Source organism: Protopterus annectens, chromosome 3.part0 (assembly GCF_019279795.1).
Source record: "Protopterus annectens isolate FY-2018-M chromosome 3.part0, PAN1.0, whole genome shotgun sequence".
Classification (NCBI taxonomy): domain Eukaryota; kingdom Metazoa; phylum Chordata; order Ceratodontiformes; family Protopteridae; genus Protopterus; species Protopterus annectens.
Genome location: NC_056731.1, coordinates 134,006,638 through 134,078,726, shown reverse-complemented (window position 1 = coordinate 134,078,726; position 72,089 = coordinate 134,006,638).

The window sequence follows — 72,089 nt, the reverse complement described above, 5'->3', positions numbered from 1 at the left end:
CAGACTTTTCTGAACAGGAAGAGAGTTCCTTTATCCAGCAACAAGCATGCAGAAGGTGGAGTGTCAGCTTAAGCACAAGCTACCGTTATGGCTGCCTGAATGGCAGCTCCTCTGGATGGCCCCCTCTGATTGACTCTTGCACCCTTGGATATGGGATACCCCCACCATGAGGGAACAAACAAGCTAAAGTCTCACTGGGAGATGCTTGGTGGTCAGCAGGTATGCAGACAAAAACAAAAATAAAACTCCAAGAATCTGGCATTCTGTTATTACATAACAATGGCTATTACATTCATAAGTTAGTACTTAAGCTAAGGACTCTTGAGGGTCATTTTAAGCCTAGCCTATTGCCTTAAGAATGAAACCCTATACCTTATGTATGTAAGGTGCTGCTATAGTTTTGCATGGTGTTGCACTTTTTTTTCACTTATTGCAAAGTTGTACCTTTCTGCTTTAGAGCTGGGTTTGCTTTGTTAGCAGTGTCAGTTAAATTGAGTGCAGAGGTGAACAGACCTTCCTCATTGTTTTAGTTGCTGGTGTACTTTATATTAGACTGTGCTAGTAGCCCATGAAATAAGAGCTGGCAAGCCCATTTCTAAAGCAGAATGGTACAACTCTCCAATCCAGGAAGACAGGATTCCAGTAGTTAACCATACTGATTTAAATATCTGTAGATAGATTATTCATAAGGGTCGGTCCTATTTCACAGATAAGGAAATCATCAAAGTCTTTCAGGAAGTATACGAGGAAATTTATGGACCCCAAACACTTGAATCAGAAGGCCTACAGGACTCTTTCCTAAATGAATTACAACTTCCAACAGTAAGCGATACTCACATTAAATTACTTAAGGCACCTATAACCAGGAATGAAATCTCGTTGGCCATAAACAAGCTGAAACCAGGCAAAGCCCCAGGACCAGATGGTTATGTGTCAGAATTCTACAAGTCCTTTAAGCAAATGCTTGCCTCCATACTACTTAAAGTTTAGAATCACATTATTCAGTTTGGTATAGTCAATCTTTATCTTAACAACTCCAAGGTCATTTTTATACCAAAATCAAATGACAATAACCTCAGCACAAATGACTACCGTCCAATTGCCTTAATTAATATTGACATAAAGATTCTATCATCTATCTTAGCAAATAGACTAAAAACCGTATTACAACATATATCTCATGACCAACTGGGTTTCATGAACAATAGGCATGTTTGGGATAATACTCTAACCATTGAAACCATAACCTATATAACAAAATTCAACAAATCCCCCAAATATGCACTATCTGTCGATGCCCAAAAAGCTTTTGATCGGTTAAACTTAAATTTCCTCTTTAAAACCTTGAAACACTTCTCCATCCCTGATGAATTTATCAAAATGGTTACAACCCTTTACATTAAGGCCTCCACTACCCTCAATATAAACAAAAAAAACTCCAAACCAATTCAGATTATAAACGGTACAAGACAGGGTTGTCCGCTCTCACCCTACTTATTTAATATCTATCTTGAAGTATTATTGCTAAAACTAAGTCAGAAAACATTCCACAATTCAGTCTACTTACATAAAATGCAAGTGAAATATATCGCCTTTGCAAACGATTTAAACATCTATCTAGAACTTCCCTCAACAGAACTTGAGAAAATTCTAAGTTCGATAGACAAATTTTCACAAATCTCAAATTACGCCATTAATCCTAACAAATCAATAATCTTCTCACTAAACCCCCTTGGTCACAAAGAATTCTTTATACCAGAAACAACAATCAAAGTTAATTATTCCCTAAAATATTTGAGTGTAACCTTTGCTCACCCTCAACAAGAGCTAATCAATGGTAATTTGTACTAAACATGGTCTAAAGTCATTGAAGATCTCACAAGATGGAAGAGTCTAAACATATCCCTCCTCTCAAAAGTAGCTATTATAAAAATGAATATTCTCCCCAAACTTCTTTTTCACTTCTTCGCCCTTAACCAAAATGTTCCAAATACTTTTTTCTCTAAAATAAATGCTACATTGGGGAAATTAATTTGGCACCTTAAAAATGTTAGAATCAGCTACATCAAACTTACACTTCCCAAAGATAGAGGAGGTCTGGCCCTACTGGACTTTCTAACATATTACCATATAATAAACGCCAGTCGCACTATACACATTGCTAACATCCAACAATCAAACAAGGACTGGAACCCCTTATGGATAAGAATTTACAATGCTCATATAAAGGTGTCCAACCTCAATCTTAGAGCAATTATCTTTCTTAACACTAAAACTATCAAAGAACATAAAATTCACCCTATATTAATAAAAAATATCAATGGGTTCCAAAAACTGATAACATCCCTTGGTTTGTGACACTCTCTAACGACAGCCCAACCAATCCATCTTAATCCAAATTTTAAATTGGGTAACAGCATGCTAAATCTTGATAGTTACCCTCTCATTAGGAACTGTACAGTTTGGGACTTCTATACAATCAAAGATTTACCATTTAATGAAATCATATCCTCTTTGGTGGTGGTGCTGCGGTAGCGCTGTCGCCACACAGTAAGACGCTGTCTAGTTTGATTCTCAGCTAGAGTGTCTTCTGCGTGGAGACATGCGTGAATGGGCATACCTTTGTTGAAGGTTGTGTGTCAGGGCTGGTAACTCAGCACGTAAAAATCAACTACCAATCATTAGCGGACTGGAGTTCCACTGTGGTGACCCCTAACTGGGAAGCTGAAAGAAACAACATATCCTCTTTGGCAGTCAATAAAAAATACTATATAATTATTAAACAAATACTATACCTAATATCTTTGGTCACCAACATGATGACAGTTCCCCCTTGGAATACCAACTTTACCAGACACTAATAACCCAGCTTTTATCAAGGACTAAAATGCTTTCCAATGTCTATAGACTAGTAACAAAAATAAAACACCAAGACAATATATTATTCTCTAAGTACTGGGATGGACAAAACAGGGAAATTACACTTAGCCAAAAACTTGATGCAATTGATGAAACAATAAAATTAACCCCCTTCAAAAAACTAATCTATACCCAGCTCATGATAAACGATAACGCCTTTCACACACCATCATTCCTAAATAAAATTAACCCAAACACCTCATCTATATGCCCAACATGCCCTAATTCAGTGGCAGACATACTCCACATTTTCTGGTCCTGTAAAAACGTGTACAAATTTTGGTGCTCCCTAAGAGCATGACTGGAGATAATGTGATATATGAAGTCAACCCTATCCTGGGAAATGGTGTTACTAAATATATATCCAGGTTCATTTAAATCTGAAACTAAACATATTATCGTGACACTATGTGCGCTTCTCAAAACTTACATTACTTTAAACTGGCTAGACAGATCCAAAATGTCTTGGAAGGACTTCCAGTAGATGGCTGTTAAATATGTTTTGGCAAGTAAACTAAAGACAACAAGCAAAAAGAAAATAAGTTATTTTCAAAAATATTGGAATAACCTACTAGATGCTCTTATCAACATCATCCTTAGGTAGACCTCCATCCTCCCTTTTATTCCTTCGGGCCTCATCTTATCCCCCTTATCTCTAATTCCCCTAGTTCATTTGGATTGTTAATTCTGTGGCAAATACTTCTCCTCTTTAATATCTACCTCCAACATAACCCTTGAATCATCACAAACAATACAACCCTCTACGATATCTTTTCCTACCCCTGTGCAAGCACTAACATCTAGCTTCCTTATACTAACACCCATTCATTCAGTGACAGTCGCGTGTATATATTGTATATAGTTAAATCGAATAGGTTTTAGGCATACTGATACACCTCCACACACCTGCTTAATAAATACTTGTCAATAAATTTTGCTACCTCTCTGTCTGTTAATCTCCTAATCACTTGTTTAATGAAGGTTAATATTTATTTTTGTTATATAGGACTGATTGTACTTGTGCCTAAGCAGGTTGTATGAAGTATATTCACTTATTTGTTTTGAACCTATTTGCATTGCGTGACTTGTAATTGATTCTGTATTTGTGTCTTCAAAAATGCTAATAAAAATCAGATTTAAAAAAATAAATAAATATCTGTAGATAGATGTGAATGATGAATGCAAATAGTGTTCTCACTGGTAATTTTCAGGTAGTTCTGTCTTACTATACAGAGCTCACTAACATATGGAGCAGAGCAAGGAAGCACTAACCTACATTGTTCAGTAACTGCACAACCTCTACTGGTTGACCAGTTCAGGTCTTACACCTCATATCAAATGAATTCCTACCTTCCTTGGGTGAACAGCAATCTGTGGTCTCCATACCTTAAAGGGGGGGGCGAAGTTGTGCTTCCTAGTGCAGATGTCAGTAAATGCATGTGGTGGTATGCATATACTTACTAGCAGCATGACCTACACTATAGAACTATCCAGTGTCAGATCAAGAACAGAAATGGACGGGGGCTCTACTGCTGACCAAACATGGATGTCAGTAGTCCGTCAGTACATAGCCGCAAATCTTGGTACACTGACCCCACATTTGTTTCAAGTTCTATATACTTAGAAATGTACATATGCAGCTGTGAACACTTCAAAAGTAATTCACCTTTATATAGACATTAAATGTAAAAGAGGACTCCATAATAATAGGTATTCTGCTTAATCCAAGGAATGATCATTGTTTGCCCCACCACCACCACCTTCCCACACTCCATGGCTGACTTTCTTCTCATGTTTCCATGCCTCATCTTACTCTTACTCTATCCTTTCAGCACATCTGTAAATGGCCAGCACTGGATTAAGATAACTGAATACAGTCATGGGCCATGAGGTGCTGGACACTCTGATATTCATTTTAGAGATTTTTTTTTCACATTCTACATGTGAGACAAGTGGAGTAGTGTATTTAGTATTATGCAAAGGGTGTATGGGATTTTATGTGGGAAAAACAAAGAAAGCTACGAAGAAGAATTTATGAACATTTGTATGAAATTAAGAATCAAAACAATACTAATGCTTTATATATACATGGCATTAATTGCAGCAATGCACCATTTTCTTTTTTCATTTTAGATGTAGTAGCTAAGGATACGAGGGGTGGACCCTGGGAACTCAATACTGAGTATAGGGAATTGTTTTGGCAATTGGTACTGGAAGCTAATAAATGCCCTGGTATGAATGATACTGTTTCTATAGCTCCAGTACTAAAAACTGGAGCTGCCAAATTGTAATATCTTTTTTTTTGCCAGTAGAAGGAGGCAAAATATTGTCCTTGCCATTTCCCTTACACTCACACATTATGTATAATATGTTTGGGTTATTAACAAATGTATTTTATAAGTGTGATTTTTTTCATGTTTTATAAATGATTTTTATACTAATGCTGATTAGTCAACAAGAGATATTAATATTTTATCTTTGGTAGATATACTACTTTATGTATTTTATTGTAACAGAATTTATATTTATTATGTGGTTTAATTATGTGCTTAATTTGTTAATTATTTTAAACAGATTTCGATTGGTTATTTATTTTTAATTAGTTAGGTGTTTAGGAGGATCTCTTTCTGAGTGTTTTTATCTGATGAAGTCATTTCCTATGACGAAAACGTAATTTGGAGTAACGTTAATGTATTTGTGAGCCTCTGCCTTGGAATAAAGTGTGTTGGTGGTTTAGCATTGTTGGCGGTTCCTATTTGTGCCTTGTTTGAGGTTTTGGTTCTTTTTGGAACTTTGGACTTTTTCTTTATTTTTTTTTAACAATCTTTTCATCCAATGATGGCATAAGCAAAAATTTTGGCTAATGAAACAAATCTGGTCTTATTGTCTTTCAAGGAAGAAATTAATTGTGTCCAATTTTGACAATAATATTTCTCAATAACTGGGAAAACAAATGCTTACAAGTATACATAAATCATATCCATAAATCATGCCTGCTTCCCTAATCTACCTCCCACCCAAAAAAATGACAGTTGCCTTCTATGCACTCCTTTGGTATTAGATTGGGTTGAATATGAAAGAACAAATGGCTATAATCATATATTTCAAATTGCTGCTGTCATACGTAGACATACTATGCCCCCTCATCCCTAATCTCAAAAGAAAGCCATCTTCTAAGTAGTCCTCTGATATCCAACTGAGATAAAAGTGAACAACAAAATGCTACAGTAACATATTTCAAGTTGAAGCTGTTAGACATATATGCACAACATGCCTCCATACCCCACCCCAAAAGATAGACACATATATACATGTCTGTTGAGTGACTGTGAAGAAAGTGAAAAAGTAATGATCAAAATCATGTATTTCAACATGATGCTTCTAGACAATATACTACCTCCAGACAAGCTATATCAACCTTCCGTACAAACCTCTGTGGTCTGATTGTATAGGAGGTTAAATAATGACCACATTGTTCCCAGCCTCATCATAAACTTTAACAACCTTCTGTGCACACCTCTAAACAGGGTCAGTTTTTGACTAGTTGAGGCCTCTAGAACAGGTATGAAACTGGGCTCCCTTACTATGGGTAGGTCAAAATCTTCTTCTACAGCTGAAGTTGTGGGAGTCACAAGAACCCAGAAGGTCTCAGGACCTAGATGCTTTCTTATGCATTTTTGCCTTATTTTTCAAAGCTAATTACTTGTTAAATCCAAATCCAAAACTGAAATGTACCAGATACTAATATAACGAACAACAAACCAAAAGTAAATACCAGAGCAGATTGGTACCTTGAAAACTCTTTATTTCCTTGTATATTGGTATTTACTTTTAATTATCTGTTACCTGTTTATTTCTGCTGTCCACAAGAGTGACTTATGTGTCTGTCAATATCACCTGTGTCAACAGATAAGTTGGTGCTATTATTTTTTCACAAACACACACACATATACACTTGCGTACAGGCAAATTGGATGAATGACAATTCAGCTATGGCATGTCTTTGGAGTGCTGGTATACCTACAGCATCTGGATAAAACCCACACAGAAGCAGGCAGGACATACACAGACTCCACAAAGAAGGAACAACAGCCAAGAACTCAACCACAGCGCCAAGTACGGTGAGATGGCAGCACTGCACACTGTAACAATGTGCCAATGAGCAGGTGCTTTCACATATACCTTGCCCAGACCTCCAGTGAGAGACACTTTTTGTGCACAATGCTGAGCTTCAAATGTGATGGAAAGTGAAAGAATTTATACCCATTGTGTTAATATTAGATACATTGCAACAGCCACTCCACACACACACACACACACACACACACACACACACACACACACACACACACACACACACACACACACACACACACACACATGCATATATAGTCATAGCAACAATCACATTACACAGATTTTCTCAAATAAAATACATTGTGTGACGCTGCTCCTGCTAAGCCAGATCAGTAAATGTTGCATCTCTCTTACAGTGGGTCCTAAGATGATGTCAACACCCATCACTGAATAAATTTGCAATAATTTATCATCTGCTAATACTGTTGTTCTGGTTAAGGTGTTTATCTCATAGACAAGAGGCACAAGGTTTGATTATCACTAAGGTAAATTGGCTAGGCTTAACATGGTTCACAAGGCCAGCTAGCCTAATAAATTACTTATGAACCTGTATGGGGGAAGGAGAAACTGAAACATATCTGTTATGATGCAAATAAGGATGTTTGTCATTTGTGGCTGTATACTTGTTTCACATTTGTGATGCTGTGCTATAACAACTATACAGTGATAGTATATTTTATAGTGTAATCCATATTCCTAAAACATTTCTTTATTGATTTTCAGTTTGCTAAGACTTGTGTTGTCCACAGATTTATCTTGTGACAATCTCTGATTAAATAAATCATGAAAAAACTAGTAAGATCACCTTAGCAGTTAACACATTTGGTATCATACCCCTTGACAGCAATCGCCTAGAGAGAAAGGTCAAAATAAAGGAAAAAATAAATGTGAAAAAAATCTTTTCATCTGTACAAAAAAGCAGCCTTTTGCATTTCTTGTTCAGCTCAAGTTATTTTGCCATACTTCTTATGGTTAACTGCAGCACTAAGTACCTCAGGTAAACTGCAGTTAGAAAAAAATCATTAAGGGCAAGATTCAAAAAGGACTGCCGTAGTGATTCTACATGGTCTATAGGATCCCCACAGTAGGCCTTCTCCTTGGCTTAGATATATGCTAATGAGGCAATGAGGGGGAGTTGCATATGCTAATTAGCCATGTGCTCTCTTCCTGAAAAGCCTACAGAAGTAACTTACACAGCTCAGCAATTCAGAGAATCGCTCAGATGCATAAGTTAGCCTGGCTAACCAAGTTAATTAACTCAGCCAAAAGTTCTTGTTCACCCCTTAATTTCAAAGGGTGAGATTGCATTACAGGTTAGTGTTGTGGAGATTAATGGACATATAGTAGTGGGGTTTTTGTTCATGTGTGTATGTGTGGGGCAGCATATGTGTGTGTATGCAGAGGGATGGGTGGTCTAAGGTGAGTGTGTGTATATGTGTGTGACTGTTTGCAAGTCTACTGATCGAAGTAGGAGGTTACTTAAGGGATAGGTAGGGCACGTGTGTGTGTGTGTGTGTGTGTGTGTGTGTGTGTGTGTGTGTGTGTGTGTGTGTGTGTGTGTGTGTGTGTGTGTGTGTGCACTTTAGTTGGGGGAGGATTATCATATTCAAGTACACAAACGGCCAGCACCAAGAGGTAATAAGCACAACAGACCAAAATTAATGAGATTATTTATTATTCCCAGACCGTTTTCGGCAAACCTGCCTTCCTCAATGGGATATGTGACAAAAAAATCCACATGATCATACCATTTAAATAGTACAACCCTCCAATGAAAAGTCAACTTCCATGTCCCTCCCCCAGAGCAGTAGTCAACATGAATATGGGTTATTATCTGGGGCAGGGAAATGGACAGTTGTCCAACTCTCAACATTATATGTGTATGCCTATTGACTCCACACCTAATTTCAAAAGGGAAATTGATTCTTTCCTAAATAAGGCTGTCGATGAAGGTATAATTTTGGATTCTGTGAGATTACATTTGACTGTTTCAGACCCACAGAAACAGATATTATACTTATTACCAAAAATACACAAATCCTTGACCAAACCTCCAGGTAGACCAATAGTTTCTGGTAGAGGTTCTTTGACCGAGCCTCTTTCTGTATTTCTGACCCAATACCTGAAGCCCCTACTTAATTTGATTTGTGCTAGAATACAGGATACAACTTTCTTGGTTAAAAATAAAATAATTATTTTCTAAAAAGAATGTAACAAACTCCAATACATAACTAAAGAAGTGTCCCCTAAATAATACTTCACTACCTTCATCCCATGAACATGTAAAATGTTTGTGTAAAGACTCTGCACGTCTATTACCATCCAATACATACCTTGTTCCCAACTTAAATCTGCAATTTTTTTTCAATAAAATCTTGTGCATCTCTGATATATGATACTTTTTTTCAACATAGGGAAGTAAGTGCTCATGTAAAAAAACCTATGTTGTGTAAAATGTACTTTCTGAGACAATTGGTCTGCCTTGTAAGTTCCCCAGGCACTTATGTATTTTAGGTAAGCAGTAAAAACATGCTAATTCACAGCCCTGTGGAGAAAATTTCCTTTTAATGTCATTTTGGGAAAAATAGCCTAATCTATAACCTTTATGAAGTAGTGCCTCAAGCAAAAAATGGCTTGCTTATACATCCTAACATCAACTGTATTATACACTTTTGTATCATTCAAAAGGTCATAACACATTTTCACATACTGGTTACTTTTTTTAAATGACCACCTTATTGCCTTTATCTGCTGGCTTTACTACTAGTTGCGTATTGCTATCCAAACATTCTATACACAGGTTAAAGTTTATTTATTTATTTTATTTTACATTTGTTGACCGGGCTAGTCCAGCTGGATACATATCCATTTTCAGCAGAGGCCCGGGGAGAAAAGCTCCTCGAGAGTACAGAACAATATTTTACTTAAATCAAAAAAATAAAACAATTCAAAGTTTAACAGGTGGAAGTACCATATAAAGTTAAGCTATTTTATGCTTGAAAGAAAGTTAACATTCATATTGCCTTTCCAACAATTATATAAACGTTCAATAGAAAAATTACATACTGCAGAAAATTGTTGAATAGTTTGGTTATGAAAAGGGGGGTAAAAATCAGCTTTTGCTGAAAATACTGGAATTATTCAATAAACAAGAAGAATTCACTAAAACCTCTCCACCCCCAAACATTTCAGAATTACAAGAATGAAAACTATCATCATAGCTTTCAGCACACAAATCCCCTGCCGGCTCATTTTTATCAAAAAAAGCATATTAAATGTAATTTTCTAATTAATCGAAACACTTAACTTTTTAAGTTATGCAAGCGAAGCAGGACCATTGGAACATATTTTAATCCAAGATTTAAAACGAATTCTAACACATCTGTTATAACTTCAACAGAAAGATTTACAACATTAGAATCAGTAGCATAAAAACCATTATTGCCATCTGCCTTTTTTGTATTGCTGTTTATTATGTCCTTCATTATATTGTTGCTGTCCATAATTGGTTCTGTTTCTTTTTCTTTCATTCCAAAAGCTCCCATTCCTGTTGTTGAAATTACAAAATCTCTCCTAGTGAACCATAGGGTCTTGTGCTGGAGGCAAAGGGGGGTATTCACTTTCCCCTTCTGTAGAGCCCAGATCTTCCAAAGAAGCAAACAAAACTGTTAATGGTTTCTTCCTGGTTTCATTGTTACTATCTGACTGCTCATGCTGTTTAAATTTCCAGAGGAACGCCTTCCCATTACTGTAATCTCTCAAGTACCTATGAAGCTTTCCCTTCTCTTTATCCACCAAGTCTTTTTCATATGACTTAAGTTTATCATTGATTTCAGACAGCAAAAAATCCATTCTTGCTGTAACCAGTCTATTAGATAAATCAAAACAGACAGAATGAATGTCATCTGCTAGTTTCTGTTGTTTGCAGGTATCTCGCTCTGTTATTGCACGGACCCATTCTGAGGCACATATATGGGCTGAGCAACCCATCTCTCCCTAAATACCCAATCTTCTTCCACTTCCATATCAAAGGGGGTACTAGGGCTTTTGAAGGCAAGCAGCCCTCTTGGTGTAATATTCAGTTCTAAGTACCTCTCGAGACTTTGCCTCCGGATTTATGAAGCCTGTTATAGTGTGCAGGAATAGTTTAAGAGCTATTTTCGGCAATATGGCCGAAGTGCGATCCAGGAATGAGCTCCCGGGATGTGCACATGAGCTCTTAGGCTAATCCTGCATGGACCAAGCTCCTGTATGCAAATTACCCTCATTTGCAGGTGAAAACCATGCAAATGAGGCTAATTTGTGATCCAGGAAGGAGGCAGCAGTTAGTGCAGGACGAGTGCAGTCTGCAGAAATGTACTCGGTTAGTAACCGAGTACATTTCTGCAAACTACAAAATGGAGCTATGACAGCACCAAATAAAGGCTGCATATCAGTGATGAAGCATGCCAATGGCCAAGAAGAAGGTCATTGGCATTGCAAAATGTGTAAGAAAGGAAAAAAACAACTTTTATCATTCTGTCGCTGATCTTGCCTGTTTAAGCATAGGGCAGTGGCGTGCAAATGGGATGGGGGGAAAATAATAAAATAAACCTAAAATAATCAGTCTAACTAAAAGCAGTATTCAGCCATGCAAGTCAATGGCAGGCATAAGACAACCTGGCCAGTGATTAGTGGTTGCTAAGGGGGGAGGCTCAGTGTGGGACATGTAACTATGCATTAGCAGGCAATCCTATGCAAATGAGGGGATGAATAGTGAATCCCAGATTTCCCCAGGGTGTAAGGCAGGTCCCAAGAGTGTAAGAGTAGAAATAGCTGGGTGCAAGGCTAGGAGATAGGTGACATCATGGGGGGGTTCAGGAACACTGTAAGTGGATTGGAGCCCTGTGGCTCGGGACTGCTCCTAGCTTAGCACAGCTAAGCTAGAGGTATGTCCAAGCTGCCTAGCACTCCTGACAAAGTGTAAGTGAGTGTGTGTGCTGCACACCGGTTTTCACAGGAAGAAAAAGGAAGTTAAACCAGGATATAGCAGCACTGTGCACATTTGAGCAATTGGTTTGCACGGCGCGCACACAGGCTTAAACAGGAAGGCAATAAGAAGGGAAAACAGCAGTAGGAAGGTAATCAAGGAGAACTAGCTGAGATGACAGGTGAAATGTATCAAACACAGCCAATCACACAGGCAGCAGCCCAGCCCTGCACACCACTATAAACTATGCAAACAACTTTCCCCTTGTTATTCCCAATAACTCTGCACCACCGGTATATACAAATGGGGAAATTTTAGAAAACAAAAGCAAGAGAAATAATGCTAGGGGCTGCTTTTGCTATCATAAACCAGCATGTGCAAGAGGCTGAGGGTGGTGAGGATGTGAATGCTGCCGAACAACCCACAGTGAGGAGATAGAGAAGAGTGTACAGACCCAGGGTAACCTACCGAGGGCTACATGAGCTGTAGATAGTGGAGTGCTATAGGGTGGACAAGGACCTCCTACAGCAGATTGTTGAGCTGTGTCAGCCATGCCTCACACACAGAGCTAACAGAGGGAAACCCATCCCAGTGGATACCAAGGTATGTGTAGGCCTACGTATACTAGCCACAGGTACCTTCCAAAGGCCAACTGGGGATATGATGGGGATATCACAGGCATCAGCATCCAGGGTACTCCACCAGTTCCTGGATGCCATGTCAGTACATGTCAGTGAGCACGTTTACCTCCCCATCACCCGTGAGGCATTGGCCAGCAATATGCGTCTTTTCCATCAAATAGCAGAATACCCTGAGGTAGTGGGTGCAATAGACTGCACGCACATATACATCAAAGTACCACCCGGTGAGTGGGGTAGGGTCTACATCATCCGCAAGGGCTTCCCCTCCATCAACTGCCAGGTCATGTGTGATGCCCAGGGCATAATAATGAATGTGTGTGCTGGCTACCCTGGAAGCTACCATGATTCCCACATCTGGCATCTGATGCAGCTGTACCACAGATTTGTCAATGGGGACATCCCACACGGTCACCTAGTGGAAGTTGCTGGATACGCACTGGAGCCATGGCTGATGAAACCCATCAGACATGCACATACACCTGAACAAGAACTCCATAATAAGGCACACCCACAAACATGAATCATAATAGAGCATGTGTTTGGGATGCTGACATCATGGTTCCGGTGTCTGGACACATCTGGTGGAGCCTTGCTGTACTCACCAATTACATGTACCCAAATTGTCCTTGTATGTGCCATGCTACACAATATGATCCTGTGGAAACAGCTGCAGCAGGAACAGCATGGGGCAGGGCCACACAGCCCCCCACCACTGCCAAGGCCTGCCCAGGCACAGAGTGACTCGGAGGAGGAACAACCTGAGCCTGTCCCAGTAGGCAGAAGGAGGCATGCCCAGTATGCCCTGGCCCTGGCAAAGAGGCAATGTATAGCACATGCACTGACACAGTAGGGACCCAGGGAATGTCACCTCTCTCCAACTCGCACATACAGTAAAAGGGATGCCAAACATGACACTACCTGTGCTCAACCATGTATAGGGAGAGTACTCTGTGCATCTGACATAGGCAGCCCTGCAGCACCACCCTCAATACTGAGGCACCCACAAGGTAAGTGACTCACACATGCCAGTTGGGGGGATCACATACACAACAACTGTTACAGTCAGCAGGATCGGTATAGACAAACACAAACAAATGCTGCACTATGGCCTCTGAATGAACCCTATGTGTAAACACCCCCCCGGCCTACACAGACAGACTACAGCAGGCCAGGCAGTTGGATGGAAGATGTGAAGGCTAGGAAGTCTGAAATTAATATGTAGGCCATGAAAGCTAGGATCTTTAGTACACTGTCATGCCTCTAGCCAGCACAATAGTCAAGACTACAGACTGAAATGGAGTACCCAACGTACCAGTACAGTTCTAGCAAATGTGTAGAAGTGTCAGGAGTCCCCCCCATCTTGCATACCTTAATAGTAACAGTCAGGTGTGCCCCACCCACTTCTGTGTAGAAATGTAGAAACAGTCTGGTGTTCCCCTCGCTATGCAGAAATGTAGCAACAGTACATGCCAAATGACTGATGGATACCCTGCAGACACAGCATTCTACCTGTCGGTGTACAACACAAAGGTCAGCACAGCAGTACAAACAACCTGGACATGCTCCACACATGCAATACAGATGGCCATACTGGGCATGCTCACACACTTAAACACATGAAGGCCATGTCTGCAAACACCAGTGGACCAGACATATCTGGCAGTCGCAGTTCTTAATGCAGACACATGTCAGTATGCACCACTCCGGCCTTGCACACACAGTGGATAGGAATACAGACATATATGTAAGGACACCACACTATAATAAGCCAAAGGTAGACAGACATAGATGTGTGGAGGAGGATCACCATGACAAGGACCCATCCGGGACTGTCCCACCCAGCACACAGCCAAAGGCCCACAACCACATGAGGTGCAGATGCACTCACTGCAGATACTAACCATCAGCATATGTCAGCATGGCAGACTATGTGGTGCTCATGCCAGCTATGCAACATGACTGTACTAGGAAGTAGTCATCTAGTAGCTGTATACACGTACCTGTGACATATGACCCCATGTGTGCCCGCATGTGGCATGTCAACCCCTACATGAATGGGTTATGGCTCATGCACACACCGCCCACCCCATAGTAGAAGTATGGCAAGCCTGCTGTGGTCATCCAATGTGAAATACACTTTTGTGAGAACTGTAGCTCAGGAAAGCTTTTTAGGCTACTCACACTCTGTACAATACATATACTCAACTTTGGCAGGGCTGCTGAAGTCACTCACCTAGAAATACACCTCTGGGAAAAATATAACCCAGTAATCTCCGTGGTGCATCCTGTAACTGCAATACCGTTGTAGTGTAATAATGTAGTTAGGTTTGTGTTCTATCCCTAGACCTAGCAGCTGTGTGTGTGTCTGACTGAGAAATGCTTTTTAGGCTACTCACACTGTACAATTCATACACTCACCTTTGGCAAGCCTGCTGATGTCACTCACCTAGAAATACACCCCTGGGAATGTCACACCCAGTAATCTCTGTAGCATGTCCTGTAATTACATACTGCTATAGTGTGATAAAGTAGTTAGGTAGATGTTCTTACTCTAGACCTGGAATCTGTGTGTGTCTGGCTGGCTGAGTAGAGAGCAATGCTTTTTAGGCTACTCACACTCCGTACAATACAAATACTCACCTTTGGCAAGCCTGCTGATGTCACTCAACTAGAAATACACCTCTGGGAATGTCACACCCAATGATCTCTGTACCGTGTCATGTAACTGCATACCATTGTAGTGTGATAACATAGGTAGGTAGGTGTTCAAACCCCAGACCTGGCAACTGCGTGTGTGCGTGAATCTGACTGAGTAGAGAGCACTGCTTTTTAGGTTACTCACAGTCTGTACAATACATATACTCAACGTTGGCAGGGCTGCTGAAGTCACTCACCTAGAAATACACCTCTGTGAAAAGTATAACCCAGTAATCTCTGTGGCGTGCCCTGTAACTGCATACCAATGTAGTGTTATAACATAGTTGGGTAGGTGTTCTAACCCCAGACCTGGCAACTGTGTGTGTGTCTGACTGAGCAATGCTTTTTAGGCTACTCACACTCTGTGCAATTCATTTACTCACCTTTGGCAAGCCTGCTGATGTCATTCACCTAGAAATACACCCCTGGGAATATCATACCTAGTAATCTCTGTAGTGCGTCCTGTAACTGCGTACTGCTGTAGTGTGATAAAGCAGTTGGGTAGGTGTTCTAACCCCAGACCTGACAACTGTGTGAATCTGTGTGTGTGTGTATCTGACTGTGTAGAGAGCAATGCTTTGTAGGCTACTCACACTCCGTACAATTCATATACTCAACCTTGGCAAGGCTGCTGATGTCACTCACCTAGACATACACCTCTGGGAAGAGTGTAGCCCAGTAATCCTCATAGCCCATCCTGTAACCGCATACTGCTGTAGTGTGATTTAGAACAGTGGTAGGGTTCCATCCCCACCCATGGCAGTCCTGGATGTTTTGTGTGTGCTTCAATGTGTGTGTATGGAGCAATGCATTATAGGCTACTCACTCAGAGTATATTTCAAATGACCTCCTGTGGCACTCCTGCTGATGTCATCCATTGTGAAATATAGCTTTGGGGAAAGAGTTCTTCTGTAATCCCTGTGGTGCATCCTATGACAGCCCCATGCTGTAGTGTGATATAGACATTGGTCAGAGGTTCTATACCCACACATGTCAGTTGCGGATGTTATGTTCATGCCGTACTGTCTGTGTAGAAAGCAATGCACTTTAGGCTAGTCCCTCTCTATACAGTTGAAATGCCCTACTTTGGTAACCCTGCTGATGTCATACATTGTGAAATACACCTTTGGGGAAGAGGTACTCCAGTAATGTCTTTGGCGTGTACTATAACTGTGTAGTGCTGTAGTGTGATAAACTAGTTAGGTAGGGGTTCTACTCCCAGACATGATAGGTGTATGTAACATGTATCCTATGTAGAGGTGGCTGTGAGTGTGTGACACCTGTGGCCAATGTGGAGGGGGTTTTGCTCAGTTATTTTATGGTGGCCCTACTTTATATCACCATGTCAACCATACAGGGATACCAGATGTAAATTAGCTGAGAGGCAGGTGTGCAAAGCCATACCCAGACATGTGAAATCAAGGCCAGCCAATCACAATTAGCAACCCTACTGTTCACACATGCCTAGGCAACAGCCAATATGTGGGTAGTATACTGCATATTGGCCACTGATATTAACTCTGCAGTGATAGCAGTGGGTTACAGAGGGCATGTCATCCTGGCCATCTGTCCAATATGCATGTACATACAGACAGCGCACCTCCACCATGTTCCCAAATGGACACATGCACCACCTGTGGTGCCTTCACATGCGACTCCCAATGGACATACCATGCCTGATAACATGCCCTGTATGGACAGATGACACTGACATCAAGGAATGCTGTTAGCATGCTATCAATGTAGGTGCAGGGTAAACCTGCTGCCCATTACCAGTTCCTGCCACAGGTAGGCAAGACTGGCACATCAAATGATACTCTGTGTTAACAACATGGGCCTGACACCCCAGGTACACTGCCACATGTCACTGTACATCCATGTAGGAAGTGTGCACATCCCAGACACCATCCATGTCATGTAGCAAGGAACATATACATGATAAGTGATGCACAGCATTGGCTACACACAATATTCATGCAGGTGACTGGATGGGGGATGCAACACCCACCTGTGTGGGAAGATGCAGATACCACAGGCCTGAGGTACAATGCAGACTATCATCATGTGGCCTGATGCCAAGGTATATCCATCCCCTACCCTTGTACAACCTGCTGGCACAGTTGACCACCACACACCCATGCAGACATGCACCCATGCATGTCAGGACTGGCACCCTGTGTCTCTGTGTGTGTTGTATGGTGCATCTGACCACATCCACACTCACTACAACCCCCCCAGGGCATACTGAAGCATGCTGTTTTATGTCTGACACTTCATCATACTCTATGCCCATACGACCTCCGTATGACTCTTGTGGTGCATGTGATACCTGCACATCAATGTGTTGTGGCAATCACATTACTGATGAGTTGCACTCCTGGCCCTGCCAAGTGTGGCAATGTGTGCACGTCCCTGTGTGAGTGTGCCTGTGTTGACACTGGCAGCTGTTCATGCAGACAGGTACGTGTACGTCACCTACCGTATATCTACCATATCTCTGTTGCAGATGACACTCATCATCACAAATATGCTCTGAGTGCTCCACAGCATGTAACCCATGTGGCACAACCAGTAACTGCATCAAACTGTGATAGCACTACAATGTTGTTGGGGGTTTGATACCCTGTGCTTGTAGGTGTGTGACACAAGCATGCTTCTGTTTTACTCCACCACTCCTCCCTGACATGTATTTGCCTCTGTCTACCTCCCCCACTCCCTTTCCAGTGGATTTGGAGACACACTCCTGCTATGCTTAGGCAGCAGCATGTGTAATGTAAGTGATGCTCATGATCAGTTGATGGCCTCTGCACAAATTGCAGCCCTCCCCGAGCTGATTGCATGTGCAATGGCTGTGATAACAGGCCCATAGCCAATTGCATGGAAACATACTCCATTACCTAGGAACAACATGGTGGTGTTGGCCCTTTAAAGTCACTGTGAGCAGGAACTTGATCTGTTGTTTGGCAAACAGCATCTCAGATGGATTAGGGATTTACCTCTAACAACATACACTGTGGAAAGAGGGCAAAAAACAGGAGGGGGATGTGCCTGACCTGACTACAGACTGTAAGTGCTGCTATACTGCATGTGGAGTACTGTTGTTTGGTGTTTGTCTGGATATGCTTGTCGTACATGTTGCAATACCTGCCATGTCGGTCCAATGTTTATGAGGGGTCCCCATCCACAGGTCATCCGCAGACTGGGCAGTGTTGTGCCTTTGGTTTCATGTGTCAGCTACAGTGCACCTCTCTATGGAATGCAGAAGGTAGTGTGAGGATAGCAGGTGGTAGATGGTGACAGCCGGGAGAGTTACCAACTTCAAATCCCTCATAGGACATATGGTGCAATAAACCCTGTTACGACAGTATATGTATGAGAGTATTATAGTGACATGTCAATATTGGCCCTGTGTTTGTGCCTCCAGCCACAACTCTGTCAACCTTTGTACATATGTCATGCAGTAGGGGGTGCATATGTTCTGTGCTCCATAGTCATTGACAGCATATCTGATAACAAGCCAGTGAGATATCAGACTGCTAAACATGTTATGTATAGTAGGGGCTATAATTGAGGACATAGCCTGGCCATTATGTGGTTGTGTGTACAGTACTGAGGTATGTGTAAGTCTGGTAATTGTCAACAGTGTGTTTTGTGAATATGTACCTTGGTCTGTGTAGAGACTGTTGTAGATGTCATTGTTCCAGGTCCTGTCCTATCTGATGTTACATGCTGCTCTACTGTATGTCACCCTAACAGCGTACATGTTTGTAGGGGCGAACACACACATGTCCCATAGCACAGACAGGCATCAAACCACACTGTCTAGTGGCCCAGTATATGTAGGGGTGTTGTGTGAGTGGCTCATATGAGGATGGTGTAGGTCAGATAGTCCATATACTGTACTAGTATGCTAGCTTACTATATGTGGCTGTGGCTGTGTTCACATTTGTTGTGGTTATGCACTTTCACACAGGTGTCTGTTACTCTGTGATGTGACATGACTGTAGAGCCTGCTATGCAGGTACATGTGTATCCCCACATGGGAGATGTAGCCCAGTGTTGAGTCAGTCTGCCTGTAGCTAGCACTGCTTTGTTACATGCCTAGCACATTACTGTACTTATCCAGTGAGATGACTTGTCCAGATACCTGCCAGATGTACATCTGCCAGGCCACCATAATAGTCATGTAAGTCAGACAAAGCAGTGGGATGCTGTTCAGATGTATGTGGCCATGGCACATCTGTACCAGCAGTTATTATGAGTCAGGACAGACAGGGGTGCATGAATGCATAACCTATGGAGGCAAATGTATAACAGTATTTACGTGTGATACCCATCTACATGGATGTTAACATCCACATTGACAGGCCTGGTCCACATGTCTTGCATGAAGGGGTTCTGTGTATACCCCTGGGCTGACCAGCGTGTGTCAGACTGTCCACATATATTGGGTGTATCGCAGCTGCAGTCCACAGGTGCGTTACTGTGCTAGCAGTGGTACTGTACTATGATGACCTTAGGATGTCTGTCAGTAGCCAGTGGTGCACATGTCCACAGCAGATGTGGCCTCCCACACACACCATGTCTGTGAAGACACTCCCTATTACAGTAGCAATAGTCTACAAATATACCTGCAATACATACATGACATCCCCTTGCACTGAGGGGTTGGGACTATTGGGGCTGAGGTAGGGCTCCACCCCATGTGCAGGACATATGACAAACATATATGTACATCTCATTATATATATATCCATATAGATATGTACACATTTATATAACTTGCTTACTATTTGACAATAGTTGTACACATATGTGCCTGTGTTTCAGACTCTGTTCTCCACTTACATACCTGGCTTAGCACAGGTGACATGCTGACAGGGTTTGTTATGTAGTGGGTTGTGTGTATGTCATGATGTCATTCCTGCCATACCTCCACTGCTGGTGTGTCCCCCACACATACCAGGGGGTTGGGGCCATATATGCATGGGCTCCACCTACACAATACATGTGTGCCCCAATGCACTGCAGAGGGCAGTGTACGTAACCATGGTATATGGCCCAGTAGTAGTGAGTGTGGGGGGTGCACCATGACTAACCTAGGCTGTAACAACATGTGTGGGTATCTGCGGGTAAGCTGCCTTAAGGTATCTGGATGTACATTACCATACAGTCCATCATGGGTAAATGCAGGCCTACTGCCTCCTGCCATACGGACTGTTCTGTTTGTCTGTATAATTGTGATGGTGACAGTTATGCCTTGTTATGTGACAGATACATCCCATTGTGTCAGCTGGGGTTTGTACCCCCTAGGGATTGTGTACAGAGTGTAGATAGAGGCTGCTGACCTATACATCTGCATTACATACTGTTGATTGTCTGGTATGCTGTGGGCCAGTCTTTCATTACTATTGTACTACTAGAAGGCCTCGGCCTGGACAGCAACATGTGTCAACCTTACCAGACTACTGTCTCAATATAACTGTTTCACAGTTGCATTACACTGTTCATATGGATGTCAGTGTCTAAACGGCTATATGACATGGCATATACAACTGTCATAGTACACAAATATAGCTGTCACAATCATTTATGGGCACCTGTGTGTGGTGTTATACCCTTTGATATCTCTGTGGGTATATGTTGCAGGCTATGAATGTCATTCGTATGGGTGGCTCATACAGTCTCCAGTTGGTAAGGTGGTGACTGTAGGAATACTGGTTGCTCAATTTGTGTGCACTTACTACATATGTATCGTACTGTACATATCTCTGTGTGTGTATGTGTACTTACATATATATCTATATATATGTATATGAATATATATATATATATATATATATATATATATATATATATATATATATATATATATATATATGTATGCTTATATCTGCATATATCTGTCTGTGTATATGTATCCTAGGGATAGCCATGTTGTGTACGGTCCTGATTATGGGATCTGCAACACTTGTTACTGTATTTCGGGAGGGGGTGCTTGGCTGGGGGGTATACCTATTTGTACCAGACATATATTGTGTGTGGCCTCTCAATGAAATTAACGTTGCATGAGGACATATATGATTTTGTTAAATCCCCATTGTTATCACCGGATGTCTGCCCATATACACCTATATATGTACATGTATATATCTGCTGACATATACATGACCTGCTGTATATATTTGCATATGTAGATGTAGACATATATATCCATAGATGTAGGCACTTGCATGTGTATATGTTCATATATATTTATATATGTACATATCCCTATATATATATATATATATATATATATATATATATATATATATATATATATATATATATGTATCCACATACATCTACATATATCAATATGTTGTACCTGTTTAGACATTAATATATTTACCCACACACGTGCATCTATATGTTGCAATATATTCCCTGTACTGTTGAATGACTGGGCTGGATGATATATTTGTGGAAACATCAGGGTTATGTACATCTGCCATGGTTTAGTGGGAAATCACTTTGTGTATGGTGTGCAGTGTCCTGAGTATGAGCCTTGCAGAGGCAGTTTATTTTGTTGCTGGCCAGAACACTCCCATGTACCCCCATACTAACCTCTTTAAAAGGAATGGAAAAAAGGGTTGCTAGGAAAGTGGTGAAAAAGGGGCACAAAGATTGTAAGACAGTAAGGGAAATAGCTAGGGATGTGCAGGAAGGATGTAGGAAAGGTCTATAGCTGCCCATTTCTTCAACAGCCACAGCTGTGCATAAACACTGCAGTTGGAGGTAGATGTGGACCCTCAAATCCCTGGGAGAGGGGTGAGGACAACATAAATGCATTGTGATGCCAGTTAGACTGGATTACATGTGTCCAGTGGACACGTGTGCGGAATGGAAAGCCATGTATGGGGCGAGATTGTTTCATGGGAACATATTGCCCATCCATTATCTTTTCAGGTGGGATGTTGGGGAGGGGCTGTAGGTATATTTGGGGAGGGAGGATGGGAAGGTTACCAGACATGACACACAAGACTCATACAGAGGTGGTATATGACACATGTGTGGAGTGAACACCTTGATGGGGGGGTTTGGGATATTGGAAGCCCACAAGCCCCCTAGTGGTAATAGTGGGACTGAAGTTACCACCCATGGGCGGTCACCATGGTGCTACCACAGTGCCATACTCTTGTGAAATATGACTGCAGACCATCCTCCTGCTGACACATGTACCCCTGCAACACAAATGGATAACTTTATGGAGATAACAATCACTGTTACTGACAGCTGAAATGCATCATAGCTGCATGGCTACACTACCTGACATGTATGCATTACACATTACTTCAACAACATCTCACACTGCAGTACATTACAGCATTCTATAACAGTCACCATGTGCATCAGAACCATGTTAGCCTGTACAAGCATTGATGTTATGGATGACAGGGAAGTGGCACAGGTATCATCATATGCACAGGGTGTGTTGCTGGTTTGCCAGAGGCTGAGAGTGGTCCATACATGTGTTACCATGAGTGTGGGTGAGGGGTTTTGTTCAATGATTGGGGCATGGTGATGTGGTGTATGTAGGTATGGGATTGCCCTAGGTGTGGTTGCATAGTGTGTGGGTGTGCATGCACACAGTCCTGTCATGTGGCCGCCCTAGACAGGTGTTGTTGGACAGCTGCAGACCATACCTGGCAGGGTGTGCAGTTCAGTGCCTCCAGCCATAGGCATGCTGACTGTGCCTGCCAGGGGTTCCACGGGCATGTGCAGGTACAGACCTTGAGGTGCTAATCTCCCCTGATGATGACAGGTGTCTGCTGGAACCATGTCCCACCTAGGACTGGCCAGGGCCATGTGCACGAGGCTTGCTGTGGTGTGGACAGCACCCCCAGTGGTGTGCTAGGGCTGGTACTGCCACTACGGGAGTGGTTTGGTGGTGTGGCATGTCCACTTTGACCACCAGTTGCTGGTGTTTCTGGCCTACATCCACACGGACGTTGCACCACTCCCACCACATGTTCAAGCACGGATATTCCATGGTCGAGGAGGCCCACCATCTCACCCCACCATCTATCCATGACCTCAGTATGTTCACAGAGGGCAGCAGCAATGTCATGGAGGTTGCCACTTACAGATGAGAAAGCAGCCCTTTGTAGCCTCTGTCCATATGTCCCTGTGCCTTCATTACAGCCTGAAACATGCTCCTGGTGATGACCAGTGTCCCTCCCACAAGCACCATGGTACATCTGCCGATGTGGTGGCCTGCCGGCATCAGGCTATGCTGACTGTGACCCGACACAGTTGGCATGGACACCACACCTTCCTGGTCACTGGCACCAACCACCAACTGTCCTTCTGCTATGACCATGTGGGATGGAGTTTGTAGGGGCACTGTAACTGTGTGTAGGCTCAGGGTGGCTAGGAGGGTGATGACATATATAGGTGCAGTGTCGGCCTCTGACAGCCCCACCTGTGCCTCACCAGTACCATCATCATCATCGGTGTTTGTAAGGACACCTACCTCAGTTTGCATGAAGGAGGGAACCTGACCCACCTCGCCACCTGTGGGGGAAACAAGCACACACATTAAGACCTGTACAGCATTGCATAACAGTACGCACACTCACACATTCACACACACAGTCACATGCACACACACACACACACACACACACACACACACACACACACACACACACACACACACACACAGACACAGACACACACACATGTACATCCACAAACACTGACAGCCCGCTTACTACCCCCCTTACCCTGGGTTTACAGACAGTCCCACATTCAGTTACAGATGTTCCCCATCCTGCATGACACTTGCTAACATACACTCATTAATACTATCCATTAACATATCAGACCTCTCCATGCCTACACGTTTGATCATAACACATGACCTGTTACTCCATCACCTCCCTGACTGTAGTGGAGTAGGTAGTACATGGCCTCACTGCTGTCATCCAGTAATACCCTGTGTATGTCCAGTCATGGTGTACATGGTCCCTAAATGGTTGTGGCTGCTACATTCACTACATATGTCACACACCGGAGCCCCATACTACAGTCTTGATCAGTCCATGCCACATCTGCTGCACAATCAACCCATCATGCGGGCAACAGTAATACCTGGATACACTCACTGATGTGGTCTGGTAATTCCCCATTGCAATAGCAGTGTTGCATACGTGGGTAGATGGTTATCTATCTGCTGCTAGCATTAGGATATGTATACCTGGTATGTACTTTCCCTCTCAATGCATGTTCTGTGCTACCTTGTTATGCTATCAGCTGTCCTGCCTTCACATATCGGACAGACTGTCCTGGTGTCTCATGTGTCACTACATCTACAGCACAATCCCAAGGAGAAGTACTGCCATGTGATCAATCCCACTATCGCCTGTGCATACATGGACACCCGCACAGACACACATGTACACACACATCAGACATGCATCGACCACACTCCACCAGATTGCACTTAGACACACATTTAACACCCCACACACACACACACACACCTACGTGTGGGGTTGCACACCTTTTGTACACACAGTAGTCCCATTACCCTTCTGTCAGCATGCATTACATCTGGTGCTCAACAGAATGCAGTGCAACCAAAGTGACCTCATCACAATGGCAGTATACATGTGTGTGATGCATGAGCTGTGTTGGTAGGTGATGGCCCTTCCCCTTGTCAACACTGCACCCATGTACAAAATGTTACTGTCGACCTGTTATGCACCCTCCCTTGTACTGTGCACCATACCACACAGGTGTACAAACCATTGCTGTTTATGTAGTACTGTGTCTGTTATGTTGGCTCCAATGCTCACAGCTCCTGTGTGTTACAGCACCTCATACCTGGGATGATAATTGAACAGATATATATTGTGAATGCCTGATGTCTGCTTTACAGATCACAACATCAGCAGTGCATGTATGACCAGTACAGGACTATTACACTGACACCCACCAGACCTTACTATGGCTGTGGGGGGTACCCTACACATGTCCCAGAACTCTGCATGATTGCAAGGTCTACTCATGTGCACATTCCTTGGAGTGCACACACTGCTGTCACCATTGCTGTGGGGGTCAGGGTTACGTCTGCCACAGTTACATAACCTGATTGTGTGCAGTTACAGCCATGAGGGTAGTGTTTCACACATGTCCCTACTGTAGGCAGTGTGTCCTGCCATGCTCCCCATCCCTGTGGACACAGTGCAGAATGACAGGATGTTAGGTATCTTGCATGTGTCTCTTGTACCCTTCCAATACCCCAGCATGGTCACTACTGTTGCATAGTGCATTTCACAACAACAAAACGTGAACATGTACAACATGCAGTATGGGTAGGTGTGTTAGATGTGTGCATGGAATATCCCATGGCCATTACATGCACAGTGTCTTGTCATGCATGAACCTGAACCATACTCACCAGCGACAGGCTGCTGCTGTGGTGGTATCCTGGATGGACCAACATAAGTGTGTGAGAATGTTGTTGTTGTCAGTGGCCACAGCTGTGGCATTCATAAAGGGTGGGTGCAGCATTACGTTACATCTATAGTAGGGGTCCACAATTCTACAGCTTATGCACATCTGTCTATTACTACTACACAGCAACAGAATATGTATATGACATCTCAGATTTGCATGATGTACCTGTACAGATGCAGATGCATACACATGAGTGGTGTACAGAAGTGCCCTGTGGCCTTACCTGCACGCTCATGAGGCAGTGTATTGGTGGCACCCACCTTCACAATGCATCCTGCCAGTAGTTGGTGCTGCAGGTTGGCAGGTGCCACAGGGCTCCTGAGTAGCTCCTCCACACGGGTGAGGGGTAGATGGATTGCTTGTCACCCCCCCCATTGTAAGGTGGTCTCCCTGTACAGCAGCAGCATGCCGATGTACATGGCAAAGCAGGTCACTGCAATGATGCTGGACCTGCTCATAGCTGCAGTTATGCAGTCTGACATCATTGACCCTGTGGACTAGTTCATTCCACAGGGTGGTCCTCTCCTGCTGGTCTTGGGCTGTCCATCTAAACAGCTGTTCATAGTGCTGCACCAAATGTGATACTATCACCTCTGTCTCTGCAGCACTGTAGGCCAGAAGACAGATATGGGGCATCCTCCCTGGAAGACATAAAGATGGAAAAAGGTCAGTGCAACCATACAACAGGGTTACCATAGTTCTTAATACACATCTGTGTCTCTACCCACCATATCAGTTACAACAAACCGTTTATAGAATGCAATTGGTATATCGGCTACTTACCTACCATTGGGACATATGTTGTATTGTACCAAGCTCTGTGCTATGTGTTTATGCCATGCTCTGTGTTATGTGTTTGTAGCCATGCTCCCTGTGGGGACACTATCTCTGCCTGCCTGTTACTGACTATTTTACCTGCATGCCATTGTCAGTGCCACTATATATATATATATATATATATATATATATATATATATATATATATATATATATATATACGTATATGTGTAGATATATCTTGTGGGTGTTTATATACCTACATCTATATGACTGTCTGTGTATCTGTAGACATACCTGTCTAATTATATATCACGCAGATAATTATCTCTATGTGGAGTGCATACAGACATCTGGTCCACATTCTGTAACTGTCTTTCATTCACAGCTGCACTGTTCTGCCTTACTGCAACACAGCCAGGTGTCACATATGAATACAGACTAACATTAGGGTGGTATATATGGTGAGGGATTACTGGTAAGCCTATTATACACCTATGGGCATTTGTGCGTGCTGCATTAGACATTAACATGACTATCCTGTGTGTGGTGTGCTCTGACACCCATGTGTCTATCATGATGGCAGTACTTCCACCACCAGTCATTGCCCACACTAACATACCAAACACACATATTATGGCTTTATTCTGTCATCCCTTGCTAATCTGAAACAGTTGGTGTGTATGTCCCACTGCCTACAGGGACAGACAGTATTGTCCAGAGCAGTTGTTTGGCAGAACTTGATTACAGGGACAACTACAGATGGCACATATCAACATTCCACATCATATTTCCTATTATCCTATGCCACATACTACTTTCAGTTACATACATATATGTTTTACATAGCTGTCATTTTTTTTCCTGACAGCTGTGACTGCCTGTTGCTTACAGTTTACGTTTTTTACTTCTTTTCATTGTGTGTGTGTGTGTGTGTGTGTGTGTGTGTGTGTGTGTGTGTGTGTGTGTGTGTGTGTGTGTGTGTGTGTGTGCATGTGTGTGCCTCTGTCTGTGTCTGTGTCTCTGTCTCTCTCTCTCTCTCTCTCACTCTCTCTCCACTAGTGATTGAGCTGGTTTGAATGGATTGCAGCATGGCTTTTGTAAGTGATACACATGATCAGGTGATGGGCTCTGCACCAATCAGTGTGCAAAAGTTGCTAATTGCATGCAGCCTGCTGTGTAGTACTTCAGATTTCCACTGTCATTGCAACTCAGTACTATATAATACTGATTCATGTGGGCGTTTTCCCTTAAACTTTCCAGTATGGAGGACTACCTTCCTATATGTGGGCAGTAGTGTTATAGACAGCAGTTTGCAATACCTCACAGCAGGAATTGCAGACGCCAATCACACATTTGTATGGGGTTCCAGACCTATAGACAGAGTAAGCAGTGTTCATATGTGCATTGTATATTGCTGGTCTTGCAGTGTTTGTGTGTACATAGTCATTTAGGATGGAATGCAGTCTGTCTGCATAGCCCTCCACATGATGGCCAGTGGATTGTGTGGTTCGTTTGGTCTGTGCACTACACAGGTCTTGCCCTACATATATCATTGGCAGTCTGTCTGTTGCATGCTATCAGTGCATAGCTACATCCATTTGTGTTTCTGATGATGTATTCCTGTATAAGGGTATGTTGCAACAAATCCTGTAATACAAGCAAAATCCAGGATGAGTCACAGCAATATTGCAAGTATGGCCCTGTGTGCCTGCCTCTGGCCTCCACATGTATGGCAGGCTTTGTCCTGCTGTGATACAGTTAGGGGTTGCTGGGTAATGGCCTATCATTATTTACTGCAGATGCCAATCACACATTTGTATGGGGTTCCAGACCTATAGACAGAGTAAGTAGTGTTCATATGTGCATTGTATATTGCTTGTCTTGCAGTGTTTGTGTGTACATAGTCGTTTAGGATGGAATGCAGTCTGTCTGCATAGCCCTCCACATGATGGCCAGTGGATTGTGTGGTTGGTTTGGTCTGTGCACTACACAGGTCTTGCCCTACATATATCACTGGCAGTCTGTCTGTTGCATGCTATCAGTGCATAGCTACATCCATTTGTGTTTCTGATGATGTATTCCTGTATAAGGGTATGTTGCAACAAATCCTGTAATACAAGCAATATCCAGGATGTGTCACAGCAATATTGCAAGTATGGCCCTGTGTGCCTGCCTCTGGCCTCCACATGTATGGCAGGCTTTGTCCTGCTGTGATACAGTTAGGGGTTGTTGGGTAATGGCCTATCATTATTTACTGCTAGCATTCCTGCTACCATCCCAGTCATATTGTGGACTCCCACAAAATATATTGGTCAGTGTCCATACATGTGACCGATACATTGACATTACCATAACTATTACATCCCCCCCTAGGACTTGACTACAGGGTGTAATTGTAGGCTGATGAAATACATCAGTAATTGTTGATTGTTACCTAACTTGAAGGCAAATCCTTTGTCTACTGTTGTACTAATTGAAGGCCTTGGCCTGAACAGCATAGTATGTTATATATCCACATTGCTTGCATCTACTGTTTTGTGTGGGCCTTGCATTCATCACTGATTACATATGTCAGACTTCATGGGCTGTAAGTAATGGCATACATTATTGTACAGTACACAAATAAAGGTTTTCTGTGTATGCATACCTGTGTGTCATGTCATGTTCTTTGAACTGTGAGTGGGTATATGTTTAACGTTAGTATTCTCATTTGTGGGACAGGTTGCCACACTGCACATTTCACAGGTACCAGTTACAGGACTTGTGGCTGAGGGATATACTTTGCACCCAGTACTTCCACACTACTCCTACATATGTATGGCTACTAATACCTATTGTCTGTGTATATGTGTATGTACCTATATATCTATCTATCTATATCTATATCTATATATATATATATATATATATATATATATATATATATATATATATATATATATATATCAGGATATATATATATATATATATATATATATATATATATATATATATATATATATATATATATATATATATATATATATATATATATATATATATATATATATATATATATATATATATATATATATATATATATATTTGTATATACCTGAACATTTGTCAATGTATAGATGTGTGTGTATATCTGAACCATTGTGATGTGTACCCCTTCCACATTGTACATTCCCTACGTTAGAATGACTTGTCTGCATGTTATGTTACAGATATCACCCTGACATTTACAGGTGAATTGGCTTACTGTAAAAGCATTGTGGCTGTGTCATGGAGGGTCCTGCAGCCAAAATATGCATGTGCTGGGTATTTGGATTGCACAGCATATCCGTTAGGGCTGTGGGGGGGTAACATAGCGCTGATTATCAGGTATCCCTCATTTGAGCCCCCATTAACAGTGCATATGGTCTGTTATGTTGTAGTGAGTGGCTCAGGTGTTTGTTCCCATGTAGTAATGCTATACACACTTCCATCTGTATCTATATTTATATACATCTATAGAAATCTTCATATGTATCTAATCTTTTAACTTCATTCCAGTATTTAGGGTTACCTACCTACTGTAATCCCTGCTTCAACTGATTGTTCTTTTCAGCTCCTTACCTCTGTTGCCTCAACTCGCTCCATTTGACCTGCGGGCTCACTGTGATCCCCTACCCTACCCCCAATTCTAACCCAACCCTACTACTCCTAAGCTTATACATCCTCACCACACCCTCTTCCTCTCCAATCCAATCACAATAGTCATCTTGTTAACATTCTACATACACCTCTCTCTAACCACCCCTAGTATAACTCCTCCCCTTTCAAGAACACCAGTAAGTTTATTAGTCACTATGCAAACACAACCTTTCCAAATCCAACTAAAGCTCCTAATCATTGTCTTTCTCCTACTTTCTCTAACAGCAGCCTACCTGCTAACCTCATATGAACAGTCAAAATATTTACAGCTGAACTTCCCAAATACACAAACAAGTACTATACCTCTAATTAACTCCCCAGAACACATAAATATAACATGTTTACCTAGCTATTTATCTGCTAAATATCACATACTGACCCATATCAAGTACAACTATCTAAAATCTAAAAAACCTCTCCACCATTACTTTAACCTCCACTATCCCTTAAACAAACTATTACACCTATCCTTACTAGATGTGGACATTCATCCTAACCCAGTACCAGGGCATAAAACAAGCACAGAACCACAAACACATGTTCCCTCTACCCCAAATATCCCATCTAAATCTCCCAACTCACTCTTTATAGCTCACCTCAATATTTGCAGCATAAAGAATAAAATTGCCCACCTCTATGCTCTCCTGGATGTTCATTCCTTTGACATACTTTGTTTAACAGAAACATGGCTAAAACCCACTACACAAGATGTTGAAATTATTCCATCTGGGTACAACATCTTGAGACAAGTCCACAAAGTAAAAAAAGGAGGGGTTGTTGCTATCCTTTATAAAGAAGGGCTACAAATATCTATACTAGATCTTGGTTCCTCTTCTGAAAACAATGCAGAAATCATTAGCACCAAACTTCAACTTAATCCCAGCAAATCCCTAAATATAATATATATCTACTTGCCCCCTGGTAACAACATCACCACTCTGGAAGGTATCCTTGCTGAACTCTCCACAAAAATTCCCCAAGAGACAATAATTCTTGGAGACTTTAATACAGACTGGAAGGACTGCTCTACTGAATCACCAACCTCCCATATTAACCTTAATGGCTTCTCACAAACAATTAACTCCCCAACCAGAATTAATAAACCCAATAACAAAGAATCCATCCTAGACTGGATTCTAATAAATAATCACCAACAACTCTATAATGTAGGGACCCTCCTTGACGATGTAAGTGACCATTATCTCACTTACATAATCAGGCAAAGGTCGAGCTCACACAACCCAACCATATATAAAACAATAAGAAGCAACCGAAACTTTAACCCTAATAACTTCCAAGCTGAACTAAAAGAATGTGATTGGTCACCTATAAAATACATCCCACTTGATGAAGCAACAAACTACTTTAACTCAAAATTCTTAACAATCCTTAACCACCATGCACCAAAGCGTTCCATCAAAATTAAATTTAAACCCGCCCCATGGCTTACAAAGAAAACCAGGCAGAAAATTCAACAGAGAAATAAAGTTTGTGCACTATGGAGAACAACTAAAAACCCCATAGACCAACAACAATTCAGGCAAGAAAGAAATGAGACTAAGAAAGCTATACTCTAAGATAAAAAAAAAAATTTACTTCCACCTCCAATAGACCAACCAAAATAATCCACAAAAGATCTGGGCTAGCATAAACAGACTACTTCAACCAGGCCAATCCGCAACACCACCCCCTATAGGATCAAATTCTGACAATCCAAAGCAAACTGCTAATGCTTTTAATACCTTCTTCATTGAGACCATCCAAAACTTGCTAATCAACTAACAGCTGATAGCTCTGCCCTTCCAACCAATACTAACTCTCTCCCAACTCTAAACCTGCAACCTGTGTCAACTTCCCTCATCTGCAACCTCTTAAGTAAACTAAAACCTACTACCCCCTCAGTTGGCCAGCTACCTGCTGAATATCTGCAAAAGGCAGCCAAAGTCATAGCTTATCCTGTATCATTGCTGATAAATAGAACCATACAAGAAAGCACTATTTCCACCATCTGGAAAATCTCCTACATTATCTCCCTACATAAGGGTGGAAACTCCATAGACTATTCTAACTATCGTCCCATAGCACTACTTTCCCCATTAGCTAAAATAATGGAAAAGTGCATCCACAGACAGTTACTAGACCACCTACTCCAGAACAATTTACTGGCCAAATCTCAATATGGCTTCAGGCCTTTCCACAGTACAACAGCTGCACTCCTATCCTTCACTGACAGCATCAATAAAAAAGGTAATAACAATCTTCTCTCTTCAGCACTTTTTATCAACCTTTCAAAAGCATTCGACATGGTCAACCACCACTTAGTTCTCAATATTCTAAAATCCTTCTCTCTGGACACAAAGACTATAAAATGGTTCCAGTCCTACCTTTATAATAGACTGCAGGCACTGCTATGTGACAACAACCTCTCATCCCATCTCCCAGTTATCTAGGTGTTCCTCAGGGCTCTATATTGGGCCCACTCCTTTTTTCAGTATTTTTCAATGACCTCAACCTAGCTATTCCTTTAACTAACTGTGTACAATACACAGATGATTTGACAATAATCTGCTCAGCTAAATCTCAATCCCAACTACAGACTGTAACTCAGACAATGTTCAATAAAACAGAAAACTGGTTTCTACAATGCTGCCTCCTCTTGACCCCCCATAAAATCAAACTCCTCCTCTTCACTCCTACACGTAAATCACTCCCAATGAACTTTTCAGTCTTATCCAGTAATGGTACACTCATATCTCCCGATCCAACTTCTAGGGGTAACCATTGATAACAACCTGAACTTTGAAACCCATATCAACAATACCATAAAAACTGTCAACATGAAACTAGGCTCCCTCTATAGGATAAAACCCTTTCTCTCCCCACTAGCCAGAACCACTATTGTCTATTCCCACCTTATCACCACACTTCTCTATTCTTCTTCCATATATACTAACTTGTCAAAAAATAACATTAACAAGCTAGCCAACGCTTACAATAGCATTGCCAGATTTGCTACTGCTTCCTCCTTCAGGACCCATCACTGTCATAACCTGAAACAATTAGGCTGGTTAGAGCTTTTGAATCAGATTCACTTTAAACAACTCTCCATTGTGCACAAAATCCTTTTCCAACCTAGCAATACCCCAATACTTGCTAGTCTCATTACCCAATATAAGAACCTTTCAACTTTACGCTCATCTAATAAACTACTTGTATCAACATGTAAATCTAATAACATGGCAGGAGATGCTCTGTTCTCAAATGCAGTTGCAAAGTATTGGAACTAACTCCCCTATAAACTTACATCACTGTCTTCATTTACACTTTTTAAACACAATCTGAAACTCTAAAACCCATTGGTTATGTCCTTGTACAAATCCAGACTAATCTCATACTATATCCCAAATACCCTCTCTTAAGACCTGATTCCTGCTCTATCTGTGTCTTTTAAGATCAAAGCCTATCCTTGGCAAAACATATCTTATCCTAATAGAGATAATTTAAAATACCTAGGCCGGGATTCACTAATCCTACTTGTAAGACTAACTAAGTCTTACACGGAAACTGTAGTCTAAGAGTATGATATCAGTGCCTCATATTCATGAGGGCTCACTGACTCAACTCTAAGGCTAACACGGAGTGAGCACGAGTGCAGGGGGTGTGTCAGACTGCCGAGCAGTCCAAATATCCACACCTCTGCAAGTGCCTAAACTGCAAATGTCAAATGAAATGAGCGAGTCCGCTCAAATGTCTACATACCCAACACTACACTCCCCCACATTCTAAAGCCCTGTACAAGTTTAAAATGTAAAGTTTTCCTTAATTTTTTTATGATTCCCAATATAGCTGTCCGTATTTGCGCGTGTATGCATGGGTTTGCCCATTGCTTAGCTACAGTTAGCAGTGTAGACATTGAAGAGGATAATAAACTACTGATATGCAAATTAAGCCAAATAGCAATAGCGTAGTGGTAGAGCCCTCGCACAAAGAGGAAGCATTCCCAGTTCGAGTCCTGCCACTCCCCTTCCTATTTTCTGTAGGAAATGTGTACATAAAAATAATTCCTGACATTTACCTTGTAAATTACAGTAAAATGCATTGAAATGGCCTATGTGGTAGTGAACGATATTTTTATATATATATATATATATATATATATATATATATATATATATATATATATATATATATATATAAGAAGGTGGAATAGTCATGCATTCTGATAAATGCATAAGTAACATATCTTAAGCAATGTGAAGTACTGCTAAGCAAAGTTTCCAAGTATTAAGCACAGTAAAGCATAATTGCTCATAGCTTAGCACTGCTTTAACTAGTGCAATAGTTTTGTGTAGATCTGCGCATCGTGCCAACTAGTGCAAACATAACATGTTCGTGCGGAGCTGTGCACTGCGCTAACTAGCGCAAACATAACATGTTTGCATGGAGCTGCGCACCACGCTAACTAGCGCACCATTGGGCACCATCGGGCAATGTCGGGCAGCGTAGAGCAACGTCGAGCAACGTTGGGCAAAGTTGAGCAAAGTTGGCTAAACACAGCCACACCTCCTATCTGGTCTGGCCAGTAGTAAAATAAAAAGCAATGACAGGCCACGAACCGTGGATACTGTGCACCATAATCACAGTACTAAACCACTAAGCCATGACAGCTTTACATATGGATGCATTTCCAACACACTCACATATATCAGTGGAAGTTTACCCATTGCTAAGCAAGTTTGCTTTAAGCTGAGATATTTCAAAACCGGCCAATCACAAATAAGTGTGGGAAATGAGGCATATTTACCTCCATAGGCGGGAATAATTGCAATAACTGGTTTTAGCTCCCATCTGCAGACAGTATGGCTGGTGTTGGAGAGGGCACTCATTTATGAGCGCAACAGTGGGGCATTGAGGAGTCAAAAGTAATGGTTTGGCTCCTCGTCTATCATCATGATGCAAGACTCCTGCAGGGCCAGTTTCAGGGCACTGATTACAAAGTGGAAGCCTGGAACATGATCTTACCAGTGCCACAGGCGTCTCTTGGACTGGTGAGCAGGTCAGACACCACAACTCAGACCTGAAGAGATGCAAGGAGGACCGACTCAACCAGTGGATACAGGAGGCCCGTGAAATGGAAAATGCCCCACTACTGAGTATGTAGCCAAGGAATGAAGTATGTAAGAATTGCCATTGTAGTCTATATTATGGATAGGTATGTCTCAATATCCCTTCATTTACTTCACAGCTGCAGGTGTCCATGCTGCGAACCAGCAAGCCTATGCAGATAGGCTGCTAAGGCTGCGCCACCAGGCAGGTTAGTAATTATCCTGCATGTGTTGTCATATAAAAGAAGTGAGAGAGCCTGAAAAAGAGTGTTATAACCCATTAATAAAGGTATAATAAGTGTTGAATAACTTCTCTGCATGTACTGTTATATAAAATAAGTGAGACAGCGTGAAAAGGTGTTGTAACCCATTAATAAAGGTATAATATGTCTTGAATAAAAGACCTCTGCATGCACTGATATATCAAATAAATGAGAGAGCCACTAGAAAAGTGTGTAATGTAATTAATAAAGGTATAATTCCTGTAGTGTGTCAGTGTCACTTTCTTCGATATGTTGTTGTACCCTTGCATTATAGAAATAGTACTGTTGTATTAAGCGCAGTCAACCCACACATGGGTAGGCCCATATAAAGAGAATGAAGGGAGTGGCAGTAGCTGTTAAGCATATATACAGTCCTCAACTGTCGGTTCATGGCCGGCATGTACATGTTAATCTGGCACATGAGTAGGTTGTTATTGTGTTCTCCAGAAATGTCAGTGTGCTGCTAGAAATGTAGGGGGCTGTTAACATATACCTTATAATGTCACCTGAACACATCCAGATATGTAGATATATAAATATAAATTAAATATATAAATATGTAGCAGTAACATCTGCATCCAGGACAGTTTGTACGTCAGATACAGCTCAGGTATATCAAAAACTAGCAAAACCTATTTCACAATTTAATGGACATTGCCTAGTGTAATAATATATGTAGGGGATATATAACTGCAGTCAATAGGAATGTAGTGTAAACTATAAGTATATATAAGTTGTTAATGGAGGTATCTTTTTACGCCCTACTGTATGTGCATAAACAATGCAATTCCACACCTCAATGGGTATGTCTAATCTCATAATATTTGTTGGGACACATGTCCTATTGGTTTATAAGTATCTGCATTTACTTTGATGCATGTGCCCTGTTCACATACCACAATCTTGGTGGCCTGTTGCCACCAATCAATCCTGCATGATGTTGGAATGTCCACTGTTGTTCTATATATGCATGTGTTATGCTTGCTGTTCAACTGTTGGAACTCTGGTGTGTTGGGTTAATGGGAATACTACTGTATGCTGTTGCAACTAAATTGGAATGCTGTTGGCTATTACTAACCCATATTGTCATTAAATCCTCCTAACATAGAACGTATGGGAAGGCCGATCCCAGCGGACCCACCTGTCCCACCTCAGCTGGCGATGGCACCTGGCACCAGCAGTTCTGGTGCCCAGCCCAGGACCTCCTCCTCCATTGGTCCTGTGCCACCTTCTGGTGGAAGCATTCCAGGGGATGGGGCTCACCCCCCCATGCAAGAGTGGCCAGAGGAGGACCACCTATCACGCTCTGAATGGTCCAGGCTGTGGTGCATAGGGAGATCAAGCATTCAGCCGCTGATCCTCTATGCCAGCTCGAGGCAAGAGTGGCGCAACTCACGGGTGAGCCTGCCCCTCGTATGCAGCCCCCAGCACAGCCAACCTTCGGGCTGTGAAGGTGCAGTGGTGACTGCCCATGGGTGGGGATCTCAGTTCCACTGTTGCCATCTGTGGGCTCATGGGCTTGCGATTTTCAAACACCCTTCCTGTCAATGGTGTTCACCCACCCCATGTGTCATACTCTGCCCCTGTATGCATCTTGTTTGTCTTGTCTGTTTACCTCCCCAACCTACCTCCCAAAATATACCTACTTCCCCTACCCCACATTCCACTCTCACCCGAAAAAAAATGGCAATCTGCTCTCACAAAAAAATTACGCTCCATACATAGCTGCCCATTTTGCACATATGTCCGCTGGACACATAAACTGAAACTTAATTGTTGCCATCTGTGGGCTCATGGGCTTGCGATTTCCAAACACCCTTCCTGTCAAGGGTGTTCACCCACCCCATGTGTCATACTGTGCCCCTGTATGCGTCTTGTTTGTCTTGTCTGTTTACCTCCCCAACCTACCTCCCAAAATATACCTACTTCCCCTACCCCACATTCCACTCTCACCCGAAAAAAATATGGGCAATCTGCTCTCACAAAAAAATTACGCTCCATACATAGCTGCCCATTTTGCACATATGTCCGCTGGACACATAAACTGAAATTTAATTGACAGTACAACATACTTCATTGTCTTCACCCCGCTCTCAGGGGTGGAAGGTTTCAAATTTCCCTTCAAATTACTAGTATATGCACAGCTGTTGCTGTTAAAGAAATGGGCAGCTATGGACCTTCCCTACACCCGTCCTGCACATCCTGAGCTGTTTTCCCTACTGTCTTTCCCTCTTTGTGCCCCTTTTTCACCACTTTCCTATCTCCCCATTTTCTTTTCTTTCAAAGAAATGAGCGCGGGGGTTAGCGGGAGTAATCACTTTTAAGCAGTAGTTAGCGGGTTTGCGCAAGTGTGCGCCTTTGTGGGCTAAGCTAAGCTTAGCTAAGCACCATGTAAACCCACACAAACCAGCTTACAACTGCTTAAAAGTGCCTTAGTCACCCTGCATGTGAGGGGCCTTGTTCTTCTCAGCAGCAAAATAAAACACCAATGTCAGTCTCGAACCCCGGACCTTGGACACACTAGACTGCATGAAGTACCACTAAGCCACAGTAGATATACATCAGGTTGTTGCTGAAATATATGTATCATGCATCAGAATGAGTAAATGTAAAGGTAAGATAGGAATGCCATAACACAAATCCTGTTCTGTGGAACTTTACCAGCATTACATGACTGTGATAACAGAACCAGCCATTTTAGCAGTAAATAATGTTACAGCAGCACTTTACAACCCCCACACAGTATCATAGCAGGACATTCCAAACCCAAATGTACAAAATACTTGTGTGTTCAAGGTCCAGCAAGGATATAGGTAGGCATACTCAGTACTGGAATTGTCCACTTTTCATGAGCATCCTGTGCTAATGTCAACAAAAACAAACACAAACTGTGCAGAAGTGAGTACATTAATATCCACAGTATAGCAGTTCACAAACAGTTCATGTGCCAAATGGAAACATCTCAATAACTACGTACGTATGGCAGCTAACTGCATAAGTAGAAAAGAAACTACATACTCCCATGTATCTTGTGTTAGCATTTGTAGGGGTGAGTACAATTCTACACTGACAACTGTGTACTGGAAGTGGCAACATTCAGGTCTGAGTACAACATTCAAATCACTGGCTACACCCCTAGCATCAGATACAAGAAGTACACCAACCTTCTTTTAGAATGAAATTATTTATGTGTTCTATGATTATATATCTTTAATTTTTTGGTTTTTATATGTGTGTTTTTATGTCTTTTAAAAGTTAATAATAAATTGGAATGAAGTCATTAAGCTGCTTATTAGAATGGACCTATCAAATCCACTCTGTATGTATTTAAAGCACATGCACTTTGATGGTAATGTTGCAGTTTGAAAAAGCCTTTGGGTGAAAGCGTTTACTTTTGCTAGCGAATAAAAACTTTTTAAACAGCATACTTTTGTCGGTTATATTCAGGAGGAATTATTGACTGTGATAATTTGTGGCCGTTTTCCGACCTGCATGTGGATTCTTTATTTGTTTTATTCAACTATTCTTGGTGCAGGAAAGTTAATCCCTCTTCTGGTTTGGTGTATTTTTGTGTATTACTGGATATATATATATGTTGTTGAAGGTTGTTATGTGCATATTTCTATGTAGGTTGTAGTGTGTGGCAAACCAGACAGCATACAGTGCTGGCATATGACATGTAGTGGTTGAACACTGTGGGTATGATTCATCAGGTTTGCAGTGTGGCAGCCAGTGAGGCCTGCTAAAGCTACATGGGCTGAGAACACATTCAATGCATTCCGCACAACACTGTGCAATATTATGACATAACTGTATACCTCACAACCTTCCCATACTTGATATTCCCACCATGAAAGGTGGACTGTATATGTGCCTATATGTATATCTATATGTACACCAATGGATGTTTATATGTATGTGTGTGTATATATATATATATATATATATATATATATATATATATAGAGAGAGAGAGAGAGAGAGAGAGGGTCATATTTACTGCAACAGATGCCTGGTGACAAAGCCATGGACTCAAGCTCAATGTTGACACTGCATTTGCATCCCTCCTTGCAAAAACTCAGTACCCATTAACTACCACATAGGTGGTAGTCTACTTAACACCAAAGGTGTGATAAGAGACCATGGGACACAGGTGGACAGCAGTCTCCCCTTTGATAGTCACATTGCCACACTAGTCATGTAATCTGTCTACGTGGCACATGTCATCACAAAAGGTGTGTCATCCAGGGAAATATAGGTCAGTGTTCCCCTCTACTCCACACACATAAAACCCATTATAGAGTACAATGCCCCATGTGGTATGTACCTCACAAGACATCTACAGTAACTGGAAAGGACACAGACATACCTCACAAAGCGTAATACCAGCCTCAAACAGATGCCATATGCAGACCATCTCACAAAACCACAGCTAGACTGTGTTGCATACCATCTACCCAGAGGTGACATCTGCCTAACATGCAAAGCAATGTGAAACCCAGAGCTGTTGGACATGCTCCACGTAAACAGATCACAATCCCTATGAGCTACACGCTCTAGGGACCTAAACCTTGACACCTCAATAAACAGCACATGCTGGAGGGATAGATCCCTATCTCAGAGACATCCCATACTCTGGAGCAAACCACCTATCAATAGCAAACAAAGCTCCTAATTAGCAGTCGTCATATATAAACCTGATGATTGTATGTGAGATAGGAAATACACCCAGGGAATCACCTCTGTGGCTCTGCTTGACAGGGCCATGTGAAATGAAATTACCTGTGTGTCAAAGGCCAGGGTAGCGTATGGCTAGACATCTATAGGTCCTAGGGCCAGTAGCCTATAACCTGCTTATGAACTTATACACACCCACATGTACTTGTTACAATAATTGCTTTGTGAGGTTGACTGAGTGTGATGGTGAATGTGTTGGTGAATGTGTCAGAGGTCTGTATATGTGTGATAGCTAAGTGGGAAACTGTTTCTGTCATAGTATTATGTGTCCTAGCTGTGATCCCAGCAAAAGATGTGTATGCTATTGCTAGGCAGAAAAAGCAGTATGCCGGACAGTCTGACGTAGTCTGTTGGTATCGACTGGGGTATCTTATTGTAGGCTGCAGCAGTACATGTATGCTTATTGAGTGTTACTGCTTATGAATCCAACCCCTGAATGAACTGTAGCACTACCCAAAGCTGTATGCCTAAACAGCACAGTATGGTGTATGTCCACATGTCCTGGAACCACTGTTTTGTTTGTTCCCCGTAGTCCTCACAAATGACATACCTCAGGCATAAGGTCTTGTAACTAGTGACACACAGTACTGTATAGTACACAGGTAAAGGTCATGTGGGTTGCCATACTGTTGTGTCTGGTATGTATGTCTGATGTGTGTGTGTGTATGCCTGTACCATGGCCTCGGTCATATGTGTGTTACAGGATATAGGGGAATATCTAGCAACATGTATAGTCTAGTACAGCAGTATGCCACCTATATTGACGAATGAGCACATATGTTAGGCAGGGGTTTGCCATCAATGACTAGTGTGGTATACTGGTAATACTGTGACTGGACTCTACAATCATTGCAATGGATTACGTTATGTTATGCATTAGCTTGATATCTACCCCCTGTGGCTAGGTGGTGCATTGTGTCGCATACAGTGTGCCATGTACTGTTGAATAGTCTTACATACTGGTTTATCTTTGTTTCTGTGTAAAACATGGTTTGATATATAGAGTGTGCCAGGCACTGTCAGGCAGTTGTGGGTTGAGCACTGATATGTGGTATTGAAAGTGTGTATCCTTTGACAGCCGATGGGTTGCTATATATGGCAGTTAAATGATACCTGCACTTTAGAATGTTAAGTGTGCCACTTGACTTGCTCACACAAATTGTTTCATTGTATTCCAGGGTCATGGCCCACCATCATAATCCTTCATACAGCCCAGCAGAGGAGGAAGTTATTACAGCCACCATGGTTCAGCACTATGCCCTGCTGTTCTCAAGAACCAGCCAGGACCAGCATGAGTGGACTGCACTGTGACAAGATCTTGTCCGTAGGGTAAATGACATAGGCATGCATAACCGGACATATATGAGCAGGTACGCAATCACTGCAGTGATTTAATTAGACATGTCCGGCAGCGTGCGTCTGATATCCATAGAAAACAGCTTACCACAGGTGGTGGGGTAGCCATCCATCCCCCCCTCACCAAAGTGGAGGAGCTGCTCCTGAGCCAGGTGGCTCCTGGCCAACAACAGCAACAACAACAACTAGCATGCATCATCATGGAGACCGGAGCCACCCAGCAAGTTGACATGGAGCGTGCAGGTAACATGGCATAGCTGTACACTACTGTTACCTCTATTGGTAGATCATGCTTATGTGAGATGTGTAGTATGTAGTTACAAGATGTGTTGCCTAGTGTTGTGCAATAATAATAATTTGGAATATAATATTCAGGCCTGTGACTGTTAACAGTCATACTACTGTAAGACTGCAAACACACAGTAGCAATGCCACAGTTGTTGCCACTGACAAACTGTCTCATATCCTTGTAGGTCCCTCTGGTGTGACAGCAAGGCAGCAGACCCATGCTGGTGAGTGTGTTCTACATTTAATATTGCTAATTACATGTGCATCTCATAGGTGAGGTGTAGGTCATGTACATGTCACACATCAGTGCATAATGCATGCTGTGCATGTTTGCTGTGAGACTATGCACATCTCAGTAACGTAAGTAGCTGCCTCAAACACATGCATTACACAGAGCATCCCACACAATTGTGGCAACACTGTAGTGGACGTTGGATAGGCAGAGTCGATACACATGCACACAACACTCACAACTGTGTCATACGTAGTACATGTTAACATGCTACACATGGCGTATTCAGACATCCGCTGTAAGGTCACACTTCAGTATCCCAAATGTCATCCACACAGCACACATAATATACCTGAGGGGTAGAGGCCTCTCATTTGGCTGTGCGACACTCTTCAACACATAACACATTCATGTTAGGCAATGCCCCCTATTGGGCACCTTATGAACCCATGTAACAACTGGCTGTGAAATGGTGAATGTAGCCATGGTACTGCAGTTCAGGTACATCATGCTATGTGCCGGTCCGGCACACATTAGTAGCCTTGAGTGACCACATGATGCTGCATGATCATGTCTCATGGTACTACACCCCATCCAGTTACAGTGGCCACAGTACTACACATATCATTAATTGCTATGCCCCTCAATGTTGTGTGTGTGCAAACATATGCACCTATACACAATATGCATAACAATCACCATTTGTACAAAGTGACACACATGTCTTGTAATGCTATTGAGTGTGTTGGTCACATGACACACACTGTGTATGTGTGATGTTTAATGTTGCAGTTGTGTGGTAGCATGCCATGTCATGGCTGGCACTGGCATGTCCACAATATGTCTTACACTCACCATAACCACTGTACAATGGCTATGTTGAGCAATGGTATCCCATCAGGTATACATGCACCACTCATCCTGTGTGTATACATAGCATGCATGTGCTAAACCTGTGTCTACAATTATCTGCTAAAGACACAGATGCTCTAATCAGAAATGGATATCTATGTGACACACTGATACACATCCAGCCATGGTATGTATACCTGTGAGTGATGGTGCACAAGACATTGCAGAGCTTTTAATACTTGCATAGCAATGTTGTGTCCATGTACACATTGTGTTCCAGGGTGAGGCCAATCACTGAACAAAACACACATGCATCAAAGCCATGCATACTGTTATTAGCAAGGGCTGCCTACACTCAAACTGCATGCTGTTGAGCAACACACGTCCTGCATACTGTCACATTTGATATAAATGTTTGGCTTGTGATACTGTACCCCACCATCACACGCTATTGAGTATGTTCTGGATTGCTGGTGGTGTGTGTGTGTGTGTGTGTGTGTCTGTGTGTCTATGTGTCTGTTGTAGTGAAGAGTGTATTTGTGTGCATGTGTTCATGTGCGCATGTGTGCATGTGTTCATGTATTCATGTGTGCATGTGTTCATGTGTGCATGTGCGCATGTGTGCATGTGTTCATGTGCGCATGTGTGCATGTGTGCATGTGGGCAGACATCGTGTACAGGTCATAAAGTGTGTTTCCTGTCCCCCTCTCACAGGTGCTGATTTTGGGCTGGTTCACTGCAGCAGGGAAACTGAAGTCACTGAGCATGATAGTGATAATGATGATAGGTGTGTTGAGGCACAGGCATGTTTGCCAGGGTCTGTTGTTGGGCCAACAATCGACAGTACACAAGTGTCCACCCCATCCATGCACACAGTCATACTGCCAATACATCCATCACCAATGCTCTTAGCTGAGGGACAGCATACAGCAAGCATTGGCCAGGACAATGCGGTATCTATGGCACATGCACCCCAACACAGCAGCCATACCCAGATGTCTGGAAGGGTACCACATAGGCAGATGTCCAGGGGTTCTCATCGGAGCACTGCTGCTCATCATGCCACTGGCAGACGTGCCACAGGTCTTACAACCTCACGCATATTCCAGGATGTCATGGAGGCACAGGCATGTATGGAATGGTACACCAGACAGGGACTAAAGGCACAGAGGGCACATAACACCACTGTAATTGACAGTATCCATGACCTAGCAGGTGCCATCCATCATTACACTGAGGTCACTGATAGACGTTGGGGTGAGACATTAGATGTCCTCTGCAATGTCATGTCCATGTGTCAGGACAGTGCGGGATGGTTGAGTCATTGATGTGGATGTATGCCAGCAACATCAGCAGCTGGCAGTCTCCGCAGACGTCCCTCAAGTCACAGCCGCTCCTGTAGTGCCAGTACCAGCCCCAGCAATGTTGGGGGTGGGCTGTCCATAGACCATCCTAGAAGACCATGTGCATGTGGCTCTGGACAGTCCCAGCAGGGACCTGAGTTCAGTGTACATCCATCTACCTCTGGGGATAGTACCCAGTCAGGCTTAGTACCTGATAGTGTCAGTAGCACCCCTGCCAGGCACAGGTACCGTATCTGTGGCCAGAGACAGTAATCTGTAAAGCCTGGCAGGTACAGTCTGTGGCTGTCCCACAAATACCCATATATGGCAGCCACATGGTGGAACTGTGTGCATGCAGACACACACACACATAAACAAGACACCTAGGGCTACCACATATACGCACACATTACATCAACATTGGCCCATAGCAGTACTCTTGGCCCTCACACACACAAACACACACACACACACACACACACACACACACACACACACACACACACACACACACACACACATGTTGATTGTATGGCTCACTGTAGGCCTCTGGCAAACCAACAACACACCCTGTGCATATGATGAATCCTGTGCCACCTCCTGACATCTATAACATCGATGCAGGAACAGGCTACCATGGTGCTGATGCACAGGGTGACTTTATAGCAGTATAGCAATGTTAGCATGTTGTCAGCAGTAGAGCGTAATGATATGCTTGAAGGTGTAGCTGAGCAGGCATGTTGCATGTAAGCTATGATTGTCAATGTAGTAATGTTTACACCAGGGTTAGTTCCAATAGTGTATTGTCCGCCCAAATGCCACTTGGCTGATGTGTGTAGTATTGGCAGCATGTGTTAGAGTCGACAGTATGTGTGGGATGTGTGTGGCACAGATTTGCAGGTGTACATTTGTGAACATGGTGGAGGTGCACTGTCTGCATGTACGTGCATAGTGGACACATGGGCATGGTGACATGCTCTGCATTACACAGTAACACTCCATAGTCTCGATTGGTGGCCAGTATGCATTGTACGATACACATTTCGGAACTTGACTACACATGTGTGTATGACATGGTTTGACACTGTGCTGTGGGTGATACTGTTACTATCTGTTATTGACTTGCATTCTGGTAGTATACACAACTTCAACAGCCTGACCATAACCAATCATTAGATGATGTCTTGACATCTGACACACAGATGTAGGACACATAGTAACATTTGGACACTTCAGGTATTATACTATGCCAGTAACCAGTGGTATTCACCTGCACCCATTACTGAGACCACTCCTGTTTGGCATATAGCTCTCTTAGGTACAAGCAATTACAGTAGGGATATGTCCGTCCACGTGTGGTAATGCATACTGTGGCCTATTATGCATTCTCCAGATGACACACACATCCTCCACAAGGGTATCACACAGACAAATCCCTGTTGTCAAACCCATGCTGTGAAGCTATAAGCCAACCAAAGCATAGTCATCCACCTTTATGGAACATAGTATCCCCACAGTACCACATAGGTAGTAGCCACAAACATGAAGAACAGGTACAGATGTGTACATGCAACCAAGTGGTACATCATCTCTCCTTTGATAATCACATTTCCAAAGGTATGTTTAAATCCCTCAGTGGATCACATAAGCAATAAGGGGTCTGCCTGCATATCCACAAAGGTTGTTGTACACCTATAATGAATAGCCAACATTGATAGACCCTGCTGCATTTGAACAGGTCTGACATATACCTCGGTCATATACCCTCACTCACACAATTCTATAGAAACCATAATGAGTGTGTGTGACACAGTTGACCTAGGCCAGGGATCACTGCAGTATCTGGCCTTGTCACAAGCATACAGATGTGACCTAAGGTCTGGAAAGCAGCAGCACACTCTTTAAAAGATGACAGATGTGTTCTTGGAGAAAGCAGGGTTCCCACACATGCAATAATTGAGGTCACATGTACGTATATGTATTTGCCACACAACTAACTCACATGTGCAATGCACATACTGGTGTCATACTGATATGTCATACAGTAGTAAAAGCAAAACCCACAACTCATTGACCAACAGTATCACACACATAGAGCACACACACTCACCAAGTGCAGGATTCAAACCCAACCTAACTACTTCATGATATGAGGGGGAGTATGTATTAACACGACACACTATACATATTACTGGGAGCTCTGTTTTCCACAGGTATATTTGTAGGATGGTGACATCATCAGACCTGACAAAGATTAGCATACCACTTTTAAGGTGTTTAAGTACTCTCCAAAAAGGTTGCTCCTCTCCAAAGAGAGTACACACAAACAGACACACACACTTGTCAAGTGCAGGATTCAACCCCCTACCTAACTGCTTTATGTTACTACAGGAGTACACATTTACACGACACACTGTACATGTTACTGTGAGTTCTCATTTCCACAGGTATATTTGTAGGATGGTGACATCATCAGACCTGACAAAGATTAGTATACCATTTTTAAGGTGTTTAAGTACTCTCCAAAAAGGTTGCTCCTCTCCAAGGAGATCACACACACACACTTGTCAAGTGCAAGATTCAAACCCCTACCTAACTGGTGTATGATACTACAGGTGTACACATTTACATGATGCACTATACACATTACTGAGTTCTACTTTCCATAGGTATATCTGTAGGATGGTGACATCATCAGACTAGACAAAGTTGGTTATGTTAGGTGACATTGGGTGGGCTACATAGAAGGAATGTCTAAACACTTTCTCCATGTGATCATCAAAGGAGAGTTTACTATCTAACAGTGTCCCCAGGGCCTTCATGATTTTCTCCATACATACTGGAGTACCACCTATGTGGTAATATGTTTGCACTTTGTTTTAGCCAAAGGGGATGACTATTCATTCTTTGGCATTCTTCTTGGGGCATTGTTTTGATACCAGGTATCTGTGTCTGTAAGCCCCTTCTGGAGGATGTGTGTGTGTGTCAGCCATAGAGTCGATTATGGACCACAGTTAGCAGTCATCTGCAAACCTGTTCAACCATACTCCTCGCATGCTTGCCTGTACCTCTGAGCAGTGTCTACTGAACAGGTGGGGTCTCAGGACCAAGACCTGTGGGATGCCATTTGTGACTGTCTTAGAGTCGGACATGGCACCTGCAACTCTGAACATGTGTGTTTGATCTGAGAGCCACTTGGCCACACATCCTGTGACATAGTTGCTGATGTTCAGGCTGGTAAGCGTGTCCATGATGACAGAGTGAGGAATGGTGTAAAAAGTCCTTAGTGAGGTCCAGGTGGGCTGTGTGGACTACTTTCACCTCCATCTATGTCCTTGGTAACTGTTTGACGTAAGTCAACTATATTTAGGAGGCAGGATCTGCCTTTACCAAGGCAAGGTTGTGTAGAGTCCAGTGTCTAGAGGGCCCCAATGTCTCTGTTTATGGGTTCCATGACTATTTGCTCAATAGCTTTGTAGACCAGGCTGAGTAGACATATAGGGTAATGGTTTCCAGGTTCTGTTGTGGCACCCCCTTTGTGGAGCTGAATGAATGTTAGTGTATGCCATTCTTTAGGTACATGCCCTGTTGTATGATTGAGTCTGGGCAGTGAATGTAGGTGAGGGTGTAGTTCCTTTTGGGCCTAGTGTAAGACGCAACCTGGGACACCATCCAGTCCCATTGATGCTGTGTTCTTGGCATTGGAGAGGGCTGTCTTTACCTGCATGTCCATGATGTCTGGGGCACTGCATCCTTTTGTGATGGATACAGGCCCTTTTGGGGGTGATGGGGGGAAGTTTACACTGAACTTGTCCCCCAGAATGTGGGCAATGAAAGTTGGTTCACTGTATTCCTTGCCATTTGTCAGTAGCTGACAGCATATTTGGAAGTTGACACCGACATGTCTGGTATAGCTACCGCAGGCTTTGTGGTTGTTATTCTTACAGTCCTTGGCAATTTGTCCTTTGAAAGTGTCCTTGAATTATTTTATGAGCGATCATTGCTTCTTCCTAATGATGATCAGTGATGCCTTTCCTTTAGTGAATTTGGCTCTATCAGGTGTTAGTTTCCTCCTCTTGTTGTCTAGCTTATTTATGGCCGTCGACCACTAGATTGTTTTCTTATTTTTGGTGGAGTGCATCTTGGTTTTATTTGTGATGTCTCGATCCATGCATCCCTGTAGATGCTCATAGGATGCACTTGTAACTGATTCAGCAGATTGTATACCATTCTCCTATAGCAAGAGGTCTTTGGAACTTTCCACTTTTGTCTTGGGACGTGTGCAGTTTGCTTTTGAAAATGTCTTCACGGTGGTTTCATTGACTGGGTGGGGGTGCGGGATGTGGATGTGTGATTACTTTATGATCTGATATTACCAGCGAGGGTTTTATCTCTGTTGTGGAACACTGATATCCAATGTTGGTGATGATCATGTCCAGTATGGTGTCACCTCTAGTGGGCATGGTGACCAGCTGTTCCAGGGTGTTAGAGCTTTTAAACTCTAGGAAACATTGGGCAAATGACGTTGTACACAAGTAATTCTCCCACTCAATGTTTAGGTAGTTGTAATCACCTCATATAATGGTGTCTGATAGGACCTTTATATTTTCCACTGTTCTCAGGAATACTGAGTGAGGTTCCTGTGACAAGGTAGGTGATCTGTAGTAGGCTACAATCTGATGAGCAGCTGTGCCCAATGTTAGTTGCACTTGCATGGTCTCCAAGGCCTCATGCTGTGCCACTAACCTGAAGGTGTGGGTATCCATAAGGTAAATGGGTACACCCCTTCCTTTTGTATTTCACTCGTGGTGTTGGGTCTGAAGGTCAGAGGGATTGTGAGTGTTTTATGTGGAGCATCTCCAACAGCTCTGTGTTTGACATAGCTTTGTATGTTAGGCAGTGAACACATCTGAGTAGGCGATATGCAATGGAGTACTGATGGAGCATTTTGAGATGGTCTGTGTATGGCATGTATTTCAGGCTGCCAATGCTCTTTGTGAGGTATTGCTGCAGGCCTTCCAGTTGTTGTAGCTGCCTTGTGAGGTACATAGCAAAGTGGCGTTGTACTCTATTATAGTTCTAGTGAGTGATGAGTAGTGGGGAACAATGTCCTCTTCTATTCTGCATGAGACACACTTTGTGATGAGGTGTGCCACATAGCAGGGTTTTCTGACTACTGTGGGGATGTGATTATCACAGTTGTGTCCAGTGTCCACCTGTGACCCAAGGTCTCTTGTCACACTTTCAGTGTTAAGTATACTACCGCCTATGTTGTTGTTCTTGGCTACAGAGTTTTTAACAAAGGGGATGACAATGCACCTTTTGGCATTGAGCTAGAGCCCATGGCTTTGACAACAGCCATCTGTCTCAGTGAGGCCCTTTTGTAGGATGTCCACATCTTTAGTGTTTACAATTATGGCTCCTAGTTTGCAGTTCTCTGGAAACTTCAGTAGCCACAGACCTTCCATGTTAAAGTTTACTTCAGGGAAGTAGATACTAAACAGGACAAGACACAGGACTGGACCTTGTGGTACTGCACTCATCACTGGTCCAAAGTCATACTTGGAGTCTGCTACTTTCACAGTGTGTGTTCTGTCAGTAAACCTGTTGGCAGCACATCTTGTGACATAGCAATTTATACCTAGTTTAGTGGGTTTATCTATATTTCCAGAGTGTGCAGTGGTGTTGTAAGCCGTGGCAGGATCAACATAGGCTGTGTGAACCACCTTACCCTTGTCGATGGTTCTGTTGACTGCTTCAATGTCATCTATCAGGTTTAGGTGACATGATCTGCATTTTACAAACTCAACATGGTTGTGGCCCAGGGTTTGGTATTAAAAATGTAATTTTTATATGTTGTAGATGATACATTCCATGGCCTTGAAGAGCGGGCTCGTCAGGCTAATGGGGCGCTAGTTCCTGGGGTCCATGGTGTCTCCACCCTTGTGTAGTGGGATAACCATCACTGTGCACAATTCAACAGGCACAAAGCATGAGGTGAGGCTATGACTGCACATGGTACGTCAGTGTGGTGCCTGTTCATTCTGTGGTTTGTATGAAACACAGCCTGTGAAATTATCTGGTCCCATGGCTGCTGTGATACTGGCTTTGGAGAGTGCTTTTTACCTGTGCAGCTGTGATGTCAGCAACTTTGCAGTCTTCCATTATAGAGATGTGCTCTTTCATGGGTGAGAGGGGGGTACAGTTAACACTGATCCTATCTTCCAGGATGTTGGCAATATCAGTTGGGTCTGTATATTTAGTGCAATTGAGCTGTAACTCAGAACAGATCTGAGTGTAGCCTAGACATGGACCTGTCTGTTGGGCAGAGATCCCCTGAGTAGACAGTATGCAACAGAGTACAGATCGGGTTACATTCAGTCTTGTTGCATGGGGCAACTGTTTGATGCCAGTAATCCTCTTGTTAGGGTACTTCAGTCGTATTTCTGGCTGCTGAATGTGCCTAGTCAGATTCATCGCAAGTGTGTTGTAGTACTCTCTGACAGGTCTGATGACTGATGAGTACTGGGGACCTCCTTTGACCTACATGCACATACCTTGGTAGTTTGTGTGAACACATAGCATGATTTTCTGTCAACTTTGTGAATGTGTTTCTGAAAGTAGAGATGTCTATCCACATTTGTCCATAGATCCCTTATTATCACATCCGTATTTGGCATAAGTGTGTGAGCATGCCCAGTATGACCTTTCAGTATGTTGTTGCCTGACATTTGCTTTGCTTTTTAGGTGTGTGAGCATGCCCAGTATGACCTTTTTGTGTGATGCTGAATGAAATCCACTACATTTGTCGGAGTGTGTGAGCACACCCAGTATAGACATTTATACTATATGTGTATGGATAATCAAGTTGTATTTTTATAGCAGGCCTCACCTTTGTGTCATAGATCAACAGGGATCATGCTGTGCCTGCAGGGCTTCCAAGAGACACTTTGCATAGACTTATCAACATTTCTACATACAGGGGGGGAGCTATTCTTTGTACATTTCTACCCGGGGCACACTTGATTGCTACTGTGGGTGTACATAGGATGAGGGGTTCACCTGACACTTCTACACATTTGCTATGCCTGCACTGCTATGTACGGTACACCATTTCAGTCTGTACTGTTGTCTATCGTACTGGCTTGAAGCATACTACTGTACTACACTTCTCAGTGTCCAATGCCATATATATTAGATTGCAACTTTATAGCCTACACAACCCACATCACACCGCCTGGTCTGATGTTCTCTGTCTGCATAGGCGTGTGGGGGAGGTTACCCATATGCATCTTTAGGGGCATGTTACAGCATTTCTTTGTGTTTGCATTACTGTACAATTGTCCTGCTGTGTCTATGCTATTGAAATGCTGTCATGGCTTAGTGGTTCAGTACTGTGACTATAGTGCACAGTATCTTGGGTTCGAGCCTTGTCACTGCTTTTTATTTTCATGCTGGGCAGACCAGACAGCTTAAGGGACAGTAAAGCTAATATGAGCATGTTTACCTGTCTTTGCTCAGCTTTGCACGACTTTGCCCGACCTTGCCCAACATTGCTCAACATTGCTGAAAATTGCGCTAGTTGGCACGGGCTATTTTGTTTACATATACTAAATATTGGTAAATGCTGCTTAGCACTGCTTTATATTGCTTAAAACATGGCAATCATGCCTCAGGTGGTGCTGCAGGGCTGCCTATGTTGGATGCACATACTACACTCCCTATGCAGGTTTGGAAACAGGTAGTGTCAAGTTAGGCATCCCTTTTATTTTAAGTGCAAGTCAGAGAGGTATCATTTCCAGGGTTCCTACTGAGCCAGTGTATGTGCTATGCATTGCTTCTTTGCCAAGGTCAAGGCATACTGGGCATGCCTCCTTCTGCCTACTGGGGCAGGCTCAAGTTGTTCCTCCTCCGAGTCATGCTGTGCCTCTGCAGGCCTTGGCAAGGGTGGGGGGCTGTTTGGACCTGCCCCATGCTGTTCCTGCTGCAGCTGTTTTTGCAGGATCATATTGTGTAGCATGGCACATACCATGACAATTTGGGTACATGTAGTTGGTGAGTACTGCAAGGCTCCACCAGATGTGTCCAGGCACCAGAACCGTGACTTGAGCATCCCAAACACATGCTCAATTACATTTCGTATTTGTGCATGCACCTCATTATGGAGTTCTTGTTCAGGTGTGTGTGCATTTCTGATGGGTGTCATCAGCCACGGCTCCTGTGCGTATCCAGCATCCCCCACTAGGTGACCGTCAGGGATGTTCCCACTGGTAAATGTCTGGTACAGCTGCGTCAGATGCCAGATACGGGAGTCGTAGTCGCTTCCAGGGCAGCCAGCACACACATTCAGTATTATGCCCTGGGCATTGCACATGACCTGGCAGTTGATGGAGTGGAAGCCCTTGCGGTTGATGTAGGCCCTATCCCACTCACCGGCTGGTGTTTTGATGTGTATATGCATGCAGTCAGTTGCACCCACTACCTCAGGGTATTCCACTATTTGCTGGAAGAGATGCATTTTGCTGGCCAATACCTCACGGGAATTGGGGAAATATACATGATCACCGACATGTGCTGACATGGCATTCAGGAACTGGTGCAGTACCCTGGATGCTGATGCCTGTGAAATCCCCATCATATCACCAGTTGGTCTCTGGAAGGTACCTGTTGCTATTATTCTTAGGCCAACACATACCTTGGATCCACTGGGATGGTTTCCCTCTGTTGGTTCTGTGTGTGAGGCATGGCCTGCACAGCTCAACAATTTGCTGCAGGAGCTCTCTGTCCACTCTATAGCGCCTTCACTATCTCCAGCTCATGTAGCCCCTGGTAGGTTACCCTGGGTCTGTACACTCTTCTCTGTCTCCTCACTGTGGGTTGCTCAGCAACATTCACAATGGCACCACTCTCAGCATCTTGCACATGTTGCCTTATAATAGCAATGGCAGCCCCTAACATTTTTTTGTCTCAGTTAAGCTTTTTAAGTTTTCACTTCTCTATGTATACTGCAGTGTTGCAGTGTTTCTGAGTAAAACATGGGGGAATGTTGTTTGCAGAGTTTTAAGTGCTGAGCTGGGCTGGTCTAGTGTACTGCCTGTGTAATTGGCTGATTCTGATTGATTTCACCTAGCAGCTCTGCTAGTTCTCCTTGGTTAACTTCCTACTACTACTTTTCTTTCCTTTAACCTTTCTGTTTCCACAGGGGGAAGTGCCGCACAAACAAGCGCAAACACGTGCTCACAAGCGCACACAGCCTTACACAGGCTTAGGCGGGTGCACATCCACACACATGGGCTTAGACAGCCTTACACAGGCTTACACGGGTGCACACACATGCACACAGGCTTAGACAGGTTTACAGGCGCGCACACGCGTGCACACAGTGTAAGCATCTTTGCAAGAAACTTTGGTGGTAGCCACAGAGTACACCTTCGGTTTCTGGGTTTCAGTTCAGACAACTGTAGACACGCCTCTTCCAGTCCTCACTAACTCAAGCAAACACATGCCACTCTGCTCCAATAAGCTTACAGTCTTTGATACACACCCCCCTCATGATGTCACCTATCTTCTACTCTGTTACTCCCCTAATCCTAGTCTTACACTCTAGGTACATGGTTCACATGGCAGGGAAAATTGGGATACACTATCCTTATACTCATTTGCATAGGATTGCCTACTAATGCTTGGTTACATCTCTCACACTGAGCTTCCCCCCTTAGCAACCACTACTCAGTAGCAATGTTGTCTTCAGCCTGCTATTCACTTGCATGGCAAATGGATATTTTTAATAATCTGCCTATTTTTGCCTTTTAATTTTTTTTTCTGGCTTTTAGAGTGCCACACATTTGCGCGGCTCTGTGCTATGCTTAAACATTGGAGATTGGGGGAAAAAATATTTTTTATTATTTTGCAACACATATAAATGCCAATGGCCTTATATTTGGCATGCTTCCTCAATGGGGTGCATCCTTTATTTGGAGCTGTCATTGCTCCATTTTGCTATTTGCAGAACGGTACTCAGTTACCAACGGAATACATTTTTGCAAATAACACTTCTCTTACTCGAACAAGTTAGTGTTTCCTGGATCACAAATTTACCTCATTTGCATAGCTTTCAGCAGCAAATGAGGTAATTTGCATAACCTAACATTGTCCGTGCAAGTGTCGTTTTAGGAGCTCTCATGCACGCCCCTGCCGGCTGTTCCTGGATCGCTCGGCAGACATATTGGCTGTCTGGAGTCTTACTCTACTCTTAGACTCCGTGCAAGCCTTCATGAATCCGGCCCCTAGTTAGATTATTCTGCATATAATTCTAAAGCATCCTACCTAAGGCAGGCAACAAGTATTGTTTAAACTGTGAGCATTGCTGAACTGTTGAAACTTGAAGTATGTATTTGCTTAACAATTACTTTCTAGTTACTAATGAAGTCTTGTACATAAAGTCTAAAATATCTTATCTAATACTTGTAACATGTTTTTTGTATAAACTGTGAAGATTCCTGAACTGTTTAAATTTTGTAGTATTTGACTGTATAGCAACTAGTACCTGTATGTTAGTAGTCTAGTAATCTCTTGGAGCTTATCTCCCTGGGACTGTACTGAAAATGGACATAAATCCAGTTAGACTACCCTGGTCAACAAATGTAAAATAAAAAAAAAAAAATATATATATATATATATATATATATATATATATATATATATGTATATATATATATATATATATATATATATATATATATATATATATATATATATATATATATATATATATATATATATACATATCACTGTCTTTCTGTCTACATTTCCAGATATATATCTGTCCATATGTCCATGCATGTTTGTGTCATATTTTCAGCCTGTACCTCATTCTGTTGGCAATTGACATGGATGATCACAGGACTGAAGTCAATAACTCATGCCAACACTTTTGTGTTTCAGACTTCATCTCCTTCAAGATATGTGTTCTAATACATATCACTGTGTGACTAGCAACATTTTAGGTGTCTTAGAGCAGTATTTGACATATATCCCTACTTGTACCAACATTTTGGCACACTTTGTCCAGAATTTTTGCATTAAGTGGTTGTGTGGTATGATAGTACTACATTTCCTGTACTGTTGACTGCTTGTGCTGGATGATATGTTTGTGAAAACATTAGGTTGTGTATGTTTGCCATGGTTTAGTGGTAGATCACTTTGTGTATGGAGTGCAGGGTCCCGGTTTCGAGCCTTGGAGAGGCATTGCAATTTGTTGCTGGGCAGAATAAGGAACATTGGCTACAGAGGGATTAAGGCATTATTATGCAGTTGTCAGCAGGTTTGCGTGGGTTTGCACTACAGTAAGCACTGCTAACCTCCGGTTACAGTTTCTTGTACCTGTTTGCTTCTACTTTGTTTAATCTGAGTACCGCCCCCCACACAGACTTGCTGCCGCATACGCCCATGCTACTTCATGTACATGTAGGTTTTTTACATGCTTAAGTCAGGTGTACATGTCAGGTATGACTGTTCACGAAGGTCAGTGTAAGGTTAAGTGGAATTCCGGTTTAGCATTTCTGGTTAGGCTACACTCACTTATTCGCGTTATGTTTACATATGCCGTACCAGTGATGTAGAGTAGATGTGAATAGTGGTGGTGTTGGCGGGTAGGTGGAGGGGGGTCATTTTAACTGTATAGTAGGCTGTTTGACTGATTGGTGAGGGTTCAGTAATACAGGTTTGCAGGATGTTGGGATATGTATGCGAGGCAGGACAGAAGGTTTCAGTGTCAGTAGTTGGTGTAGGGGTGTGAAGTGTGCTTGGGTTTTCCCTTCATGTGTTTTTATATGTGCAGTCTGGGACAGCTGCGGTAATACACCTGGGTTGGGGGTTCCAGATTCTGCCAATATAGTTGTGTGGAGGGTGTCACCTACTTGTGACTGTGGACATTACTACGAATGCAACAGGGGTTGATAGGTATGTGGTGTTACTGGGCCACACAGAGGGGCTTATAGTAGGGGACATGCCCAGGGATGTGCAGGACGGCTGACGGAAAGGTCCACAGCTGGGCATTTCTTCTAGAGCAACAGCTGTGTATATACCCTGCATTTGGGGGTAGGTCTGGACAATCACACCCCTGGGTGGGGGTGAGGACAGCAACATAGCTTTCAACCGATTGGAGGAAACCTCAACAGAATCAGGGACAACTCCTCACTTAATTAGGGACAATCAGGGACATTTTCTATATATTTGTAGTATTAACCTGAAACATTTGCAGAATAAGGGAATGTGGATTTATATAGGATTTCTGACGTGATTGCTATCATTATTTATTACGGACAATTCACCACCTTTTCATCAGCACTCACCAGTTTTCAGGGGGATTGAGAAGGACAGACCTAATATCAGAGTGTATAGCAGGGACAGTTGTGAGGTCTGGACAGCAATACTACCTTGTAATGCCAATTAGTCCGGCTTACATGCCTACTGTGGGGTGTTGTGACCAAGTGTTTTTTGGTATAATTTAGTGGGTTTGCAACAACACATCTGGTTATACCGTCCTTTGCCATGTAAACTTGACTTTGCTGCAGTAGAACTCGTACCAGGCATGGCTGCTCGATGGGCGTTGGTTCTGCCCAATGTGCACTATTGCTTACATCCCTGGGGTGGTCCACATAGAATCACTCCAGCCAACACCTGCACAGCTAGCCCCATAATTACATACCCATAGTTTCCATATTGCACATCCTCTTCAGCACTCTTCCTTACTCCGGGTGCAGGTCGGGTCTGGCCACACCAGTACAAACTACCTACTACCCACTTCTCAGGACCCATCACTTATATTGTCTCGCCCCATGGATCATCAGGCTTCCCCTACCTTGTAGACCGGGTACATGCATGATCTGCCATTAGACATCTGTGTAATGGCTGGAAACCCGAATATCACTGAATTTTTGGGTGTCCCACAAGGGACATTCATGTCTTTGTTTCAAGATTAGACTTGGCGGGTCTCTACCACTGGTAATATCCTGCCTGTAGTCTGGGAAGCAGTGGTGTGTTTACCTGTATCATGTGTTTGTATGTTTCACCGGTCTAGCTGGGGGGGGGGGTTGATGCTACATGTTACACGTTTGTTGATTGGACCCCTCACCCCCATTGGCATGGCCTGTGAACATATGTAATTCCTAACTGCTATATCATATCCTAGCTATATATATGTGTATATTTACGCATATATATATATATATATATATATATATATATATATATATATATATATATACACATAGCTACATAACTATATACATATATATCTGTATATGTATGCATACATTTTATATATATATATATATATATATATATATATATATATATATATATATATGTCTAATGACATATGGATGTATGGGTGTTTGCATATGTATATATCTATCTTGTTTGTCTTTTCAGCTTTTCCCGCTTAGGGGTCACCACAGTGGAAATCTGGTCTGCTAATGACTGGCAATCAATTTTTATGGTGCTGAGTGGCCAGTCCGACGCCCAACCTTCAGCGAAGGCACACCCATTCATGCATGTCTTTCAGTGGCCACTCAACCATGGGGAGGACATGCAGACTCCAGACAAAGGCACTCCAGCCGAGAATCGAACAGGAGAACCTCTTGCTGTGAGGCAACAATGCTACCGCTGCACCACCGCAGATTATATGTATATATCTATCTGTAGGTATTTATATGTATTTTGTCTCTGTATGTATACATTTATACTATGGAGAGGGAGAGATATTTTTCCATGTAGCTATGGGTAGATATACACACACATGTCTCGACATATATACATCTGGTTATTCCATTCTTTGCCATGTAAAATAGACTTTGCTGCAGTGCGACTCATAGCAGGTGTGGCTGCCCATTGGGCAGTGCCTTTGCCCAATGAACACTATTGTTTACATCCCTGGGGCTGTCCATATAGACCCATTCCGGCAAACACCTGCACGCCTAGACCCATAATTAGCTACCCATAGTTCCCCCACCCGCACCTCCTCTTAGCACTCATCCTTACTCTGGGTCCTGGTCAGGTCTAAACATACCACTACACACTGCCCACTCTCCACTTCATGGGACCCATCTCGTATGCTGTCTCGATCCATGAGTCATCAGGCTTTCCAACCCTTGTATTCTGGGTATGTATATACCCCACCATGATAGGTCATCTTACGGGCTTCCTCCCATAACATGACAATTTTTGGGGTGTCTCACAAGGGACGCTCCTGTTTCTGTTACAAGATTAGATTCCATGGGTACACTGTGTCTCCCCAGTTGTACCCTGCCTGTGGTCTGGGGAGCAGTGTACTGTTTACATTGTTTGTGGGTTTGTTTGTATGTTTCCTCTGTCCGGCTGGGGGGAGTCATGCTACGTGTTACACGTTTCTTGATTGGGCCCCTCACCTCTATTGGCATAGCCTGTGAACATATGTCATTCATGGGTGCTGTATCTTATCATAGGTATATATCTGTGTATATCTAAGCGCACACACACACACACACACACACACACACACACACACATATATATATATATATATATATTTATATATATGTATATGTCTGCATACATATATATCTACATATTGCTGTATATATATCTAATGACATGTGGATGTATGGGTGTCGGCATATGTATATCTGTATTTGTGGGTATTTATGTATATGTCTAACTATGTATGTATACATTTGTACTACAGAGAGGGGAGTTATATATCTATATAGTTATGGGTATTCATACGGACACATATACCTCTAATTCTTTAGCTACATATCCAGTAATGCTGACTGGTATTGCTGGGTACTGTGTTTCGTGTGCATACCGGCCAACCTTGTGTGCCACGTATGCTTTGCGATACCTACGACAGACTCCGTTAATGTATACAGACCCACACATGACACCAGCTGTTTGATAGGGTGTGCTTAAGGCACTTTCAAGCAGTTGTGAGCAGGTTTGCTCAGAGGTAGCACTGCTGACTTCCTGTGACAGTGTGTTACACACAGTTAGCATCTCCTTTGCTTGATCTGTGTCGGCAGTGCTTCACCCCACCCATATGCACTTGCACACACTTATTATTGCTTACATTTGCTTACTTCTACTTATCTGCGCTTATGCCTGCTTATTGCTGACATATTCATTCTGGTACTGACTGTTCACATGTGCATTTCATGCAGTACTCCAGTTCACATTTAATTATTATTTGGTAGGTTCTACAGCAATAAAATGTACATAATTGCTCGTATACAGATTACACTTGGAAAATGGTATGTACTGCAGTGGGACTCGAGCCAAGAATGCCTCCTCCTCCTTAGGCGGATGCTCTGACCACTACGCTATTGCCATGCTGCTTCATTTGCTTTACCTTCCTTGTTATCCACTTCAGCCTTTCATGCTGCTTTACCCATAGCTATGCGATGGGCAGACCCACGCACCTATGGTTAGCTGTACTCAGAATCTTTAAACCTTTACTACAAGGGTTTCTTCATGGTTTTTTTTCAGTGTACTGTTGCTGTTGAACACATGAGGATCTGGAGAAATTTATGTGTGATCTCGCTCTTTTATGTACACATTCTTCTGTTCTACTTTGCAGGGGCATGTTTATTCTGAGAGCTCTGCTCTCAGCCATGCCCCCTGCTCTTGTCCACACTCCGTATAGCATTAGGTGTTCAGGCAGCGCGCCTTCCTTAATATGCATGGCGTGCTGCTGTCCTCCTCTTAAACTGACACTTCCATGCAGGCCTAGAGTTGTCCTGCACAGAGGATTAGTGAATCCAGGGGTCAGGATGTTAAAGTGAGTATTAGTCTCAACAAAAATCAAATGTTCCAATTTTTTACACATTTCTTGTACCTCATTAGTCAAATTAACTGCTATGTTGGCCCCAACAGATAGGAAAGGATTCTCCATACGACAATTTCTCTTATCCATATGTTTATCCCAAAGCTTTTCCACTGCAGGTGTTCCGTCCTCTATATGAAATATATATTGCTCCATGGAACATTGGGAGGAATCTGTAGTTTCTTCCCTGAAAATCCTGAGCACATTAGTTGAAGGATCTGTAGCCATCCCAAGGAAAAACCAAACAGCCACGGCAAGTCTGAAAGAAATGTAATGGAACCACGAAAGGAAGACACAGTCTTCAAGCAAAAAATGTTATTCTCTTTTCACACACTCTAGCACCTCAGCTGTTAAGCCTTCAAGGAGTACAAATACAATGCAACTTCCCTCACCCCAATATATACTCAATCAGTCAAATAAACAATTAATTAAATCAAATACTTCAAGTTAAGTTTTGTGTTTAAACCATTGGGAACCAAGGTATCAAATTTCAAAGTAAAAAGTGCTTCTTTATACAACAATTTTTCTTTTACTGCTACAGGGTCTAAACATAGACCCCACTTGTTCTAAAACACAACCTTGCAACAGTTTAAAATTACGTGATTGAAATTCTTTAAAATGCACAGTTAAAGGACTATCACAGTTAACTTTTTTAATGTCCTTAATCTTAAGTACTACTCTAAAGTGACTTAAACCATTTTGCAACATAAAAGATGTATGGGTTGGGGAACACTAAGTACTAGGGTTACTCTCTATAAATTATCTTAAAGTCACTTAAAAAGTTAATAGAACAGTTTTCCAGCATGAAAGGCAAATCGGAGCGGTAGCATTATAAACCAAGTAAATATATCTAAGATACTTAAAGTTAAAAGAACAACAGGATAATGCTTTGAAACCTTTACCCTCAGCACATAAAGTAGATTAGGAACAATGTAGAAGAATAATCCTCTGCATTTCCACTGCACAGGTGTACGCTTGAAATATAAAATTATGTCACTCAAAATTTGTAATGGAAGGGCAGAGAAGAAGCTTTAAGTCCTGTAATTACAGTGCACAAAGAAGTCTTTGAGCAGAGCTTTAGTCCTCTGCAATACCATTAGATACCAGGAATGCTGTTTACGTTACTTTAAGTTGCTGGTAAAAGTTAGATTAAAATGGGGAAAAAGCTTTAAACTCTGCAACCTGGACACGGATAGCATGATATTAATGATCCAGAGCATTAGTCCTCTATCCTAACTGAGGAGGACTTGCAGCCTAATGTATTTTCTGAACTATAAGAAGTACGAAAGTCTTAATCTCTGGCATTACTGACTGACTGTAATTGTCCCTCAGTGACAAGGAACATAGCAGGGGCCACATCAGGCACAGTTGTGAAGGCCGGGAGTGTGCTCACTTGGATGGTGCCATACCTCGAACTGGCCATGATGAAGACTTCCAGACAAAGCCAGGAGGAGCATTTGACAATATCAGGTATAATGTTTAAAAGTTACTCAGTCACTTAGAAATAAAAGAACAACATGTTTAGCATCAGGATGCATTTCCTGAACAATAAACATGCGCACACACAGACACACACACACACACACACACACACACACACACACACACACACACACACACACACACACACACACACACACACACACCACCATACTCCTTACCTGTCACATACTTTACAGAACATTAATCATGTAGCCTCTCACTGTTTCTCTGCCTCTTGTAAATCATGATTAATTATTGTCAGTCAATGATGCCAAATATCAGAGTTTCGGAAATGCATCCTGATGTAAACCTGTTGTTCTATTATTTTTAAAGTGACCCTGAGTAACTTTTAAAAATTACCATTGATAATTTTCAATTCTCTGCCCTTTCATTACAGATTTTGAGTGACATAATTTTATATTTAAAGTGTACACCTCTGCAGTGGAAATGCAGAGGACTATTCTTCTACACTGTTACTAGTCCGCTTTATGTGCTGAGGGTAAAGGTTTCAAAGCATTATCCCTGTTGTTCTTTTAACTTTAAGTAAATTAGGATAAATTTACTTGTTTATAGCGCTACGACTCCCTGTTGCCTTTCATGCTATAAACAAAAGAGTAACAGGATTACACAGACAAACCAATTAGTAAAAAACTACAAAAAAAAAAAAAACAGACAAGCTAGAGTTTTCATTGTTTGATACCTTAAATCTCCTGTAACAGAGGCCCATGGGATAACATATTGCTGAAACATTTGATGTCCTTAAGGGGTCACTTATATATATCCCATGAGCCTCTGTTGCAGAAGGTTTAAGTTATCACACAGTGAAAACTCTAGCTTGGCTAGGTTTCTCTTGTAGCTGATATATATATATATATATATATATATATATATATATATATATATATATATATATACACACACATATATATATATATGTGTGTGTGTGTGTGTGTGTGTGTGTGTGTATATATTATGTACATATTCTGTATATATTTGTGTGTTCTTCACCCTCCTGCCCTACTGCAGTAATGCATGTTAACCCTAACCCTGACCCTAATTCTAACCATTCACCTTATCTTAAAGAAAAAAAAAAAACTTTAACATAACACTAACCATAAACAAGAGTGCATGCATACACTCTCTCTCAACCACATACACACAGAAATACACACATGCATGCAAGCAAACACACACACACACACACACACACACACACACACACACACACACACACACACACACACGAGCACGAGCCCACTCAAAACACTAAATCTATCTCCTTGCCTAACCTTACACATTCTCACACATACACTACCTTTACCTCCTTACCTAGCAGCTAATCTAACCCCACCCACACACTCACTTACAAGCTTCTAGCCCTACAAAAATGTATCTTTGTCAGCTATACTGACAGTCACTCAGATACACATCAGCACAAACTGCTGGTCACACAAACTTCACTACAGTTCACTTTATAGGTTCATAGGTTCATAGGTTCGTACTAGGCTATCTGCCCTAGGGCATTTATAAGCCTAGCCAGAGTGTGTGTGGCTTTCACCATCCCTTAGGATGAAAATACTACGCCCTTTTAGGGTTTAGTTTACTGTGCCTCTGTCTAGTAGTGACACAGAGATGACCCCCGGGGTAAACCTACGATCTCCCATCCACTCATCGAGATTTCTCTTGAATAGAGTCAGTGAGGGGCTCTGCCTAACATGGACTGGGATTCTGTTCCAGAGTGTAGGGAGCCTCTGGGTTATGAATCTGTCCCTCCAGCACATCCTATTTATTTCTGTGTTGAGGTTTAAGTCTCTTGTTCTCGTGGCTCTGATGGATTTGGATTTTTTGAGGTGGAGCATGTCCATTAATTCCAGATTGGACATGGCCTTGTACCTCAGGCACAGATCACCTCTGAGTAGGCGGTATGCGACTGAATAGAGCTGGAGTTTTTTCAGTCAGGCAGCATATGACATATGTTTAAGACCCTTTATCCTCTTGGTGAGGAACTTTTGGGGTCTTTCCAACTGCTGCAGGTGTCGTGTGAGATACATCCCAAATGGGGCATTGTACTCAATCATTGGCCTGATAAGAGAAGAGTACAGGGGCACAATGACCTCTCTTGATCTAGATGTGAAACCTTTCATGATAAGGTGGGCAATATAGAAGGTCTTCCTAACCACTTTGGCAATGTGAGTGTCAAATGAGAGGTTACTGTCAACCTGGGTCCCTAGGTCCCTGATTACCTCTTCCAGTTTAATGGATTACCACCTATGTGGTAATTTGTCGGTACCTTGTTTTTCCCAAAGGGTATGACTATACATTTTTTGGCGTTCAGCTTTAGGCCATGGCTCTGGCACCAATTATCCATTTCTATGAGGCCTCTCTGAAGGATGTTTGTGTCTGCTGGAGTATCAATTATGGCGCCCAGTTTGCAGTCATCTGCGAACTTTGTCAGCCACAATCCTCCTATGTTTGCCTGTACCTCAGAAAAATAAATGCCGAACAAGAGGGGTCCCAGGACTGAGCCCTGTTGGACACCGCTTGTGACTGGCTTAGAGTCTGACATAGCTCCAGCAACTCTGACCCTGTGGGTTCTGTCCTTGAGCCAGTTTGCAACCCATCTTGTGACATATGGGTTTACATTTAAGCTGGTGAGTTTGTCTCTGATGCCCGAGTGGGGTATTGTGTCAAAGGCTTTTGCAAGGTCAAGGTAGGCTGTGTGAACTGCCTTACCCTCATCAATGGCCTTAGTGACTGTTTCAAAAAAGTCGACCAAGTTCAAAAGGCAGGATCTGCCCTTGACAAAGCCAAATTGGGTAGGATCCAATGTCTGTAGGTCCCCAATGTCTTTGTTTATGAGTTCCATAATGATCCTCTCCATAGCTTTGCAGACCAGGCTCGTCAAGCTTATGGGGCGGTAATTTTCAGGGTCCGTAGAAGCACCGCCTTTGTGAAGTGGGATCACTGTTGCCGTACACCACTCTTTGGGTATGTATCCTGTAGTAAGGCTAAGATTAAACAGCAGCCTTATGTGTGGGTTTAGTTCCTCTTGGAGTTCATGTAGCACACAGCCCGGGACACCATCCAGTCCCATTGATGCTGTGTTTTTAGCTTTAGAGAGGGCGGCTCTCACCTGGGCATCTGAGATGTTAGGGAGGCTACACTCTGCTGAGATAGTTATTTCTCCTTTTGGGGGGGAGGGGGAGGAGAAATTTGCACTGAACCTGTCTGCCAGAATGTTGGCAATGTCAGTGGGTTCAGTGTATTTTGTGTCATTTTGGACTAACTCTGAGCATATCTGGGAGTTTCCACCCAGGTTTCTAACATAGCTAAAGAAGGCCTTGTGATTGTCTTTTGTGTCTTTTGTGATTTTTCTCTCAAAGTTGGCCTTGGATGATTTTATGAGTGATCGTAGTTTTTGCTAGTACTGATCAGAGATGCCTTCCTTTTAGGGATTTTGCTCTGTCATGTAGTAGCTTCCTCCTCCTGTTGTAAAGTTTGTTTATGGCTGGGGTCCACCAGACCGGCGCCTGCCTTTGGGGAATGGGTCTTGGTTTTATTTGGGATTGCATGATCCATGCATTCTTGAAGGTGCCCATAGAAGGCATTTGCAAAGGATTCAGCAGTGTGGGTTGTGGTTTCCACTGGCCCAGGGGCCTTGAAGGATACCACTTCAGTCTTAAGAAGTGTGAAGTTTGCTTTTGAGAAGTTCTTCACTGTGGTCTTTTGTGCAGGGGTGGGGTGGGATGTGGATTTCCAGTGAGATTAATTTATGGTCTGATCATACCAAAGAGGGATATACTTCCGGTGTGGAGCATTTTGTCCCCATGTTTGTGATGATCAGGTCTAGTATATTGTCTCCTCTTGTGGGAATGGTGACTAGTTGTTCCATTGCATTTGAGTTTATAAATTCTAGGAACCTTTGGGCTAGGGTGTTGGGGCTTGAGTAATGTTCCCAGTCTATGTTTGGGTAGTTGAAGTTTCCCAAAATTATGGTATTTGGAGAGACATTCATACTCTCCAGTGTCTTCAGGAAGGCTGTGTGGGGTTCCTGAGTTTGAGAGGGTGGTCTGTAGCATGCTACAAACTGTAAGGCAGTTTTGCCTATGGTTAGTTGCACCTGGATAGTCTCCGATGCTTCGTGCATTGCCACTAACCTGGAGGTGTGGGTATCTCTGATGAAAATGGATACTCCCCCTCCTTTTGTGGTTCGGTCCAAGTTTTGGGGCCGGAAAGCATGATATGAGGTAAAACCTGATAGTGCTGGGGTGCTCTCAGGAGCCTTGAACCAGGTTTCAGTCACTGCACAGACATCGATGTTCTCCATACTGAGGAGGGCTTCGAGGGCATGCATCTTGAGGTTTAGACTTCTGGCATTGAGCAGCATTACCCTTAGTTTTTTGCACTTGTGTTTTCTAGGAGGTAGGTTTGTCATTTGAGCCTTGCCTAAAAAAGGCACTATGGGGGTGGCAAGAGCCTTGGCCAATATCCGGAAGCCCAGGGGTGACAGGTGCAAGCCATCCCTTGCGAGGCAGCGTGGCTTGTCAAGCATGTCATCCCAAGCAGACAGACATTGGATCCCCTTAGAATGACACCAGTAATTAAGCCAATTGTTAAAACTGATCATTTTGTCTTTGTACTGTGGCATCATTCTTGGTGTGGGTAAGATGCTGCTCAGGGTCAGGGTCATACCGGCCTGGGCTACATAATCAGAGAGCTCCTCTATGTCTCTTTTCATGTAGTCCAGGGAGGTACGTCTCAGGTCGTTCACACCGGCACGTACAATGACTGAGACATATTTGTACTTGCTGTGGAGTGACCTGAGTGCTTGTGTTATGTGGTGGATTCTAGCTCCCGACAGGCAGCTTACTGTGACCTTTTCCTTGTTCAGTCTGGTGAGCGGGACGTCAGTGTGTCTGACTATGGAGTCACCTATTACAAGTGTGTCTGGCATGTTGTTTGGCCTTAAGGGCTGTGACTGTTTAGCACACTGACTTTGTGAACTATGTGTTGCATGTTCTATGTCTTGAGGTGGTGGTTGCTTGGGTGTCTGCTCTGGAGGCCTCTGTTGTTTTGGTAGATTTTTAATCAGCGCCTCCGAGTATTTTTTTGTGTGTTTATGTGTTTGGTTTGCAGTTGTGATAGTTCTATGTGAGACTGGGTTTGTGGTGTGCGTGGTTACCTTCTCCTCCTGACTGGTCTTGCCAGTACTGAATTGAGAGAGCTCAGCCTCCAGTTTGGCTATATAGTTGCATCTCTCGCATATATTTGCATTTGTTGGGAGGAGGAGAGGGTTGTCTGTGTACATGAGGCAATTGTAACATTGCCTCAAGATTCCCAGATTCACCAGATGAACAGGAGAGGACGCCAGCAACTGACCCTTCGACATGCTGGAAATAGTGAAAAAGATTGCTGTGTAACTGAGTCAGAAAGGACCTATAGGGAAATGGGTACTCAACAGAATTTAGGTGAATGAAGTACTTTCTTTTGTTTAAGAGTGCTTTAACTGTGTAAAATAGTGCTTTAGGAGCAAGTGCTGAGCTTTTCAGATAGAGTATAGGCTGTTTAGATTGCAAGTAGAACAGTTCTAAGGGAAAAATTGAACAGCAGACTTGGCGGAGCCAGAAAAAGTTTAACCTTGTTTAAACGGCGCTGCACTATGCGCACGACCGTGCAAAGCCATGCAAACGCGGATTTTAAGCAGTGAACTACAAAAGAGCTAGGAATGGTCCCAAACAACCAATTACTACAGCTTCTTGTGCTGAGGTCACTTCCCCCAAGGACAGGTAGGCCACTCAAGGCTCCCCACTCCCACCGGCGAGCAAAGAAACCTCCCTCCACCCAAGCAAGGCAATGGACAACGCAGGAAGTACACCACAGCCCAGAACACAGCAATGCCTGTATACTGGTCTAAACTAGTCTAGAAAGGCAGGAAAACAAGGATTATTTTTTTGTTTTTTTTTTTTTGTAGAAACACACAGAAAATACAGAGACAGTGATAAATTAGTTACACAGGCTAGCACACTTTAGTGGGCAGCCTCCACAGTTAAATTAAACAAACAAACAAGCAAACTTTCGATTAAATTCGACTAAATGTAACTTTAAGTGCAGATTTTAAAATAAATGCCGTAATCAGTAAAAAAAACAGTTCAGGCTAGTTCAAAGTAAGCAACAGAAGCTATTTCCAGCGAAAAAAAAGCAAAGATACTTAAATCCAGAAGGTAGTCACTTTTTCGAGTTCCTTGCTGCTAGGACCACTCTGTAAACCCACGTGGAGCTTGTCTGAGCAGTATAGCCAGAAAAAAATGCCCAGAGGCGGATTTTAAGCAGTGAACTACAAAAGAGCTAGGAATGGTCCCAAACAACCAATTACTACAGCTTCTTGTGCTGAGGTCACTTTCCCCAAGGACAGGTAGGCTGCTCAAGGCTCCCCACTCCCACTGGTGAGCAAAGAAACTTCCTTCTATCCAAGTAAGGTAATGGACAACACAGGAACTACACCACAGCCCAGAATACAGCAATGCCTGTATACTGGTCTAAACTAGTCGAGAAAGGCGGGAAAACAAGGATTATTTTTGTTGAGCATATGAGCCTTTGAGCCTTCAACCAAGTGAGCTGTAATGATATATGTACATATATATATATATATATATATATATATATATATATATATATATATATATATATACACATATATATATATATATATATATATATATATATATATATATACATATACATATATATATATATATATATATATATATATATATATATATATATACATACAGTAAATATATATATATATATTTTATATATATATATATATATATATATATATATATATATATATATATATATATATATATGTGTACACAGACATAAACATATAGTTTTAGATAGATGTATAGATATATAAAAGTACGTTATTACAAACTTTAACCATTGTGAAGAGCTAGATAGATATTATCAGTTTGGGATGAAAGTAAGGAACAATCTGATAACTAAAAGTTACCTTTACTAGATTAACTATTGCTTTATAGCTTTGGTAGTTTATCATATTTTGCAGCAAGTCCTTAATATATTTTACTTAACATTTGTTTATCAGGAAAGTCCAACTTGGAACAAAGCCAATTTCCAATGGAGGCCCAGGGAGAAATGCTCCAGACACGTCTTTTTAACATGGTAGGAAACCCACACAAATGCAGGGAGGACATGCAGTCTCAGCACAGAAGGCAACCGAACCAGAGAACCTCTTGCTGTGAGGTAACAATGCAATACTGCATCACTGCAACATCCAGCCTAGTTAGCTAATGTCTGAGAATCAGAAATTCAAGCAAGTAAAATGTTGAGTCTGTCAAGACATATTATTTAACATGCAGTGGTTTAATATGAGTAATCACATCTCATTTAGCTGTGATTCAAATACACCTAACAAACATGTTGCATTGCACATCAAAACCATCAAAATACCACCATGTATTCACAGGTTCATAACTTCTTTCTTAGCAGGTGATCGTGGTCATCATACACAGTCTAGAAAACCAAAGTCGAGTTTAGTAGGTGGATGTGGCATCTTACTTGATAAGGGCAATACTGTTTAATTGGACAGGACCCATCCCATTATTAAGATGGAACATGAAGACCAATGTGTGGTCATTTTCGGGCATGCAAGGGGAGCTTTTTCAATAAGTAATGGATTCTTTAGGGTTTGGAACATTTCTACCTTCAAGTCTACTTGTTTATGATGCAATGAAGGTTGAGAATTTTGGAGTGATTGCCTTAGTACTTCTAGTATATTTCAGGTGTAGCAGCTGTAGTGAGACAGTATATTTTTTGCCCTGAAAAGAGAGCCACTGATCACCACATAGAAGTGAATATATGACAGAGAAAAGCAAGATGCTTTTTTGTCTGTCCAGATAGATAGGGGACTTTAGTCATTTGATTTGTATTTAGAAAATATTGTAGTCTTTCTACTTGGGAAAGGTGTTTGTACATGTAGATTCTAAATGGTATTTTGCATTCCATGACTGATCTGAGAAGGGAAGAACAGGGGGGGATTATGACATCTTTGTCCTGGATCCTTTGGTGATTAACTAGGCAAGGTAAAAAGATTTCCTAACTAGAAATGAGAAATGATGAAAAAGGATGATCAAATGATATACTCTGTTAAAGTTAAGTGTGGCCAAGGCACTAGAGAAGATTCATTTGTTAAAGAAAACTGCACTTGGATTGTATTTTTTACAATAAATTATTTTAGCACTACAGTGGAATTGGCCTGCAGTTTGTGGTATATTTCAAGTTTTGGCATATTTGGTTGTGGTTCTTCATGATCAAATGATAGTTCATAGTCGATGACTGTACCTAGATTTCTCACAAATGTGTCATGTTTAATCTGGGTTCAGTTTATGTGGTAATTAGTAGGAGAGACTTGTTTCCCAAAGGCAAATAGACTTAACATAAAAAATATGAAGCTTAAATCCATAGTCAGTATACCAAGTGTTGTTTCTGGCAAACCCCTGGTGAAGGATGTGATTGTCCTTGACAGAGTCAATAATAAGACACAGTTTGTTGTTACTGTCAAATGTGGTAGCCATAGACCTTTGACATGTGCTTTCACATCAAATAATTACACACCAAGGAAGAGAGGATCCACAATAGAGTCATATGAGGCACAACTAATGCCATAGCTTTTACATAAGGAGGTACTGATAACTCTTATTGTGTGTGTTTGATCAGAGAGACAATCTGCAACCTAATGGGTGATGTATCTTTAGACTAGCAAATGTTTTGATAATGCCAGGCTGATGAATCATACTGTAGACTTTAGTGATATCCATATAGGCAGCATGTACAGAATGGATTTTGCTGATGGCATCCATTACATTTTCAAAGAAATCAACTAGATTAAGGAGACATGACCATCATTGGTTTGAAGGTCACCAATTTTGTTGTTTATGAGGTTTTATAAGATGCAGTCTATGATTTTATAGATTTACTGCTAAGGCTTATAAGGCAATAGTCACCAGGATCAGTGATTGTGCCACCTTAATGGAGGGGCACCAAAATGGTCATTCTCAAAAGATCAGGTAGATGCGTTGTGTAGGGACTAAAGGGGAAAACAGTGTTTCAGCATTGTGATACTTCAATATTGACTAGGTGATAGCCTGGCATATTGTCTGGAACCATGAATCTATTGTTCTTCATTTTGGATAGAGCTTCTAGGATTTTGTTCATAGTGATTTTGGTGAAGGCGAGTTTAGTAGTTGAAGGGCTAGAATGTAGTGGTGGTGGGAGGTATGAAACTGGAACCAAATATGTCATCTAGGAAACTAACAATATCTTCACTCAGAAAAGACTGTATTGCTCAACTGGGGCTTGGTGCAGTGTTATGTATTACTTCTTTTTGTTTGTTTGTTTTGCTTGTTTGTTTTTATTTCCTCCTTGCAGCTGACCATTATCTGCCACCTGCTGCTCTCCTGATTCACTGTCTATCAGACCTGCATTAGCCTCAAACAGGCTCAACTCAACCCACATCCAAGGCTTGTGAGGAGATTGAAGGCATTGGCTTACTGTCGTACTGCTGCAGGGAACTGTGGCTTAACCCCCTCCCACCCTATGGCAGCCTTGCAAGCTTTGTAGCTGCTGCCTTCAAAAGGTGCATGCATGCATCCTCATGTGTGCTTCTCCTGAACAAATCATATACCACTTGCAGATTGAAGGATAGAGTAGACCAAAGGGTATTCAGAATGGGAAAAATATAAATCTATCCCAGAGCAGCTTAACCTGGCAGCTGTCAAAGACTGAACTTTGCCCTGTTATGCTTGCATTAAGCAAAAAAGCTACTTCTCTGCCCTTCCCACAATTCAGATAGACTTACTTTTTTTACAGTCAAAGAACGTAACATAAATGTTTGCTAACTGGACCTACCCAAGAACTTTCTTTTAAAACTCCAAGGAAAAAATAAAAGCAAAAGAATAAATTTACAGTAAGGCAAAAACTGCAATAAAACAAGACCAAAAATATGACCTAGCATAAGTATGCAATATTAGAAAACTTCCCTGATGTGTTTTTTTTTCTGCCCATAATCCCACTCTCTCTATATTATTTATTTATTTGTTTGTTTATTTATTTATTTATTTATTTGCCATTTGTTAACTGGGTTGGTCTGACTGGGCAGATGCTCTTTTTCAGCAGAGAAAAACTCCAGTACAAAAAATGAATTTTCTTTTACAATCA